The sequence below is a fragment of the Bombina bombina genome, chromosome 5 (genome assembly GCF_027579735.1).
Source record: "Bombina bombina isolate aBomBom1 chromosome 5, aBomBom1.pri, whole genome shotgun sequence".
Taxonomy (NCBI): domain Eukaryota; kingdom Metazoa; phylum Chordata; class Amphibia; order Anura; family Bombinatoridae; genus Bombina; species Bombina bombina.
This window is the reverse complement of record NC_069503.1, coordinates 947,679,117-947,751,205: the sequence shown is the minus strand read 5'-3', so window position 1 is coordinate 947,751,205 and position 72,089 is coordinate 947,679,117.

Sequence of the window (72,089 nt, the reverse complement as noted above, 5' to 3'; positions counted from 1 at the left end):
CTACATATACAATAGTAAATGTTAGTATTAAGTTATTGTTGTTTTGTACTGCTTGAGAGACTTGAAGCATTGCTTAAATGCATATGGCCACAAAAATGAGATTAGCACACTCAACAATGCAGGGTAGCCATATTACAAAAGTATTACAAAAATCAATAATACTTTCATTGTCAGAACCTAATCTGATGATATGCCTGTGTTTATAGAGCCATAAAACAAAATACATAATTCATATTTCATAATGGTTTGCATAAAAAATCGTAATCAGCATACTGAAGAAATAACCTACATGTAATTTTTATTAGCAAAAGTTAATTTACATAATACAAATGCTCAGTAAATTATTGAGCACGATAATATCAACATGCCTGGTCGTGTTTGTCATACTTTATGCCTTATAGCAACATCAGGATTATAACAACCTGATTTATACATTAAATTTAATGTATAATATGACAACATGGAGATATGTATGCTTTGTAATGTATCATTTAGGCATGATTCTGTGTATTTCACCCTTTCTTTCTAGAATGTATGATTTAATAGGCATCTAGGAAGCTTAACTGAGATGCATGTTGCCAGATACTAATGTCTCTACGAATTAATGAATATTTTTATAGATATTTTTCTGCCTATGAATGTTTTAGAAAATCTTGTCATAACATTCAGCAAATGTGCACATGACAGCCAGCATGTGTTACTGCATTTTTATCTTAAATATTTGATGAGTGCTTTTCTCAATTCTAGATGCATAGCCCAAAGGGTTTCATTTTCTTGCATCATATGTAATTCAGTAGACATTTATTAGCACATAACCTTCCTTTTGAGCATCTGTATATTTTTTTTTTATATGCATGAACCTTCTCTTTTACAATGATTTTTTGCTTTTTAATGCTATTATTTAAATCCATGTTTGACAATGATTGAGGAAGAACTTATTGCTATATCACTAAGCATCAAAATTAATAATAATTTTCTGATGCTGCAGCACTACAGAAAAAGATAATTTACACAGCAAGTCTGAAAAGTAGTTAATCCTCTATGCCTTTCAAAACAGTTCTTACATACAGTATATATCGATCACTCCTATATATTTATATAGATAAAGCAAGAAGCCTCTATTTATTTATTGTTGGGTTTTTTATGTGCATATTTAATCACAACTACAACCCAAACTGCGATTTCTTTTTCTGTTTATTGTTTATGATAAAGATTTGCAAAGAATTATTTAGCAGTATATTTCAACCTTGGAACTGAAGGTTGTCCACCAATAGGTCACTCTCACTTGACCTTTTTTTTTTTTGCATAGAAATATGTTGCTCACCATGGTAACCTTGGTCTTGTAGCTCTCCATACAGTAAATCATTTCAGTGCTCTTCATGTAATTCTTTTATTGGTTGCGCAATTGAAATGTCATGCTTTGCGAACAGAGAGTAATTTCTTATGGGTGATTAAACCACCAAAGTAATCTATGAGCTGGCATGGCAGAATATATATATATATATATATATATATATATATACACACACATACAGACATATATATATATATATATATATATATATATATATACTGTATATATATACTCACACACAGACACATATATATATATACACACACATACAGACATATATATATATACTGTATATATATACTCATACACAGACACATATATATATATACACACACACATACAGACATATATATATATACTGTATATATATACTCACACACAGACACATATATATATATACACACACATACAGACATATATATATATACTGTATATATATACTCACACACAGACACATATATATATATATATACACACACATACAGACATATATATACTGTATATATATACTCACACACAGACACATATATATATATACACACACATACAGACATATATATATATACTGTATATATATACTCACACACAGACACATATATATATATATATACACACACATACAGACATATATATATATATACTGTATATATATACTCACACACAGACACATATATATATATACACACACATACAGACATATATATATATACTGTATATATATACTCACACACAGACACACATATATATATATATATACACACACATACAGACATATATATATATATATATATACTGTATATATATACTCACACACAGACACATATATATATATACACACACATACAGACATATATATATATACTGTATATATATACTCACACACAGACACATATATATATATACACACACATACAGACATATATATATATACTGTATATATATACTCACACACAGACACACATATATATATATATATACACACACATACAGACATATATATATATATATATACTGTATATATATACTCACACACAGACACATATATATATATACACACACATACAGACATATATATATATACTGTATATATATACTCACACACAGACACATATATATATATACACACACATACAGACATATATATATATATATATATATATACTGTATATATATACTCACACACAGACACATATATATATATACACACACATACAGACATATATATATATATATACTGTATATATATACTCACACACAGACACATATATATATATACACACACATACAGACATATATATATATACTGCATATATATACTCACACACAGACACATATATATATATACACACACATACAGACATATATATATATATATATACTGCATATATATACTCACACACAGACACATATATATATACACACACACACATGCATACACTGTACATATTATATAAACTGTACAAATAAACATTTTATGCACAAATAATTTAAAATGAATATTGTACAGAATGCCTTTTTTTCTAAGTTAATTATTTGAGTGCAAACAGCTAGAAATGGCTAAAATTGCTTACTGCACAGAAAACATTGCATGCCTTGCAATTTTAACTACAAGCAAAAGGCTTTATTAGGCATATGGTTGAACATAAGTGTAACACTTAATTGTATTCAGTGGAGGATTTTTATCACATTGTACTCTGCATAGTAAAATTGACACAGAGCAACTTGGCATAAACTTCTAACTTTCAAACAGCAAGCAGTCATCCCGATACTGAAGGAAATATATATTATTGAATATAGATAGGGGGCGCCATATAGAAAATTTCTTAAAAGAAAGGATACGTTGCTGAGTACTGAGAAAAAAATCTTTGAAAAAATCTATGAAAAAAGTGTGTATCTGTGTGACAGAAATGTTTGTTATAAATAAACAAAAAATGTTTCGATGCTAAAGTGGTATTTGTGTTATATCTCAGACTAGTAAGTGATTCTGAGGTAGAATCTGGTGGAATTAATAATAATAATGGTAGTGCTTGTATAACTTGGTGATGTGATACAATTTAAAACATGAAAATAAATAATCAAGTGAAAAAAAAAGTGATTAATAGTTAAAAACTAATGCAAACCCAAAAATGTCCATCAGTGATACCAAAAATAAAAGTCTTGTAAAAGTTCAATCAAACAAGCGAAATCCGTGCGACGAGGCTGCTTCTCTTGGTGCTGTCGGTGAGTCAGAAATCTAAATGGTGAAGAGAAAAAGAGAGTGCCTCATAGTGCAGATATCTCTAGACAAGTGGAAAAATTTAGTATTAACCAAAAGACAGGTACTCACAAGTGGAGTGGCACTTTTCGTTAAAAAAGTGCATACAAGCAGGCTGACATTCTCAGCAGTCAGCACGCTGACCAAAGCGATAAGGTGCTGGTCTCTCGGTGTCTCACGATCCAAGGACAAAAATCCCAAAATCTCCTCTGTTAGATGCCGTACTTAGCAAGGTGTTTGTTTATTCCAGTTGGAATCGGAACCTCTTGAGCAGCAAACAGTGTGAACTGTTATAGGGCTGTAATATACGTCTCTTTGCACAAGAAAACAAAACTCAGTCCAGGCTGAGTAACTGGAAAAAAAAGGGGTTTTTATTTGTGGAGCTTATAACGCGTTTCTCGGCCGTTAGCTCCTGGCCGTTTCATCAGATCAATTACATACATTGTTAACAGGTACATTTAAAAAGGTGTACATATCACCTGATTGGATAAAACAGAACCAATAGGCATATTGGTAACATTGTTGCAAAGAGACGATTTTGTTAGACATTCTTCTAAGTGGCTGAATGGAATATATAATTTCTAAAAAATGTAACAAAACTAACTAACTGATTAGATAAAAACATATGTCTATATAAAATATCGAATGAAAAATATTGCTAAAAACATATTAAAATTGTTTAGATAAGTCTATGTCAAAAAATATATTTTCTCGTAATATAAAACAGGTTACTCGATTTGTGAGTGGATTTTCTTCTTTATATCTTAGTCAAAAGCGAAAAAAATCGAAAAAAATCTGCAAATAACCCAGATTATTTTTGTTTGTTGAAAAAGATGTCTGCGTTGTTTAGATATATACATCTACTTAACGTATTTGTCAATATCTGCAAGTATTTGAAAAATCAATAAGATAGGTTTATTCTGATTATGTAGGTGCTGATTTTTTGTATTTACTCCTTAAACCTAGAAGTAGATAGGGACTTAGTGTTTTGTCTTTTAGGAAGGTTTTATATAAATACTAGGTATAGGCAAGGTTTGATGACGCCTGGAACAAATCATTTTCTGTGTGTTTGTATCCTAGTAAGAAAATGTGATCTATAGAGAACGGATGTTTGTAATGATGTGATAGAGGGTGAAAATAATTATGGCTACCGATGTATTTGTATATATGGTATTTACATCTTTTGTGTTAAGGATATATAATGGACGCCGAAAATGCAAATGAGACAGATGTACTATTAATTAAAGGCAGTTAGATCTAAATTGGAGTTGAGGCCTGCTGGATACAAAGTTTTAAGTTTGTGTATCCAGAAAGTCTCACGTTGTCTGAGTGAGATCATTCTGTTATAGTCTGTGGAGGGGGGGATGAAGTCTATCGGATAAAATTTAAATATAGATGGGTTGCCCCCATGTTTGTGGAGGCAATGTTCAGGTATACTATGTTTGATAGTGGTCTTTTTACAGTTCTTACAGTTACGCCAATGTTCCCCCCAGCGTGTTCTAGCCTTCCTGGAGGTGCGACCCACGTATTGTACCCCACAAATGCATTCTAGGACATATATGACATAACTGGAGTTGCAATTGAAAAATCTAGTTATTTCAAAACTTTCTCCTGTTGAGAATGATTTAAAAGTTTTTTTGCCTGAAGTAATATATTTACATGTTTGACATCTCTTCATGCCACATTTGTATATTCCCACCTGTTTTAGGAAAGAATTTGCTTTTTTGAGTTTCGGATTAGAGACTGTATGTTTTACTTTTTTTTTACTGACTCAGTTCAGTAGCCTACCTGGGTCATACACATTGATGGATTAGAAAGCAAAGAGGAAATAAAGGCTGTTATATTAAAAATAAACAACAGATTGAAGTCTATTAAAAATGAGGAACTATGCAGGGTAACTTGACAAGATATTTTCTTAACATTGTAAAGGCATTTAGATTATATTTTTCAAGGAGAAAGCTAATATTATTTAAAATGCACATAAATGCCCTCCAGTATCGAACAGAAGTATATGTGAATAAATATAACAAAAATAGGTCTAGTAGAAGCTATCACTGTTTCAATGAACAGGTACACGTGCACTTTATGTACCTATCCTTCTTTTGCACATCATATTAAACCAAACTCCTCATCAGATAGCTGGTGGTGACATACAATCAGCAATGACTCAATATGCATCATTACATAGATTACAGGCCTCTATCAACTATGTGAGCAGGCCCAGAGTTACAATGATGGTGCACTAATCATATGAAAGCTATCATTGAAACAGTTTTTACTTCACTAATGTTTGCTGATTCAAATGTATTTCAAAAAATGCTTCTACACCAGCACCCACCCTACGAATCCTAAAGGAATGGTAAAAAAATAAATTATTTTTTCAAAGCACACCATGCTTTTTGGATCTGAATCAAAGTCTCAATAACATTATCAGAGAGCCCTCTGTTGGCTTTCTCCATGCAGAAAGAGTTTGCAGGTCCTGAAAAAATAAAGGACTCTTCAAAACCAAATCCTGTCTAAGAGGAAGGCACCAAAGTGAGCAAGAAGACATATGAATTAGATCTGCGTACCAAGTTCTGTAAGGTCAAGAAAGCGTGACCAGAATCACTGCCACTATACTCATAGATATCATCACAAATGGAGCAAAATATATACATAGATCTGCTCTAATGACTACAGACTTCTAAGGCACCCACAACATCTGCCTGTGAATCCCATTCTCTGGCACAATAGTGGGTAAGTTGATGTTGAGGCCAGAAGCCATTAGGTCTATATCTGAGAGACCCCAGTGGGTCACAATCTGGCTGGACACCTCTTGTTGAGAAACCATTCTCCAGGATTGTTCATTGCCGGAATGTGGATGGCTGGCAATAGGACCTGATTGTGTTTTGCTAATCTAAGAATGTGTGACACCTCTATCATTGCTAAGAAACTGCAAGTTCCCCTTTGATGGTTGATGTAAGCCACCACCATGACATTCTCTAATTGCTGGGTTGATGGGTAACATCACCTCCTGAAGAAAAAACAGTTTCTGCACTCTCCACCCAGAAAACATTATTGTCATAATCACAGTCCACTGTGGCCTTCTGAATGGGACTCCATGTACTAAGAACTTGTGAGACTGCCACAAAGATAGGGACTGTAAGTTTCCTGATCTAAAGAGATCTGCTGAGATAGGTCCTTGTGATTCCTGTCCCACAGACAGAGAAGTAACAACTGAAGAGGTCTCAGGTGAAATCTGGCATAGACAGCCACATTCAAGGCAAACACTTTAATGCATTGAACTACAGTAGGAAGGGGAGTTAGCTGTAGCCAAGCACATCTTTTGCAGTTTGAGTCTGCACTCTTCTGTAAGAGATAATCTCATACAAAACTTACACGAGTCTAAGATGAAGCTCATAAATGACACTCAAGTCTTAAAAACCTGAGCTCTTGGGACTATTTATGCATTTCCCATGGGTGTGTAGTAAATGCAATCAAAACTCCTCTGTGTGCTTCAGGGCTTTCTGTAAGGAACTTGCCTGCACCAGGATGTTGTCCAGATATGGCGTCACAGCAATGCCTTGCCAGACTGAAAGGCAGAGCTACAAAATAGTAATGTTTTCAATAAAGACAAAACAGAGGAATATTGAGTGATAGGATGGATAAGGATGAATATCTATCAAGTCTATGGTAGACATGAACTGGCCCTCCTACACTAAAAAATAAGTGCCAATGCTTTCCATATTGAAAGTTGGAACCTTAAGTAACCTGTTTAGAGTTTTTAGATCCAGAAAAGGATGAAACATTCTCTCCTTCTTTAAAACTAGGAACATATAAGTGTAAAACCTCTTTCCCTGTTTTCTTAGAGGAACTGGAGCAATAACTCCAATGCCCTTCAGTTCCACCACAAATGATAGTAAGGCTCTTGCCTTGATAGTATCAAATGACACACAAGTTAGAAGGAATCTCTTGAGGGAAGGTCTGAATAGAAACAAATTTTGTATTCCTTGGAAATGATTTTTAGCACAGAGGGATCTGATATGAAGTTTACCTAAACTCCCTGATAAGGTCTTAATCTGCACCACACAGAAAGTTGAAGATATAACTTTACGCTGATTTGGAAACAGAGGGATAGTTTTTGGACTGCTTATGCTTGTACCAGGAAGTACCAGGATATAATGCAGATTTGGGAGAACATGCATTAGAGGTGCATCCAGAGGTCTTAGCCATACCCTTAAATTTTGTATCCTGAAGCAGAAAGTCTCCTCTTCTACCAGTAACCATAGATATAATAGCATCCAGCCCTGGACCAAATAGTATTTTATCCTGAGAAGAAAAAGATAGAAGTCTGTTCTTAGACACCATGTCCAAAGAGAAAAAACTGGAGTACTAATGGCACTACTGGGGTAGCAGATTTAGGAACGCCTATCAATTAGTTTATTGGTCTAGTATATAGTCATTAGGCTATGCACAATAGAACCTAGTTATACTGGGCATGGGTGCTATGTACTGTATTTAAGAAAACACAAAAAATATCAATCTGTGGATTGTTAATAATGTACACCTTATAGCACTCACTTTCCAAGAAAGAAATGGCTGTGTTAGAACAACGGTTTTATAAAACGTATCCACAGTGGAGTGAGGTGCTTAGTTTATTAAAATGTAACCTTTATTAGGAAATTTAAAATAAAAAATCCACAAACACACATTAAAAACACAGGGAGGGAGGGGATTTGGATTATTAAGTACTAGACAACCTTCTATTCTGAATTCTCAAAGGTGGTGTATCTCATACCTAGGATGTAAATATTTATCCATAGTATGGATAAATGCCACCTAATAATTCTCTTGTGTTTGTTGTAATATAGGGTTACTGTATCTTTCTATATACGATTGGAATATCTAAGGATATTGGCATAGGTGGATCTTGGTGGGAGAGTGTACCTTTGAGGGACAAGGTGGGGTACAACTATTTTAGATATTTTTTAAATAAATTCCAGCTAATGTTTCTATAGAAATTGCTGTTGAGTAGGATTTAATTGTAAACCTTGGTTCTCATGTAGTTGCCAACTTCACTTACAAATTCAATTCTAAGGCCCCTAGTTATCAAGCCGTCAACCGCAAATACGCTGGAATTCCGCAGCGTATTTGTGGCGAGGCTTATTCGCCTTAGTTATCAAGCCCTACACTCCGGCAAAGGTAGAATTTAGTGACGTAAGCTTCGATTGATTCTTACGTCACTCCAGATGTTCCAAACACAAGTTCGGCACAATCTGACTACTTTTGCTAGTTATCAAAAAACTAGCAGGTACGCTCGGCACTTTTCCGGCCCAGCGTATCTGGTTTTCAATCCGCCGCCCTGGAGGTGGTGGATCCCATAGGAATCAATGGGAGTCTGACCATAGCGAAATATCATGTTCGCTGCTGCCCAACATCCCATTGATTCCTATGGGAAGTGTGTACACCTAACACCCTAACATGTACCCCGAGTCTCAACACCCCTAATCTGCCCCCCTACACCCCTGCCACCTATATTAAACATGCTAACCCCTAAACTGCAGCTCCTGGAACCCACCGCCACTCTAATAAACTTATTAACCCCTAAACTGCCGCTCCCGGACCCCGCCGCCACTGTAATAAATGTATTAACCCCTAAACCACCGCTCCCGGACCCCTCCACCACCTACATAATACCTATTAACCCCTATCCTGCCCCCCCTATACCGCCGCCACCTATAATAAATGTATTAACCCCTATCCTGCAGATCCCAGACCCCACCACAACTAAATAAATTGTTTAACCCCTAAACCGCAGCTCCCGGACCCCGCCGCCACCTATATTAAACTTATTAACCCCTAATCTGCCCCCCCTACACTGTCGCCACCTATAATAAATTTATCAACCCCTATCCTGCTCCCCTTACACCGCCTCAACCTACAATAAAATTATTAACCCCTAAACCTAAGTCTAACACTAACCCTAACACCCCCTATTTTAAATATTAATTAAATACATCTAAATAAATATAACTCTTATTAAATTAATTATTCCTATTTAAAACTAAATACTTACCTATAAAATAAACCCTAATATAGCTACAATATAACTAATAATTATATTGTAGCTATATTAGGATTTATTTTTATTTTACAGGCAAATTTAAATTTATTTTAACTAGGTACAATAGCTATTAAATAGTTATTAACTATTTAATAGCTACCTAGATAGAATAAAGACAAATTTACCTGTAAAATAAAAACTAACCTAAGATTCAATTACACCTAACACTACACTATCATTAAATAAATTATTCCTATTTAAAACTAAATACTTACCTGTAAAATAAACCCTAAGATAGTTACAATGTAATTAATAATTACATTGTAGCTATCTTAAGATTTATGTTTATTTTAAGGTAACTTTGTATTTATTTTAACTAGGTACAATAGTTATAAAAATAGTTATTAACTATTTAATAACTACCTAGCTAAAAGAAATACAAAATTGCCTGTAAAATAAATCCTAACCTAATTTACAATTAAACCTAACACTACACTATCATTAAATAAATTAAATTAATTAACTACAAGTAGCTACAATTAAATACAATTAAATAAACTAACTAAAGTACAAAAAATAAAAAAACTAAGTTACAAAAAATAAAAAATATTACAAGATTTATAAGCTAATTACACCTAATCTAAGCCCACTTATAAAATAACAAAGTCACCCAAAATAAAAAAATGCCCTACCCTATTCTAAATTAAAAAAAGTTAACAGCTCTATTAGGTTATGTAGGATGTAGTGAACCAAGCGCTAAAGGTTCCTAAAGCTCACTTCCAATGCAGTCCCCTAGCGGACTGAGAGAATCAGTATATCAACAAGGAATGGAAGGAATACTACTGATCTTGGGTATATAAATACAAAAATACATAAAAATACATAAAAATAAAATTTTAATAAAAAAACATAAAAAAACAATTATAATGACTGCAGTCTAAGAATCTAAAATGTTAAAAGTAACATGGATCCATGATACATATGGTGTGGCTAAAAATATAATTAATTGTCTATTCGGTTAGTGCTACACAATGCTATACATATAATTAAGTAATCAGAGAATGAGTAGTCGTACAGAACACACGGGTGTTCAGATACAAGGTATAACAACAAGTTGTAACAACAAGTGAAACAATTAAGTGTACAAAAAATATGTGTACAAAAAATATTTCAAAAAATGTCTCTAAGTCCTAAAAATAAGAATAAAAATCAAATCCTCAAATTAAATCCTCAAATTAAATCTTCAAATTTCCAATGTGATTTATCCAAACAGTGGTGGGAAATCCAAAATCTGCGAAGTAGTATCCAACAAAAAAAAAAAAAAAAAATTGTGTGAAAAAGTCAAAATGGATGCAATTGTGAAAAAAACGGCAAATAGAAAAGGAAAATGTGGAGGATAATAGCAATAAAATGTGGAAATAAAGTGAAGTAAACTGTAGATCCTGTGTTATCCAAACTGAAAAAGTCAAATGTGATGTTGAAAAATGTGTATCCAAATGAGTAAAAATGTGCTGGTAAAAACTAGTACCAATGGAAATTGCTGGTGATGATGAAAGATTACAGGTAAAACATAGTAGAAACTTCTAACCTGTAAGTAAAACAAACAAACAATGGTGCAATAAAGTTTTTACACTTTAGAGATAAAAGGGAATAAGCTTACCAGTATGTCTGTGTCAACGCGTTTCGGCCTATACAAGGCCTTTCTCAAGACTACCCCTACTCTAACCCACCCAACCCCCCCTTAAAAAAACTAACACTAACCCCCTGAACATCATCCTACCTTTATCCGTCTTCAGCCAGCCGACCACCGATGGAACAGAAGAGGACATCCACAGCGGCTGAAGTCTTCATCCAAGGGGCACTGAAGAGGTCTTCCATCCGATAGAAGTCTTCAAGTCTTCATCCAGGCGGCGTCTTCAATCTTCATCCATTCGGAAGGCGCAGTGGAGCCATCTTCAAAGCAGCCAACGCGGAGCCATCTTCATTTACCGATGCCTACTCGCCGAAAGAATATTCCTTTAAGTGATGTCATCCAAGATGGCGTCCCTCGAATTCCAATTGGCTGATAGGATTCTATCAGCCAATCGAAATTAAGGTTAGGGGTTAATACTATTTTTTATAGGGTTTTTGAGTCGGGAGTGAGGAGGATTTGGGGTTAATACATTTATTATAGTAGCGGTGAGGTCCGGTCGGCAGATTAAGGGTTAATAAGTTTAAGTAGGTAGCGGCGACTTTGGGGGGGGGAAGATTTGGGGGTAATAAACATAATATAGGGGTCGGCGATGTTAGGGGCAGCAGATTAGGGGTACATAGGGATAATGTAGGTGGCGGCGGTCGGCAGATTAGGGGTTAAATTTTTTTATTAGAGTGGCAGCGATGTGGGGGGACCTCGGTTAAGGGGTACATAGGTAGTTTATGGGTGTTATGTACTTTAGAGCACAGTAGTTAGGAGCTTTATGAACTGGCGTTAGCCCATAAAGCGCTTAACTCCTGACTTTTTCATGCAGCTGGAGTCTTGTCATTAGAGTTCTAACGCTCACTTCAGCCAAGACTCTAAATACCGGCGTTAGAAAGATCCCATTGAAAAGATAGGATACGCAATTAACGTAAGGGGATCTGCGGTATGGAAAAGTCATGGCTGGAAAGTGAGCGTTAGACCCTTACCTGCAAGACTCTAAATACCAGCTGTAGGCCAAAACCAGCGTTAGGACCCCCTAACGCTGGTTTTGATGGCTAACGCAGAACTCTAAATCTAGGCGTATGAGACAAAGAAATTCCTGTATTCTTATTATAAGATTCTCTAAGGAGTCTAGATTAACATATTATAATTTTGAGCAATTTGTATTATTTCATTACTAGCAAAGACCTTTATAATAATTTCAATAATACCTGACAAGGAAAGAAATTGTAAGAGGCAATCTATGTATATGGATGTGGCAATATAACTACATTTATGTAACTGATGATAACGTGTTTTAAAAAATAAATACTTTGCATTGTGTAATAGAACACCTCAATTCAACCATCCACCTGAAAGGGGAAAAGCACGTTAAAAAATTTGGAAACATATGCAATCTATACTACTTTACATGATATCCCTTTAGCACCATATTTTCATATATAAGATCCTTGCTGTTATAAAATCACATTTACACAATCTGTAATTTAATTACAGAAAGTGTGTAACATACTACTAACTACAAGCTTATTAAATTCAAAGATATAAGGATTAAATATAATCCAGGTATTAATACAGACTTAGAATTGAATTTGTAAGTGAAGTTGGCAACTACATGAGAACCAAGGTTTACAATTAAATCCTACTCAACAGCAATTTCTATAGAAACATTAGCTGGAATTTATTTAAAAATATCTAAAATAGTTGTACCCCACCTTGTCCCTCAAAGGTACACTCTCCCACCAAGATCCACCTATGCCAATATCCTTAAATATTCCAATCATATATAGAAAGATACAGTGACCCTATATTACAACAAACACAAGAGAATTATTAGGTGGCGTTTATCCATACTATGGATTAATATTTACATCCTAAGTATGAGATACACCACCTTTGAGAATTCAGAATAGATGGTTGCCTAGTACTCAATAATCCAAATCCCCTCCCTCCCTGTGTTTTTATTGTGTGTTTGTTTGCTTGTGGATTCTTTATTTTAAATTTCCTAATAAAGTTTACATTTTAATACACTCAGCACCTCACTCCACTGTGGATACGTTATAAAACCGTTGTTCTAACACAGCTATTTCTTTTTTGGAAAGTGAGTGCTATAAGGTGTACATTATTATCAATCCACGGATTGATCTTTTTTGTGTACCATGTCCAAAGACCAGGACTTAAGTCCAAAGGCACTTCTAGTTAACAATGCCATAGTGATCCTCTTAGTACTGAGGCAAACTATTTCAAAGACCGTGTCACAAATTAAGCTAATATCAACTGACAAATTGGTCTTCCTGCAGACAGCTTGGCAAAAGGTTAATTTATACTTGCCTGATAAATTCATTTATTTTATGGTGGCGAGAGTCCACGGTCCATTACATATGGGATTACATTCCTACCAATAGGAGGAGACAAAGTTTTCAAAACCCCAAGTGCCCTATAAAACCCCTCCCACCTCACACATACCTTAGTCTAACGTATAGCCAAGTAGTGAGGATAAAAAGGAATAAGAGCCAAAAAGGGGCAGTGGAAAAATATGTGTTTAAAACAAAATCAACCCCAATAAAAGGGTGCGGGCTCGTGGACTCTTGCCACCATTAAAGAAATTAATTTATCAGGTAAGTATAAATTACGTTTTCTTTCATATAGGTGTCGAGAGCCCATGGTCTATTAAATATGTGAACTTATACTCAAGCTGTGGAAGTCCTCAAGTAACCATAAAGGTAGTGATTGAAAAAAAACTGCTTTTTTTGCTGAGAAATTAAATCCACAACCCAAAAGAAGAAAATCTCTTATAATAAACAAAAATAAAAAAACAGGCATAATCCGTAAACTGATAAACCTGCCAAAAGGACCTTTCGACCAAGGACTACTTCAGAGGAAGCAAAAACATCAAACTGGTAAAATTTAGTAAAGGTATGCAAAGAAGACCAAGTGGCTGCCTTGCTAGTTTGATCAACTAAAGCTTCATTCTTGAAAACTCAAAAAGTGGCAACTGACCTATTAGAATAAGCAATAATCTGCTGTGGCAGAGACTGACCCACCTCAAAAACATAAATTATGCTTACCAGATAATTTCATTTCCTTCTGTATAAGGAGAGTCCACGGCTTCATTCCTTACTGTTGGGAAATACTGAACCTGGCCACCAGGAGGAGGCAAAGACACCCCAGCCAAAGGCTTAAATACCTCTCCCACTTCCCCTATCCCCCAGTCATTCTGCAGAGGGAACAAGGAGCAGTAGGAGAAATATCAGGGTATCAAAGGTGCCAAAAGAAAAATATAATTTAGGGGGCCACCCATCGGAGAACACGGCAGGGCCATGGACTCTCCTTAAGCAGAAGGAAATGAAATTATCTGGTAAGCATAATTTATAATTTATAAATTTATAATCCATGGCTTCATTCCTTACTTTTGGGAAATTTATACCCAAGCTCTAGAGGACACTGAATGATAACGGAAGGGACAAAAAGAGAGGCGGACCCTAATCTGAGGGCACCACAGCCTGCAAAACTTTTCTCCCGAAGGCTGCTTCAGCTGAAGAAAAAACATCAAACTTGTAAAATTTTGAAAAAGTATGTAAGGAGGACCAGGTAGCCGCCTTAAAAATCTGATCCATAGAGGCCTCATTCTTAAAGGCCTAAGAGGAAGCCACTGCTTTAGTAGAATGAGACGTAATTCTCTGAGGAGGTTTATGTCCTGCTGTCTCATAAGCTAAGCGGATAATACTCCTTAACAAAAAAGATAAGGAAGTCGAAGAGACCTTCTGACCCTTATGCTTCCCAGAATAGGCAACAAACAAGGAAGAAGTTTGTCTAAAATCCTTAGTAGCCTGAAGATAAAACTTCAAGGCATGAACCACGTCCAAATTATGAAGCAAATGTTTCTTCGAAGAAGAAGGATTAGGACACAAGAAAAGAACCACAATCTCTTGATTGATGTTGCGGTCTGACACAACCATAGGGAGAAACCCTAACTTAGTACGTAGAACAGCCTTATCAGAGTGGAACACCAGATAAGGAGGCTCACATTGAAAAATGGCAATCTCAGAAACTCTGCGCACAGAAGCAATAGCTAATAGAAAAAGAACCTTCCAGGACAACAACTTAATGTTAATTCCATGCATAGGCTCAAAAAGAGCCAGTTGCAAAACCTTAAGAACTAGATTTAGACTCCAAGGAGGAGCGTTAGATCTCAACACAGGTCTCATTCTAATCAGAGCCTTAACAAAAGACTGTACATCTGGAAGCTCAGAGAGCCTCTTGTGCAGTAAAACAGACAGTGCCGAAATCTATCCCCTCAGGGAACTGGCCGAAAGACCCTTCTCCAGTCTATCCTGGAGAAACAATAGAATCCTGGAAACCTTAACTTTATGCCAGGGAAATCCACGCTCTGCACACCAGAATAAATAGGTTCTCCACACTTTATGATAGATGCGAGGAGTAACTGGCTTACGAGCTTGAATGAGAGTATCAATAACTCTCAGAAAACCCTCTCTTGGCAAGGACTAAGCGTTCAATCTCTACACAGTCAGCCTCAGAGTATCTAGATTTTGATGAACCAAAGGACCTTGTTCCAGCAGATCCCTGCAACAAGGTAACCTCCATGAAGGAAAAGATGACATCCTCACTAGATCCGCGAACCACATCCTTCGTGGCCACAATGGAGCAATCAGTATTACTGATACCTGCTCCTGCTTGATGTGGGCCACTACATAGGGAAGGAGTGGTAACAGAGGGAAAAGGTAGATTAGACTGAACCTCCAAAGCACTGCTAATGAATTTATGCCTGAGGATCCGTGGACCTCGACCCATATCTGGGTAGCTTGGTATTGAGATGAGATGCCATGAGATTTATCTCTGACGTCCCCCACCTGTTGCATATCTCTGCAAACACTTTGGGATGGAGAGACAATTCCCCTGGATGAGAGGATTGTCTGCTGAGAAAATCCACTTCCCAGTTGTCCACACCCAGAATATGGATCGCTGACAGCGAATAGCTGTGGGACTCCACCCACTTCAGAATCTGAGATATTTTTCTCATTGTTAGGGAGCTTATCGTTCCCCCCTGATGGTTGATGTAAGCCACCAAGGTTATATTGTCTGATTAGAATCTGATAAACTGGGACAAACCCAGAAGAGGCCAAGCCTTCAGAGCATTGTAGATCGCTCAAATTTCCAGAATGTTGGTCGGGAGGGAGTGTTCCTCCTGAGACCACAGGCCCTGTGTCTTCTTGGCACCCCAAACAGCTCCCCAACCTGATAGTCTTGCGTCCATAGTCACAATACAGGATGGACTTAGAAAGGATGTCCCTCGGGACAGATGATCTGGACAGAGCCACCAAGAGAGCGATTCTCCAGACCAGTTGTCCAGGGAAATCTGTTGAGACAGATCCAAATGATCACTGTTTCACTGCCTCAGCATGCACAGCTGTAATGGTCTGAGACAGAACCTGCCAAAGGGAATTATGTCCATGCTGGACACCATGAGACCAATTACCTCCATATACTGAGCCACAGATGGCCTTAAGGGGGTCCAGAGGGCAAGACATGCTGAAGTTAGCTTGCAATGTCTCTGGTCTGTTAGAAATATCCTCATGGATATTGAGTCTATTATAGTACCCAGGAATTTTACCCTGGTGCTTGGAATAAGAGAACTCTTTTCTAAGTTTATCTTCCATCCATGAGATCGAAGAAGAGAGAGAAGAAATACTGAATGGTCTTCCGCCAGATGAAAAGATGGTGCTTGAACCAGAATGTCATCCAAGTAGGGAGCAACTGCTATACCTCGGGTTCTGTTGACGGCCAGGAGAGCCCCTAGAATCCTTGTAAAGGTTCTTGGAGCATCAGCTAGACCAAACGAGAGTGCAATGAACTGGAAGTGCTGATCCAGGAACGCAATGCCCATACAAATGCCCCTTTAGTGGCAATGGGTATTTTAGTTTTTTTAGTGTTAGTTTTTTTTATTTTGGGGGATTTGGTGGGTGGGAGGTTTTTACTGTTAGGGGATATTTAGTATTTTTTGGAGGTAAAATAGCTGTTTAACTTAGGGCAATGCCCTACAAAAGACCCTTTTAAGTGCTATTGGTAGTTTAGTATTAGATTAGGGGGTGTTTTAATTTTGGGGGGGATTTTTTATTTTTATAGGGGTATTAGTTTAGGTTTAATTTCTTTTATTTTGGATACCTTTATTTTTTTCTGTAATTTTAGTTTTTTTTTTTTTTGTAACTTTAGTTTGGGGGGTTGTAGTTTTTAAAAAACATAGACTGCCCTCTGGGCAGGCTTATTGCCTAGTATAAAATAAATAAGGGAGTTCTTCTGACTGCTTTAATTTGTTGATGAAAAATATAGGCAGTAATCATGATGCATTGTGATGCCTTGCGGAATAAATGGTTGACAGGATAATCATAATCTAATTGAGATACCAGTGAAGATGCGCACCCCTAATTGAGACTATCCTGGATCAAGGAACTGAATAAAATAATATTTATTATTAAAAGGACAAACAATTACTCAGGGATTATGGTTAATATCAAAACTGTACACAGAAACAATTGCAAAACGCAGAAGAACCGGAGTCTGTGACTGTCAAGTTCAAGCAGATTTCCAAAGAACCAGTGTCTGTGACTGTCAAGTTCAAGCAAATTGAATAGAGTCCCACCCTCGTAGTGACATAGCATCTAGTTAAAATATGGAAGTGGATGCTATGCCACTGAGAGGGTTCTTTTGCATTTTGCTATTGCTTCTGTGTGCAGTTTCAATAATTCCCATAATCCCTGAGTAATTGCTTGTGCTTTTAATACTAAATATTATTTTAACCAGTTTCCACTTCTGTGGTTCCTTGATCTGGGAGGGTCTCAACGTGCCTGTAAACTTAGAGCTCAGTTATAGCTCAGAATTATGTGAGTATAGTTCCTAGTTTAAGCATTGCTTCAACAGTAAACAGGATTTCACGATTGTGTATTTTTTTCCCTTCTTTTTGCAGACTGCTTACTGTTACATTAACAGACAAGGGATTTCGAGATAGCACCTTTACCAACACCAATAGGACTTTAGGCATATTTATTTTGCACAACAACCACACATTTTTCTGTTTATTATTCTTTTTTGTGTATTACAGGTTTATCTGTATTTTTTTGTTTATTGATAAAAAATACTTTCTGACTTGGAAAGTTTGCCTTCACTGATTTAAAAGAAATCCCCAACACATGAGAGCCAAAGATTAATATTTTAGAAGCTTAAAGGCAGCATATAAATTTATGGCTATTAAACACACAAAATATTTGCCAAACATGTCCAGTGGCTCAGGGCCAGATTTAGGTAAGGTTTTAGGATATCCTTTATCTTTTGTTCAACCCTCCAGATGGGCTCTTGAGTTGTAGCCATCTTATTTGCCACCAATAAATCCCCAAACCCCACATTTTTAGCTACATTTTTCCTGCGGTCACAAATGATGGTACACATCTTTAATTCTGCTTTTTCCAGGGGCCACAAAATCTAAAGCAGAGGGCGACATGTGGCACATGAAATGCAGTTTAGCCATCCCTGCTTTAAATGAGTAATCGTTGCCATTCAAGCTTCTGAAACAAACCTTTGAATATGGAGATTATTGTGCTTTTTCATCCTCATTTCCTTTATTAAAAGGATTGGTAGGTTCTATGTGCATAAAAAAAACACAATATGGTATATTTTGAACATTTTAAGTCCAATAGCACTCCACTGAAGAACTATCCACTTCATATCCAACTCAAAAATTTAACAACTAAGGACTTTGATTTTAATGTAACTAAAGATTAAATGCGGAAAGAAAAGCTTTTAAGAAGCTTATCTGCATGCTAAGGTTAATGATACCATTTAATTAGTTGCATATTTAATTATGCTTCTTATTAAAATGAGCGGTTTATTCAATTGGCTCCTCTTTGAGCTTGGCAAATTTTCAAGGAAAACCACTGAGGCAGGAATTATGTGTAAAGAATTAAGCTCAGTTGTCAAACATGACAAAGCAGATGTGAAAAATAAAGAATTAAAGCTAGTTAGTATTCTCCTTTAATTAACATTTTGCTTAATAGTGTGATGATACCTAAACGAGTGCATTCAGAGCAAGTCACTAACATATAACCCTAAAAACATTTATGATCCATAATTTACAGGCCTATGCATCAAAACTCTATTTAACCAGCTTATATTTTTTTTAGCAATTCTGAGATGCGGAAATACATTAAGAGGAATTCTTGACCCAGTTGTAGTACAAAAGTGCAAAAAAAAATGTTATTAAAGATTTCAAAATGACACAAAAAAATATTAGCATCTGTAACATAATGAAAATGCAGCAAATATTGCAAATAGTTATTTCAACCATGTAAATAAACTTACTTATCTAATTGTTTTAAATTATTTAATATTTTTATTAAACTTCCACCGAAAATTAAGATAATTTGTATTATCCATGTATATAATTATCCAGTGTTTAAAAAAAATATATAATACATTTACTAACAAAAGGGATTTTAATATCCATAATATCAGACTTAAGGGGGGAAATCTTCAATTCTATAAACGAAAATCGTTTGCAATTTTTTTTTTTTTTAAAACATACTATGTGAATTAAGATTCTTGGCTTCTGTAGATTTGAGGTTACAACTGCAAGAAAAAGTCTGTGAACCCTATGAATTACCTTGATGTATCCATTGATTACTCATAAAGTGGCAAGCTAATTTTTTTTATTGCTTTTGAGCAAAAAAATTAGCGATTTCAAATTAAAAAAGTAAGCGAATAAAAGACTCAGGTGTGCTAACTTTGGATATTGAGGCCTATTTATCAAGCTCCGTATGGAGCTTGTGGACCCGTGTCTGAAGACTCGCCAGAAACAGCAGTTATGAAGCAGCGGAGCTGCTGGTGCAATGCTGAATACGGAGAGCGTATTGCTCCCCACATTCAACTATCGGATCAGGTCTGCAAGACTTTTGATACATAGGCCCCATTGTGACCTCCCCAATTCCCTCTCCCAATAGACTTCTATGGGGCGCATTAAATGAAGCAATTTACTTTTATCACTTGCACGCTAGCCTTACACTTCGCTAGTCCAACTTCGCTAAAGCCGAAGGTGCGTTAGGAAATATTTTAAATTCCTATGTTTTTCACTTAGAAGAAAATGGCCTTTATATGTATTATGTGGAATATGTTTTTGATTTTTTTTTTATTAGATAGTGTTATTATGAGTGTTACTGTACTTTGTAATGTATTTTTATGTGATTTTTTGACACTTTTTTTGCTTTGCAAAACAGTTAAACAGAGCTCTGAGGACTAGATAATACTAATGCATAAATCGCGATTGCGCTCAAGTGATCGTATTTACTTTCAACTTGTAATTCAAAGGTAAACCCAACAAGTGCAAACACCCACGATAAACCCCTTATCGCTCTCACGTAACTGTTAGTGCTCCACTCGTAATCTGGCCCAAAAAGAGTTAATACAATAGAGTGAGGACATCTATACTATGCCCAGCCCAATCAAGCTGATAGATTTCCTGGATACACGCATCTTCAAACAAGATACACAACTATATACCTTGCTTAACTAGAAGACCACAGACCGCAATTCGCTGTTGCATGCCTAGCTCTACAGTTCTCATCTGAGACCTTTAATTGAAGCTATACCAATTGTTTAAATGACCAGTGAAATGTGCAATAATACTGCAACTTCCATAAACAAAAACAATTTTGCGCTTTGTCAGTTAAAACATAAACATAAACCCCTGACTGATCTGTGTATATAAAAATCAACATGTATATGTGTAGCACCTTAACCCTTAATAGGCAATAATCAATCCTTCAAGGTATAAACAGATATTTGTAACACCATATGACCGTTATAATATCATAATTGGTACTGTATAGAGAAAGATAAAAAAAAAGGTAATTACTCAGGGTATGAGAATATGTATACATATATTGTTTCCTCATTTTCCTTTTTTCATTTATACAAGATACATTCATATGTAAAGAATAATAGAATTAGACAACAAACTTGTATCTTAACCTTGAAACATCCAGTGCGTCCCGGGCACAATGATTAATTCCCTGAAATGGGTTCAAACTCTACTTGCCTCAGTGCATAATTGATTTACCTATATATGCAGATTTGTGAATTTAGTTTGTATTAGTGGGTATAAATAAATGAGCATTAGATACTCGGGGCTTCGGTTATTAAGTGATACTATGCAACAGGGAGGAATGGAAAAGAGTAGGGGGAGAAAAAAAAAAAAGGGGAGAAAGAAAAAGAGGGAAGAGGAAACAAACCGGTCAGGTCACTTCTTATCAGAGGTCATATGCTATATGATTCACAAGTGCCTATGGGTGATGTATCACACACCATTTATTCAAAATCTCCTGGTAGAGTTCTAACTTATTTAGATGTCTAAATGCAAATTCCTCCATCTAAAAAAACAAAGGGTATAACCCAATAGGGGGCGCTAGTATGAATAGTATACAATATATATGTGTGCCTACGTGGTAATATATAAATATTTCAGACCATTAATCGGCAGATTACTGGTATGGCATAGATACAATACTGGTGTGTGTGAGCACACTACTATATACCACAGTCCTGGATCAAAGGTGGAAAACAAAAGACAGTAAGTCCAAGGAAGTCCAATATGGTACAGGTATCTGTCTTCTATGAAGGCAGCACTCAATCTTCACCCTCCAAAGGTTAATAAATCTAAAATCAAACACAAGGAAAGAGGCGCCGTATGTGTGAATCTGAAACAGCCAACATCACATATGAAACATGTGCAGGGTACTCACAATCTGGAAAGGCACTCTGGTGTGCCTATAGGAGCGGGCTGGTATTCACAGCACACCAGCTGGCTGATCTGGCAATCCCTGGTATCCAAGGTAGAAGATTCTGTGTCTAGACTGATGGTGTATGATGTGTCCAGCAATATGGAAGCAGGAGCTAGGTGCAAAACAAAGGCACACCACTGTGTGAATCTGCAAGTGTATACTGGTAAATTTGCAATCTGTGCAGGGTACTCACATACTGTGGCGGCACTCAGTTGTGCCAATAGAGGCAGGCTGGCTTTCTCAGCAACCCAGCTGGCTGTACAGGGAATGATGCAGGAAGATCCACAGCATTCAAGATGAACAGGTAGCTCAGGAATAATCAATTGCAGTGAGGTTTATATGATTAAAAAAGATTTAATAAAATTACCAACAGTTAAAAATACTTATATCCCTCATATACAATAAGTAAAAATCATGCAACGCGTTTCTCGGTATAAACGCCTGAAGAAACGGTTTATACCGAGAAACGCGTTGCATGATTTTTACTTATTGTATATGAGGGATATAAGTATTTTTAACTGTTGGTAATTTTATTAAATCTTTTTTAATCATATAAACCTCACTGCAATTGATTATTCCTGAGCTACCTGTTCATCTTGAATGCTGTGGATCTTCCTGCATCATTCCCTGTACAGCCAGCTGGGTTGCTGAGAAAGCCAGCCTGCCTCTATTGGCACAACTGAGTGCCGCCACAGTATGTGAGTACCCTGCACAGATTGCAAATTTACCAGTATACACTTGCAGATTCACACAGTGGTGTGCCTTTGTTTTGCACCTAGCTCCTGCTTCCATATTGCTGGACACATCATACACCATCAGTCTAGACACAGAATCTTCTACCTTGGATACCAGGGATTGCCAGATCAGCCAGCTGGTGTGCTGTGAATACCAGCCCGCTCCTATAGGCACACCAGAGTGCCTTTCCAGATTGTGAGTACCCTGCACATGTTTCATATGTGATGTTGGCTGTTTCAGATTCACACATACGGCGCCTCTTTCCTTGTGTTTGATTTTAAATTCCTCCATCTGTCTGATGTGGTCAATTATGACAATTATTTTTTTGGATGAGGGGGAGGAAGATTGCTTCCAATCTCTGGCTATGGCCAGCTTAGTGGCCATAAGGACATACAGGGCGAGATGACTTTCAGCTTCAGACATGGCTGGAAAATCATAGTGCAGGAGACCCACTGATGGTAATGGACATAATGGAATGTCGAGTGACTTGAGAGCACCAAAAACAAATCCCCAGGTACCCCTGATCACAGGGCAGTCCCACCATATATGAACCTGCGTGCCTAAGTAACCACAATTCCTCCAACACATGGGGGAGGCCGTTTGATAATATTTGTTCAATGTAATTGGCACAAGGTGCCACCTAGTAGTTATCTTATAGTAAAGCTCCCACAATGTTGCGCTGTGTAAAATTTTCTTTGCTCTATTGAGCTCACTGAGCCAAATTGTGATCTCGGTGTTAGTTTTAAGTTCCCTCTCCCAAGCTTTATATTGACTGTGTTTAGCTGGATGTAGGGGCGCGACCATTAAATTATAGTGAAAAGAAAGAGAGCCTTTGAGTAATTTGCCTAAATTCCATCTTTGCTCCCATCTGGTGAGAATTCTCGTGGGTTGACCCAAAAGTACCCAAGCCTTAAGGATACTCGCTAGGCTGATAAATTCAAAGCTTAAAGAAGGAGGTATGGAGAGCTTAGCCTTGACCTCATCAAATGACAAGAGAGACTCTTTGTTATATAGGGATGCAATAGGTTCATTAGCAGCCTCAGACCAAATACCTACATGTGTCTCGGGCATAGAGATCAGAATGTTTCGGGGAGGGGTGTGGGGCAATAGATTCCATGTTTTTTCTAGAATCCCAGTGCAACAAAGTATTCAGAAGAAGGGGGTGAACATTCTGCAAAGTCAAGCGGATATGTACTGGTATCCAGGGGAGATCAGGAAGTAGAATACCCCTAGGAAGAAGGGACTGTTCCACCACATACCATCTAGGCTGGTCAACCTTCAGGTTCCAACTCACGAGATGGGCCAAACTTGCGGCATCATGGTAAATCAAAATGCTAGAATAGGCTAACCCCCCTCTATCTATAGGTTGTTGAATCATCATAGTGGCGATTCTGGGTCTCCCTCCCTTCCAGACATACCTCAAAATTATGCTCTGTAATTTGTTCAGTATAGGTCTCGGGACTGTCAAAGTTATGCACCTAAAAAGGTATGTGATCTTAGGTAGAAGCGACATCTTGACCGCGGCAATTCGCCCTGTCCACAAGAATTATCTGAATTCCCAGCTTTCAAGGAGCTTCCTAAATTCCGGAATACGATCAGAGAAATTTTTCTGGATCATGACATCAGGGTCTGGACTCAAATGAATACCTAAGTGTTTGACCAAAATAGCAGACCATTGGAAATCATATTTCCTTTGTAGAAGCTTCAGCTCTGGATCTGGGATATTAATGTGTAGCACTTCAGTTTTTGTATAATTTAGCTTATAAAAGCTACATTTAGAAATTAAGGCCAGGCAATTGAAAACAGCTGGCCATGATGTGGTTGGGGATGTGAGCAGTAAGGTTACGTTGTCCGCAAATAGCGCAATGTTGTGGGTTGACCCCCCCAAAATTGATACCCGATATGTCAGGGTCTTCTCTGATCAATTGAGCCAAAGGCTCAATTGCCAATGCAAATAGCATCGGAGACAGAGGGCACCCCTGTCTGGTTCTATTCAATATGTCAAAAGAAGCAGACTGAAAACCAACTCCACTGATCCTTGCTGTAGGGGCTGAGTATAGAACCTTGATCGCCCTGATGAATTGGGGAGGTATATGGAATGCTTCGAGGGTGCACCATAGATAGTCCCACCTGACCCTGTCAAACACCTTCTCCGCATCTAGGGACAGGGCCAGGAGGGTAACCTTCCTATTCTTAGCCTCATACAGTATGTCAAATAACCTTCTGGATTGTCTGGGCCCTCTCTACTTGGGATAAAGCCCACTTGATCTGGGTGAACTAATTTGCATATGACCTTAGCCAATCTATTGGCAAAAATTTTAGAATATAATTTGAGTTTATCAGAGAGATCGGTCTGTAATTCTTGCATAAACTAGAGTCCTTTCCTGGTTTCAATAAAGTAATCTAAAAATTCTAAAAATTCACTTAGGCATAATCCATTGCTCATAAAAGAGTTGAAGGTTCTTAGTAGTAATAATTCTATAGTTTCACTAAAAGTTTTATAAAATTGCCCCGTGTACCCGTCCGGGCCCGGGGCCTTGTTTCTTTTGAGTTGAGCGATAGCAGTTTTGAGCTCTGCTAAAGAGATTGGGGAACATAACTTAGTTATTACCTCTTCATTTATTTCCGGAAGTTGCAGCGTACCTAAGAGAGCACTTATTTCTTCTGTAGAATAAACCTCAGTAGTAGTCTCATTTGTTAAGCAATATAATTTAGTGTAAAAGATTCGAAATGACTCTCCAATATCTCCAGGAGATGTTGCTATTTTGCCTTCCAAGGTAATGGAGGATATAGCGCGTTGCGCTTGTCTTAGTCTAAGCTTGGATGCTAATAAAGTGTTAGCTTTATTGCTAAGGTAATAATAGGATTGTTTGAGTCTAGAAAGGGTTTTCTGAACCTTAATAAGTTCAAGCTTATGGAGTTCTTCTTTCAATTGCTCAAGCTGTTTCGCACCCTGCACGGATGGATTTGACTTTAGTAGAGAAGTCTGACGCCTAAACTCGCACGTTAGCTCAGCTAGCGATCTGCCCTGGTTTTTCCTAAAGACAGTAGCTTTATTAATTAGTGTCCCTCTAAGATAAGCTTTTAGGGAGGCCCATATATACTGTACGCCAGTATGTTCTGTATCATTAATTTGAATAAACTCTTGCAAACTATCATTGATTTCTTGTAGCGTGTGGGGGTTTGATATCATCCAATCTTCATACCTCCATTTTTTGAATGAATGAGGGTGCTTGGGAAGTGGAGAAGGAAACAATCACAGGGTCATGATCAGACCAAGCAATTACCTCTATTTTGGAAGAGTATATTTCATTAAGAGTCTGTGCTTCAACAAATATATTATCAATTCTCAAGAACATCTTATGGGCACTAGAGTAGAAAGTAAAATCATTGTCCGAGGCATGCATTGCCCTCCATTCATCATACAGGCCGTATTGGGCCATCAAATTTCTAAATGCACCTGATAGTGAATTGGTCGAGCAATCTGAAGCAGATCTTGAAGTCCCCTTTTTATCTTTAAGTGGGTCCCATACAAGATTGAAACCTCCTCCAATTATTAGTGTTCTCTGTTTAAGCTTGGCAATAAGTTTGAGGATGTGTTTTAAGAAAGGTATCTGCCTAGAGTTTGGGGCATAGAGATTTACTAGAGTGTATTTTCATTCATTTATTTTACAGCTAGAGATAATAAACCTAGCTTCTGGTGTATATTTTCTACTTGGAGAGTGTCTTTAAAAAGGATGGAAACTCCCCTAGACTTAGTGGAATAGGAAGCCTCTAATTTGGTGGAGAAGTTTTTGAAGGAAAAGGGGATACCTGGAGATCTGATCCAATGGGTCTCCTGCAAAAAAATTACATTTGTTTTAAGCTTTCTAATATTGGTAAGTAGGAGGCTTCTCTTGGTCGGAGAATTAAGGCCTTGCACATTATGTGTGACCACATTTAGTTCCATGTTTAGGAAGAGAAGAGAGGACAAAAAAAAGAAAAAGAAAAAAAAAATTTAATAAGGGGGAGGGGGAAGGGAAGAGGGTAAAGGGAAAAAGGAGAGGAATAGGTGGAGTTATATGGAGGTATATGAAAGAGCCTGGATGCTGTTTATATAAATAACTCGGTTGCAAAATTCACAATATCAAAAAAGGAAATAGGTAAGTTTAGTGTAATTAAGCACTATATAACTAAATAGGGCCTGAGTTTTTATTCCTGAAAGTTCTAGGCGCACTGAAGGTCAAAAGATGATAATTATTAGTTTGAGGGGTATTGGGGGATATTCAGCGGGTAAGCACCGCTATGAGTAAGGGATTTTAGTATAATAATGTTTAGTTGTATATGCTATAATGATAAAGCAATGGTCACCACCTAAGATAAGGGGGGGCGGGGAAACCAGTATATATCACTAATAAGTAAATAAACTTCAGGTTATAACTTAAACACCCGTAAACATGAGTCCGGCTTATCTCCAGATCTAACTTATGTAACTGAAATGAAACCTTATAAACGTTAATCCATACCTTATCACATGTAGATCTGAAATACAATTAAGAGCATATTATAAATATATGAACAGCAAGGAAATAAAAAAAAGCTTACTGTGTAACAAAACAAGATCACTCAGTCATTTAAAATGGTAATAAAACATTTTCAAGCAACACTCCCTCCATATTTCCTCGTAGCATTTCTCAGGTAATATTATTTGTGGTTAGATTCTCTCTTTATGCGATTGATAATAGCATTAGCTTGATTGTAAGTTTTTTAGAGGACCTATTTTAACTACTCTAATAGTTGGATGTCATCTGCCCTATAAAAAGTTTTGAAAGATATACAAATGCAAAGGATTGAATGTCCGGGTTGCAGAAGGTTTCTATACCAAACTTCTAAAAATTACACCAGAGCGTCATGAAAAATTTACTAAGGTCCTAATGAAGGACAAATCTGCTTAAAAAACCCAAATTCAAAACAAACTAAAGGGTGAATTACTTATTGGAATCCAGCTATTCACATTAACTAATTTCTACTCAAAATCTGTAGCTAAACGGGAAAGAAGTGTGATGGGTCATTAACGAGAACATAGCTCTAAGTGTTTAGGGAGAGTGACTAACCCAAGAACTTGTATATATATATATCAATCTGTTTGAGAGTAAATAATTTATATGGAATCATTAAATTTTGGAAAACCAATAGGAAATGCAAAATGAACCCTGTAAGGGAGGAATAATATTAGTAAAAAACTTTACACTTAGGTTACATAGAGAGAATTTAAAACCTAGCGATGTGTAGTCAGTCTTCCGGCACTATAGTATAAAGTATATAGTTTCTATCGGCTAGATTTAGAGTTTTGTCGGTAACGACCCGCGTATCTAATGCTGGCTTTTTTCTGGCCGCACCTTTAAAATAACTCTGGTATTGAGAGTCCACAGAATGGCTGCGTTAGGCTCCAAAAAAGGAGCGTACAGGCATATTTAACGCAACTTCAACTCTCGATACCAGAGTTGCTTATGGACGCGGCCAGCCTCAAAAACGTGCTCGTGCACGATTCCCCCATAGGAAACAATGGGGACGTTTGAGCTGAAAAAAAACCTAACACCTGCAAAAAAGCCGTGTTCAGCTCCTAACGCAGCCCCATTGTTTCCTATGGGGAAATACTTCCTACGTCTGCACCTAACACTCTAACATGTACCCCGAGTCTAAACACCCCTAACCTTACACTTATTAACCCCTATTCTGCTGCCCCCGCTATCGCTGACCCCTGTATATTATTTTTAACCCCTAATCTGCCGCTCCGTAAACCGCCGCTACTTACATTATCCCTATGTACCCCTAATCTGCTGCCCCTAACACCGCCGACCCCTATATTATATTTATTAACCCCTAATCTGCCCCCCACAACGTCGCCTCCACCTGCCTACACTTATTAACCCCTAATCTTCCGAGCGGACCGCACCGCTATTATTATAAAGTTATTAACCCCTAATCCGCCTCACTAACCCTATAATAAATAGTATTAACCCCTAATCTGCCCTCCCTAACATCGCCGACACCTAACTTCAATTATTAACCCCTAATCTGCCGACTGGAGCTCACCGCTATTCTAATAAATGTATTAACCCCTAAAGCTAAGTCTAACCCTAACACTAACACCCCCCTAAGTTAAATATAATTTTAATCTAACGAAATTAATTAACTCTTATTAAATAAATTATTCCTATTTAAAGCTAAATACTTACCTGTAAAATAAATCCTAATATAGCTACAATATAAATTCTAATGATATTATAGCTATTTTAGGATTAATATTTATTTTACAGGTAACTTTGTATTTATTTTAACCAGGTACAATAGCTATTAAATAGTTAAGAACTATTTAATAGCTAAAATAGTTAAAATAATTACAAATTTACCTGTAAAATAAATCCTAAATTACAATTAAACCTAACACTACACAATCAATAAATAAATTAAATACAATTCCTACAAATAAATACAATGAAATAAACTAACTAAAGTACAAAAAATAAAAAAGAACTAAGTTACAAAAAATAAAAAAATATTTACAAGCATTAGAAATATATTACAACAATTTTAAACTAATTACATCTACTCTAAGCCCCCTAATAAAATAACAAAGCCCCCCAAAATAAAAAAAATGCCCTACCCTATTCTAAATTACTAAAGTTCAAAGCTCTTTTACCTTACCAGCCCTGAACAGGGCCCTTTGCGGGGCATGCCCCAAGAAGTTCAGCTCTTTTGCCTGTAAAAAAAAAACATACAATACCCCCCCCAACATTACAACCCACCACCCACATACCCCTAATCTACATAGCTACAATGTAGGTGGCGGCTCTTTGCGGTCGGCAGATTAGGGGTTAATTATTGTAGGTAGCTGGCTGCGATGTTGTGGGGGGCAGGTTAAGGGTTAATAAATATAGTATAGGGGTCGGCGGTGTTAGGGGCAGCAGATTAGGGGTACATAAGTATAACGTAGGTGGCGGTCGGCAGATTAGGGGTTAAAAAAATTTAATCGAGTGTCGGCGATGTGGGGGGGCCTCGGTTTAGGGATACATAGGTAGTTTATGGGTGTTAGTGTACTTTAGAGCACAGTAGTTAAGAGCTTTATAAACTGGCGTTAGCCCAGAAAGCTCTTAACTACTGACTTTTTTCTGCGGCTGGAGTTTTGTCGTTAGATTTCTAACGCTCACTTCAGACACGACTCTAAATACGGGAGTGAGAAAGATCCCATTGAAAAGATAGGATACGCAATTGACGTAAGGGGATCTGCGGTATAGAAAAGTCGCGGCTGAAAAGTGAGCGTTAGACCCTTTTTTGAATGACTCCAAATACCGGCGGTAGCCTAAAACCAGCGTTAGGAGCCTCTAACGCTGGTTTTCACGGCTACCGCCAAACTCCAAATCTAGGCCTATGTGAACTAAGATTAACTCTATATGGAAGCAATAACATTAGTGGAAAACTTTACATTCAGAATAAACAGTACTTCGGTTGAATAGAGAACATTCAAAACCTAGTGTTGTGTAGCCAGTCTTCCGGCACAATAGTATAAAGTGCATAGTCTCTATGTGAACTAAAATTAACCCTGTATGGAAGGAATAACATTAGTGAAAAGTACTACATTCAGGATAAACAGTAAACAAACAGAATCAGGTGTTGAGAAGATTTTCTTCTATTATTGCATTATATAAGTTGGATAATTTATCCTCAGTGCATATTTGTTTCTACCTCTGCAAAGTGTGCACTCTCCTGTGATAACATTTACGTGTCTTGTTGGGTAGTGTTCCGCCTCTTAGAAGTGGGTGAAGATCTTCTTGGCTTGGGGCTCCATTCTAAAGTATCTACCCGTAAAGAAGTGGATTCCATATTTGTGGAACTAGTAGCAGGAGAGTCTTTGTGAGTGGCTTTTGGCTCTTGGCGCGTAGGAGGTGTAGCTTGGGAATGCTATTGAAGGCTTAGTTTGTTAAGAATTTCCATTCCTTGTTTCAGGCTGGACACCGTATAGGAGAGTCCATCAAATTGAAAAAATATCCGCACTGGAAATCCCCATCTATATTTAATAGATTGTTTGCGTAGGCACTGGGTGATTGGCTGGAACGATCTCCTCTTTTACAGCGTATGAGATGATAAGTCAGGGAAGAACTGTATTTCTTTATAAGGGTCTGGTAAGTCTTTATTCATAAAGGCGGCCTTAAGGATTTTTTCTTTGAAAGTGTAATGGTGTAGTTTCACAATAACATCCCTAGGTTGTGCCTGATTAGAATTTATTGGTCTGATTGCTCTATGAGCTCTGTCAATTTTTGCTTCTTGAACCTGCGGGGAGTCAACCAACACTGCAAACAGCTCTTCAAGATAATTTAATGAGATCGGTGGTTGAAACACTTTCGGGAATGCCTTTAAGGTGCACATTGTTGCGCCTGGACCTATCTTCGAGGTCCGCTAGTTTTACTTCAAGGTCTGAAATCATTTCTGCCAGTGACTGGGAATATGCGAGGAGGTTAGAATGATCTGTTGCCAGGTCTTCATGTTTATGTTCTAGTGTGTCAGTTCTGTCACCCAGTGAAGATATTTCCCTTTTAAGGTCAGCGACTGAAGTTCTGATTTCCTGTTTTAATGAAGTGTGATGGGAGTCCATTTTGGCTGAGAGAGAGTTAATGAGTTCTTTGAGAGAGGTGCTCTCTGAATCATAGTTAGAGTTTTTTCCCGAGGGGTGTATCTCTTCTTCTCCTTGGCCAGACAGAGGGTCTCTGGAGTCTTCGTCTGATAGATCTCTTTCCGCCAGAAATTTACTGTGAAAGTGATCTGCCGCAGTTCTTTTTGGTCCCTCATTATGCTTGTTGATGTTTTTTTTCCTGTTAGAGTGAGACATGTTCTTTGCCTTAATGTCTCTATGCTGATAGAAAATTAGCAATGGTAACTAGGGTAAGACAACCAATAGGGGGCGCTAAGGCTTATAATGTGTATAGTACTATATATATGTGTGTATACTCCACAGTACAATTTAATCTAGCAAAGCCAATGTTGGATAAGACAAGGTATATATATAAAAGTATACAAGCAACCGTATAGAAAAATATATACAGTCCCCTGAAAAAAATCACCATATACAGGGTATTAAAAACATAACAGTTCAATACACAATTAAATACCAGATCCCAAATCAAAGGTGGAGATCAGACTAAAAAAATAGTCCAGTATATTCCAAGGTGAGTCAATTCTATGGAACTCCAGGCCGCACTCAATCTTCACCCTCCAAAGGTCAGCATATCTAGAATGAAACAAAAGGAAAGAGGCGCCGTATGTGTGAATCTGTAACAACCAGTATCAGCGGAGCAAGTGCAGGGTACTCACAATATGAAAAGGCACTCAGATGTGCCTGTAGGCGCAGGCTGGTATTTACAGCAGACCAGCTAGCTGTACAAGGCACTCCAGGATCCAAAGATAGAGATCTGTATGTCTTGGCAGACTATAAGTGGTAGGTCTAGCAATATAAGACACAGGAGCTAGGTGCAAACAAAAGCACACGACTGTGTGAATCTGTAAGGTTACAATGGTTAATTTACAACCTGTGCAGGGTACTCACATTCTAAAGCGGCACTCACAGCAAACCAGATGGCTGTATAGGATATGAAGCAGGATACTCCACAACGGACAGGATCCCCAGGTAGCTCAGAATATGGAATAATCAGCAGCAATGAGGATATATGATTTAAAAAAAGGATTTAATAGTAATAAAAACAATCATAAAATACATATATTACTCATGTATCATGAGTAAAAAACATGCAACGCGTTTCTCGGTATACACCGTTTCATCAGGCATGTAATATGTTCTAAATACACATCTTATATATGCCTGAGCTACCTGTACACTCCCCAACATCAACAGTGCACAGCACATTCGCATAATGCCTATGATAGCACTGACGAATTGGAGCATTATGTGAATGTGCTGTGCACTGTTGATGTTGGGGATGTCATCGGACTCTCTTAGATTATCGCTGTGAGTCTTAAGATGTCAGTATATGTCGGAATAGGGGTGTTCGTTTTTCAACGTTGTTGATTGGCCGGATGTTTGAGGCAAATGAGCCTATCATCTGTCCATACGTCAGACGCTATACAATCAGTGTTTACCCCATATTTCACACGATCGTTCCGGCAAGTTGCTTTCAAATGTTTAAATGTTAAGATTAGCCGAATATCTGTGAAAGGATCCACATTTAAAATCTGGCATGAAATAGAGAAACTAGGTTAAGAATATATGTAGGAGTATATGAAAATATTAGCTGTACAACTGTGTCTCATAGTAAACACAGCAGACTGACAGGTAGGACTGCCTTATATAAAATAGTAAAGTGTGGTGAGCATTAGATGGAATATGGTCACATTTATTTAGATGTGTACAGTTTGCTTACTGTGTATCCATAATATGAATCTATTTGTTTTATCAATCTCTCCCATTGGGGTATATTCTAAGTTCATCTATCTTACTAATCTTTCCCATTGGGGTATATTATTACTAATTTATCTAATTGTTATTTTGGTTGCCTAGAGGGGTATACTATGAGTAGTAGTCTCATTTGTTAAGCAATATAATTTAGTGTAAAAGATTCAAAATTACTCTCCAATATCTCCAGGAGATGTTGCTATTTTGCCTTCCAAGGTAATGGAGGATATAGCGCGTTGCGCTTGTCTTAGTCTAAGCTTGGATGCTAATAAAGTGTTAGCTTTATTGCTAAGGTAATAATAGGATTGTTTGAGTCTAGAAAGGGTTTTCTGAACCTTAATAAGTTCAAGCTTATGGAGTTCTTCTTTCAATTGCTCAAGCTGTTTCGCACCCTGCACGGATGGATTTGACTTTAGTAGAGAAGTCTGACGCCTAAACTCGCACGTTAGCTCAGCTAGCAATCTGCCCTGGTTTTTCCTAAAGACAGTAGCTTTATTAATTAGTGTCCCTCTAAGATAAGCTTTTAGGGAGGCCCATATATACTGTACGCCAGTATGTTCTGTATCATTAATTTGAATAAACTCTTGCAAACTATCATTGATTTCTTGTAGCGTTTGGGGGTTTGATATCATCCAATCTTCATACCTCCATTTTTTGAATGAATGAGGGTGCTTGGGAAGTGGAGAAGGAAACAATCACAGGGTCATGATCAGACCAAGCAATTACCTCTATTTTGGAAGAGTATATTTCATTAAGAGTCTGTGCTTCAACAAATATATTATCAATTCTCAAGAACATCTTATGGGCACTAGAGTAGAAAGTAAAATCATTGTCCGAGGCATGCATTGCCCTCCATTCATCATACAGGCCGTATTGGGCCATCAAATTTCTAAATGCACCTGATAGTGAATTGGTCGAGCAATCTGAAGCAGATCTTGAAGTCCCCTTTTTATCTTTAAGTGGGTCCCATACAAGATTGAAACCTCCTCCAATTATTAGTGTTCTCTGTTTAAGCTTGGCAATAAGTTTGAGGATGTGTTTTAAGAAAGGTATCTGCCTAGAGTTTGGGGCATAGAGATTTACTAGAGTGTATTTTCATTCATTTATTTTACAGCTAGAGATAATAAACCTAGCTTCTGGTGTATATTTTCTACTTGGAGAGTGTCTTTAAAAAGGATGGAAACTCCCCTAGACTTAGTGGAATAGGAAGCCTCTAATTTGGTGGAGAAGTTTTTGAAGGAAAAGGGGATACCTGGAGATCTGATCCAATGGGTCTCCTGCAAAAAAATTACATTTGTTTTAAGCTTTCTAATATTGGTAAGTAGGAGGCTTCTCTTGGTCGGAGAATTAAGGCCTTGCACATTATGTGTGACCACATTTAGTTCCATGTTTAGGAAGAGAAGAGAGGACAAAAAAAAGAAAAAGAAAAAAAAAATTTAATAAGGGGGAGGGGGAAGGGAAGAGGGTAAAGGGAAAAAGGAGAGGAATAGGTGGAGTTATATGGAGGTATATGAAAGAGCCTGGATGCTGTTTATATAAATAACTCGGTTGCAAAATTCACAATATCAAAAAAGGAAATAGGTAAGTTTAGTGTAATTAAGCACTATATAACTAAATAGGGCCTGAGTTTTTATTCCTGAAAGTTCTAGGCGCACTGAAGGTCAAAAGATGATAATTATTAGTTTGAGGGGTATTGGGGGATATTCAGCGGGTAAGCACCGCTATGAGTAAGGGATTTTAGTATAATAATGTTTAGTTGTATATGCTATAATGATAAAGCAATGGTCACCACCTAAGATAAGGGGGGGCGGGGAAACCAGTATATATCACTAATAAGTAAATAAACTTCAGGTTATAACTTAAACACCCGTAAACATGAGTCCGGCTTATCTCCAGATCTAACTTATGTAACTGAAATGAAACCTTATAAACGTTAATCCATACCTTATCACATGTAGATCTGAAATACAATTAAGAGCATATTATAAATATATGAACAGCAAGGAAATAAAAAAAAGCTTACTGTGTAACAAAACAAGATCACTCAGTCATTTAAAATGGTAATAAAACATTTTCAAGCAACACTCCCTCCATATTTCCTCGTAGCATTTCTCAGGTAATATTATTTGTGGTTAGATTCTCTCTTTATGCGATTGATAATAGCATTAGCTTGATTGTAAGTTTTTTAGAGGACCTATTTTAACTACTCTAATAGTTGGATGTCATCTGCCCTATAAAAAGTTTTGAAAGATATACAAATGCAAAGGATTGAATGTCCGGGTTGCAGAAGGTTTCTATACCAAACTTCTAAAAATTACACCAGAGCGTCATGAAAAATTTACTAAGGTCCTAATGAAGGACAAATCTGCTTAAAAAACCCAAATTCAAAACAAGCTAAAGGGTGAATTACTTATTGGAATCCAGCTATTCACATTAACTAATTTCTACTCAAAATCTGTAGCTAAACGGGAAAGAAGTGTGATGGGTCATTAACGAGAACATAGCTCTAAGTGTTTAGGGAGAGTGACTAACCCAAGAACTTGTATATATATATATCAATCTGTTTGAGAGTAAATAATTTATATGGAATCATTAAATTTTGGAAAACCAATAGGAAATGCAAAATGAACCCTGTAAGGGAGGAATAATATTAGTAAAAAACTTTACACTTAGGTTACATAGAGAGAATTTAAAACCTAGCGATGTGTAGTCAGTCTTCCGGCACTATAGTATAAAGTATATAGTTTCTATCGGCTAGATTTAGAGTTTTGTCGGTAACGACCCGCGTATCTAATGCTGGCTTTTTTCTGGCCGCACCTTTAAAATAACTCTGGTATTGAGAGTCCACAGAATGGCTGCGTTAGGCTCCAAAAAAGGAGCGTACAGGCATATTTAACGCAACTTCAACTCTCGATACCAGAGTTGCTTATGGACGCGGCCAGCCTCAAAAACGTGCTCGTGCACGATTCCCCCATAGGAAACAATGGGGACGTTTGAGCTGAAAAAAAACCTAACACCTGCAAAAAAGCCGTGTTCAGCTCCTAACGCAGCCCCATTGTTTCCTATGGGGAAATACTTCCTACGTCTGCACCTAACACTCTAACATGTACCCCGAGTCTAAACACCCCTAACCTTACACTTATTAACCCCTATTCTGCCGCCCCCGCTATCGCTGACCCCTGTATATTATTTTTAACCCCTAATCTGCCGCTCCGTAAACCGCCGCTACTTACATTATCCCTATGTACCCCTAATCTGCTGCCCCTAACACCGCCGACCCCTATATTATATTTATTAACCCCTAATCTGCCCCCCACAACGTCGCCTCCACCTGCCTACACTTATTAACCCCTAATCTTCCGAGCGGACCGCACCGCTATTATTATAAAGTTATTAACCCCTAATCCGCCTCACTAACCCTATAATAAATAGTATTAACCCCTAATCTGCCCTCCCTAACATCGCCGACACCTAACTTCAATTATTAACCCCTAATCTGCCGACTGGAGCTCACCGCTATTCTAATAAATGTATTAACCCCTAAAGCTAAGTCTAACCCTAACACTAACACCCCCCTAAGTTAAATATAATTTTAATCTAACGAAATTAATTAACTCTTATTAAATAAATTATTCCTATTTAAAGCTAAATACTTACCTGTAAAATAAATCCTAATATAGCTACAATATAAATTCTAATGATATTATAGCTATTTTAGGATTAATATTTATTTTACAGGTAACTTTGTATTTATTTTAACCAGGTACAATAGCTATTAAATAGTTAAGAACTATTTAATAGCTAAAATAGTTAAAATAATTACAAATTTACCTGTAAAATAAATCCTAAGTTACAATTAAACCTAACACTACACAATCAATAAATAAATTAAATACAATTCCTACAAATAAATACAATGAAATAAACTAACTAAAGTACAAAAAATAAAAAAGAACTAAGTTACAAAAAATAAAAAAATATTTACAAGCATTAGAAATATATTACAACAATTTTAAACTAATTACATCTACTCTAAGCCCCCTAATAAAATAACAAAGCCCCCCAAAATAAAAAAAATGCCCTACCCTATTCTAAATTACTAAAGTTCAAAGCTCTTTTACCTTACCAGCCCTGAACAGGGCCCTTTGCGGGGCATGCCCCAAGAAGTTCAGCTCTTTTGCCTGTAAAAAAAAACATACAATACCCCCCCCAACATTACAACCCACCACCCACATACCCCTAATCTACATAGCTACAATGTAGGTGGCGGCTCTTTGCGGTCGGCAGATTAGGGGTTAATTATTGTAGGTAGCTGGCTGCGATGTTGTGGGGGGCAGGTTAAGGGTTAATAAATATAGTATAGGGGTCGGCGGTGTTAGGGGCAGCAGATTAGGGGTACATAAGTATAACGTAGGTGGCGGTCGGCAGATTAGGGGTTAAAAAAATTTAATCGAGTGTCGGCGATGTGGGGGGGCCTCGGTTTAGGGATACATAGGTAGTTTATGGGTGTTAGTGTACTTTAGAGCACAGTAGTTAAGAGCTTTATAAACTGGCGTTAGCCCAGAAAGCTCTTAACTACTGACTTTTTTCTGCGGCTGGAGTTTTGTCGTTAGATTTCTAACGCTCACTTCAGACACGACTCTAAATACGGGAGTTAGAAAGATCCCATTGAAAAGATAGGATACGCAATTGACGTAAGGGGATCTGCGGTATAGAAAAGTCGCGGCTGAAAAGTGAGCGTTAGACCCTTTTTTGAATGACTCCAAATACCGGCGGTAGCCTAAAACCAGCGTTAGGAGCCTCTAACGCTGGTTTTCACGGCTACCGCCAAACTCCAAATCTAGGCCTATGTGAACTAAGATTAACTCTATATGGAAGCAATAACATTAGTGGAAAACTTTACATTCAGAATAAACAGTACTTCGGTTGAATAGAGAACATTCAAAACCTAGTGTTGTGTAGCCAGTCTTCCGGCACAATAGTATAAAGTGCATAGTCTCTATGTGAACTAAAATTAACCCTGTATGGAAGGAATAACATTAGTGAAAAGTACTACATTCAGGATAAACAGTAAACAAACAGAATCAGGTGTTGAGAAGATTTTCTTCTATTATTGCATTATATAAGTTGGATAATTTATCCTCAGTGCATATTTGTTTCTACCTCTGCAAAGTGTGCACTCTCCTGTGATAACATTTACGTGTCTTGTTGGGTAGTGTTCCGCCTCTTAGAAGTGGGTGAAGATCTTCTTGGCTTGGGGCTCCATTCTAAAGTATCTACCCGTAAAGAAGTGGATTCCATATTTGTGGAACTAGTAGCAGGAGAGTCTTTGTGAGTGGCTTTTGGCTCTTGGCGCGTAGGAGGTGTAGCTTGGGAATGCTGTTGAAGGCTTAGTTTGTTAAGAATTTCCATTCCTTGTTTCAGGCTGGACACCGTATAGGAGAGTCCATCAAATTGAAAAAATATCCGCACTGGAAATCCCCATCTATATTTAATAGATTGTTTGCGTAGGCACTGGGTGATTGGCTGGAACGATCTCCTCTTTTACAGCGTATGAGATGATAAGTCAGGGAAGAACTGTATTTCTTTATAAGGGTCTGGTAAGTCTTTATTCATAAAGGCGGCCTTAAGGATTTTTTCTTTGAAAGTGTAATGGTGTAGTTTCACAATAACATCCCTAGGTTGTGCCTGATTAGAATTTATTGGTCTGATTGCTCTATGAGCTCTGTCAATTTTTGCTTCTTGAACCTGCGGGGAGTCAACCAACACTGCAAACAGCTCTTCAAGATAATTTAATGAGATCGGTGGTTGAAACACTTTCGGGAATGCCTTTAAGGTGCACATTGTTGCGCCTGGACCTATCTTCGAGGTCCGCTAGTTTTACTTCAAGGTCTGAAATCATTTCTGCCAGTGACTGGGAATATGCGAGGAGGTTAGAATGATCTGTTGCCAGGTCTTCATGTTTATGTTCTAGTGTGTCAGTTCTGTCACCCAGTGAAGATATTTCCCTTTTAAGGTCAGCGACTGAAGTTCTGATTTCCTGTTTTAATGAAGTGTGATGGGAGTCCATTTTGGCTGAGAGAGAGTTAATGAGTTCTTTGAGAGAGGTGCTCTCTGAATCATAGTTAGAGTTTTTTCCCGAGGGGTGTATCTCTTCTTCTCCTTGGCCAGACAGAGGGTCTCTGGAGTCTTCGTCTGATAGATCTCTTTCCGCCAGAAATTTACTGTGAAAGTGATCTGCCGCAGTTCTTTTTGGTCCCTCATTATGCTTGTTGATGTTTTTTTTCCTGTTAGAGTGAGACATGTTCTTTGCCTTAATGTCTCTATGCTGATAGAAAATTAGCAATGGTAACTAGGGTAAGACAACCAATAGGGGGCGCTAAGGCTTATAATGTGTATAGTACTATATATATGTGTGTATACTCCACAGTACAATTTAATCTAGCAAAGCCAATGTTGGATAAGACAAGGTATATATATAAAAGTATACAAGCAACCGTATAGAAAAATATATACAGTCCCCTGAAAAAAATCACCATATACAGGGTATTAAAAACATAACAGTTCAATACACAATTAAATACCAGATCCCAAATCAAAGGTGGAGATCAGACTCAAAAAATAGTCCAGTATATTCCAAGGTGAGTCAATTCTATGGAACTCCAGGCCGCACTCAATCTTCACCCTCCAAAGGTCAGCATATCTAGAATGAAACAAAAGGAAAGAGGCACCGTATGTGTGAATCTGTAACAACCAGTATCAGCGGAGCAAGTGCAGGGTACTCACAATATGAAAAGGCACTCAGATGTGCCTGTAGGCGCAGGCTGGTATTTACAGCAGACCAGCTAGCTGTACAAGGCACTCCAGGATCCAAAGATAGAGATCTGTATGTCTTGGCAGACTATAAGTGGTAGGTCTAGCAATATAAGACACAGGAGCTAGGTGCAAACAAAAGCACACGACTGTGTGAATCTGTAAGGTTACAATGGTTAATTTACAACCTGTGCAGGGTACTCACATTCTAAAGCGGCACTCACAGCAAACCAGATGGCTGTATAGGATATGAAGCAGGATACTCCACAACGGACAGGATCCCCAGGTAGCTCAGAATATGGAATAATCAGCAGCAATGAGGATATATGATTTAAAAAAAGGATTTAATAGTAATAAAAACAATCATAAAATACATATATTACTCATGTATCATGAGTAAAAAACATGCAACGCGTTTCTCGGTATACACCGTTTCATCAGGCATGTAATATGTTCTAAATACACATCTTATATATGCCTGAGCTACCTGTACACTCCCCAACATCAACAGTGCACAGCACATTCGCATAATGCCTATGATAGCACTGACGAATTGGAGCATTATGTGAATGTGCTGTGCACTGTTGATGTTGGGGATGTCATCGGACTCTCTTAGATTATCGCTGTGAGTCTTAAGATGTCAGTATATGTCGGAATAGGGGTGTTCGTTTTTCAACGTTGTTGATTGGCCGGATGTTTGAGGCAAATGAGCCTATCATCTGTCCATACGTCAGACGCTATACAATCAGTGTTTACCCCATATTTCACACGATCGTTCCGGCAAGTTGCTTTCAAATGTTTAAATGTTAAGATTAGCCGAATATCTGTGAAAGGATCCACATTTAAAATCTGGCATGAAATAGAGAAACTAGGTTAAGAATATATGTAGGAGTATATGAAAATATTAGCTGTACAACTGTGTCTCATAGTAAACACAGCAGACTGACAGGTAGGACTGCCTTATATAAAATAGTAAAGTGTGGTGAGCATTAGATGGAATATGGTCACATTTATTTAGATGTGTACAGTTTGCTTACTGTGTATCCATAATATGAATCTATTTGTTTTATCAATCTCTCCCATTGGGGTATATTCTAAGTTCATCTATCTTACTAATCTTTCCCATTGGGGTATATTATTACTAATTTATCTAATTGTTATTTTGGTTGCCTAGAGGGGTATACTATGAGTAGTAGTCTCATTTGTTAAGCAATATAATTTAGTGTAAAAGATTCGAAATGACTCTCCAATATCTCCAGGAGATGTTGCTATTTTGCCTTCCAAGGTAATGGAGGATATAGCGCGTTGCGCTTGTCTTAGTCTAAGCTTGGATGCTAATAAAGTGTTAGCTTTATTGCTAAGGTAATAATAGGATTGTTTGAGTCTAGAAAGGGTTTTCTGAACCTTAATAAGTTCAAGCTTATGGAGTTCTTCTTTCAATTGCTCAAGCTGTTTCGCACCCTGCACGGATGGATTTGACTTTAGTAGAGAAGTCTGACGCCTAAACTCGCACGTTAGCTCAGCTAGCGATCTGCCCTGGTTTTTCCTAAAGACAGTAGCTTTATTAATTAGTGTCCCTCTAAGATAAGCTTTTAGGGAGGCCCATATATACTGTACGCCAGTATGTTCTGTATCATTAATTTGAATAAACTCTTGCAAACTATCATTGATTTCTTGTAGCGTGTGGGGGTTTGATATCATCCAATCTTCATACCTCCATTTTTTGAATGAATGAGGGTGCTTGGGAAGTGGAGAAGGAAACAATCACAGGGTCATGATCAGACCAAGCAATTACCTCTATTTTGGAAGAGTATATTTCATTAAGAGTCTGTGCTTCAACAAATATATTATCAATTCTCAAGAACATCTTATGGGCACTAGAGTAGAAAGTAAAATCATTGTCCGAGGCATGCATTGCCCTCCATTCATCATACAGGCCGTATTGGGCCATCAAATTTCTAAATGCACCTGATAGTGAATTGGTCGAGCAATCTGAAGCAGATCTTGAAGTCCCCTTTTTATCTTTAAGTGGGTCCCATACAAGATTGAAACCTCCTCCAATTATTAGTGTTCTCTGTTTAAGCTTGGCAATAAGTTTGAGGATGTGTTTTAAGAAAGGTATCTGCCTAGAGTTTGGGGCATAGAGATTTACTAGAGTGTATTTTCATTCATTTATTTTACAGCTAGAGATAATAAACCTAGCTTCTGGTGTATATTTTCTACTTGGAGAGTGTCTTTAAAAAGGATGGAAACTCCCCTAGACTTAGTGGAATAGGAAGCCTCTAATTTGGTGGAGAAGTTTTTGAAGGAAAAGGGGATACCTGGAGATCTGATCCAATGGGTCTCCTGCAAAAAAATTACATTTGTTTTAAGCTTTCTAATATTGGTAAGTAGGAGGCTTCTCTTGGTCGGAGAATTAAGGCCTTGCACATTATGTGTGACCACATTTAGTTCCATGTTTAGGAAGAGAAGAGAGGACAAAAAAAAGAAAAAGAAAAAAAAAATTTAATAAGGGGGAGGGGGAAGGGAAGAGGGTAAAGGGAAAAAGGAGAGGAATAGGTGGAGTTATATGGAGGTATATGAAAGAGCCTGGATGCTGTTTATATAAATAACTCGGTTGCAAAATTCACAATATCAAAAAAGGAAATAGGTAAGTTTAGTGTAATTAAGCACTATATAACTAAATAGGGCCTGAGTTTTTATTCCTGAAAGTTCTAGGCGCACTGAAGGTCAAAAGATGATAATTATTAGTTTGAGGGGTATTGGGGGATATTCAGCGGGTAAGCACCGCTATGAGTAAGGGATTTTAGTATAATAATGTTTAGTTGTATATGCTATAATGATAAAGCAATGGTCACCACCTAAGATAAGGGGGGGCGGGGAAACCAGTATATATCACTAATAAGTAAATAAACTTCAGGTTATAACTTAAACACCCGTAAACATGAGTCCGGCTTATCTCCAGATCTAACTTATGTAACTGAAATGAAACCTTATAAACGTTAATCCATACCTTATCACATGTAGATCTGAAATACAATTAAGAGCATATTATAAATATATGAACAGCAAGGAAATAAAAAAAAGCTTACTGTGTAACAAAACAAGATCACTCAGTCATTTAAAATGGTAATAAAACATTTTCAAGCAACACTCCCTCCATATTTCCTCGTAGCATTTCTCAGGTAATATTATTTGTGGTTAGATTCTCTCTTTATGCGATTGATAATAGCATTAGCTTGATTGTAAGTTTTTTAGAGGACCTATTTTAACTACTCTAATAGTTGGATGTCATCTGCCCTATAAAAAGTTTTGAAAGATATACAAATGCAAAGGATTGAATGTCCGGGTTGCAGAAGGTTTCTATACCAAACTTCTAAAAATTACACCAGAGCGTCATGAAAAATTTACTAAGGTCCTAATGAAGGACAAATCTGCTTAAAAAACCCAAATTCAAAACAAGCTAAAGGGTGAATTACTTATTGGAATCCAGCTATTCACATTAACTAATTTCTACTCAAAATCTGTAGCTAAACGGGAAAGAAGTGTGATGGGTCATTAACGAGAACATAGCTCTAAGTGTTTAGGGAGAGTGACTAACCCAAGAACTTGTATATATATATATCAATCTGTTTGAGAGTAAATAATTTATATGGAATCATTAAATTTTGGAAAACCAATAGGAAATGCAAAATGAACCCTGTAAGGGAGGAATAATATTAGTAAAAAACTTTACACTTAGGTTACATAGAGAGAATTTAAAACCTAGCGATGTGTAGTCAGTCTTCCGGCACTATAGTATAAAGTATATAGTTTCTATCGGCTAGATTTAGAGTTTTGTCGGTAACGACCCGCGTATCTAATGCTGGCTTTTTTCTGGCCGCACCTTTAAAATAACTCTGGTATTGAGAGTCCACAGAATGGCTGCGTTAGGCTCCAAAAAAGGAGCGTACAGGCATATTTAACGCAACTTCAACTCTCGATACCAGAGTTGCTTATGGACGCGGCCAGCCTCAAAAACGTGCTCGTGCACGATTCCCCCATAGGAAACAATGGGGACGTTTGAGCTGAAAAAAAACCTAACACCTGCAAAAAAGCCGTGTTCAGCTCCTAACGCAGCCCCATTGTTTCCTATGGGGAAATACTTCCTACGTCTGCACCTAACACTCTAACATGTACCCCGAGTCTAAACACCCCTAACCTTACACTTATTAACCCCTATTCTGCCGCCCCCGCTATCGCTGACCCCTGTATATTATTTTTAACCCCTAATCTGCCGCTCCGTAAACCGCCGCTACTTACATTATCCCTATGTACCCCTAATCTGCTGCCCCTAACACCGCTGACCCCTATATTATATTTATTAACCCCTAATCTGCCCCCCACAACGTCGCCTCCACCTGCCTACACTTATTAACCCCTAATCTTCCGAGCGGACCGCACCGCTATTATTATAAAGTTATTAACCCCTAATCCGCCTCACTAACCCTATAATAAATAGTATTAACCCCTAATCTGCCCTCCCTAACATCGCCGACACCTAACTTCAATTATTAACCCCTAATCTGCCGACTGGAGCTCACCGCTATTCTAATAAATGTATTAACCCCTAAAGCTAAGTCTAACCCTAACACTAACACCCCCCTAAGTTAAATATAATTTTAATCTAACGAAATTAATTAACTCTTATTAAATAAATTATTCCTATTTAAAGCTAAATACTTACCTGTAAAATAAATCCTAATATAGCTACAATATAAATTCTAATGATATTATAGCTATTTTAGGATTAATATTTATTTTACAGGTAACTTTGTATTTATTTTAACCAGGTACAATAGCTATTAAATAGTTAAGAACTATTTAATAGCTAAAATAGTTAAAATAATTACAAATTTACCTGTAAAATAAATCCTAAGTTACAATTAAACCTAACACTACACAATCAATAAATAAATTAAATACAATTCCTACAAATAAATACAATGAAATAAACTAACTAAAGTACAAAAAATAAAAAAGAACTAAGTTACAAAAAATAAAAAAATATTTACAAGCATTAGAAATATATTACAACAATTTTAAACTAATTACATCTACTCTAAGCCCCCTAATAAAATAACAAAGCCCCCCAAAATAAAAAAAATGCCCTACCCTATTCTAAATTACTAAAGTTCAAAGCTCTTTTACCTTACCAGCCCTGAACAGGGCCCTTTGCGGGGCATGCCCCAAGAAGTTCAGCTCTTTTGCCTGTAAAAAAAAACATACAATACCCCCCCCAACATTACAACCCACCACCCACATACCCCTAATCTACATAGCTACAATGTAGGTGGCGGCTCTTTGCGGTCGGCAGATTAGGGGTTAATTATTGTAGGTAGCTGGCTGCGATGTTGTGGGGGGCAGGTTAAGGGTTAATAAATATAGTATAGGGGTCGGCGGTGTTAGGGGCAGCAGATTAGGGGTACATAAGTATAACGTAGGTGGCGGTCGGCAGATTAGGGGTTAAAAAAATTTAATCGAGTGTCGGCGATGTGGGGGGGCCTCGGTTTAGGGATACATAGGTAGTTTATGGGTGTTAGTGTACTTTAGAGCACAGTAGTTAAGAGCTTTATAAACTGGCGTTAGCCCAGAAAGCTCTTAACTACTGACTTTTTTCTGCGGCTGGAGTTTTGTCGTTAGATTTCTAACGCTCACTTCAGACACGACTCTAAATACGGGAGTTAGAAAGATCCCATTGAAAAGATAGGATACGCAATTGACGTAAGGGGATCTGCGGTATAGAAAAGTCGCGGCTGAAAAGTGAGCGTTAGACCCTTTTTTGAATGACTCCAAATACCGGCGGTAGCCTAAAACCAGCGTTAGGAGCCTCTAACGCTGGTTTTCACGGCTACCGCCAAACTCCAAATCTAGGCCTATGTGAACTAAGATTAACTCTATATGGAAGCAATAACATTAGTGGAAAACTTTACATTCAGAATAAACAGTACTTCGGTTGAATAGAGAACATTCAAAACCTAGTGTTGTGTAGCCAGTCTTCCGGCACAATAGTATAAAGTGCATAGTCTCTATGTGAACTAAAATTAACCCTGTATGGAAGGAATAACATTAGTGAAAAGTACTACATTCAGGATAAACAGTAAACAAACAGAATCAGGTGTTGAGAAGATTTTCTTCTATTATTGCATTATATAAGTTGGATAATTTATCCTCAGTGCATATTTGTTTCTACCTCTGCAAAGTGTGCACTCTCCTGTGATAACATTTACGTGTCTTGTTGGGTAGTGTTCCGCCTCTTAGAAGTGGGTGAAGATCTTCTTGGCTTGGGGCTCCATTCTAAAGTATCTACCCGTAAAGAAGTGGATTCCATATTTGTGGAACTAGTAGCAGGAGAGTCTTTGTGAGTGGCTTTTGGCTCTTGGCGCGTAGGAGGTGTAGCTTGGGAATGCTGTTGAAGGCTTAGTTTGTTAAGAATTTCCATTCCTTGTTTCAGGCTGGACACCGTATAGGAGAGTCCATCAAATTGAAAAAATATCCGCACTGGAAATCCCCATCTATATTTAATAGATTGTTTGCGTAGGCACTGGGTGATTGGCTGGAACGATCTCCTCTTTTACAGCGTATGAGATGATAAGTCAGGGAAGAACTGTATTTCTTTATAAGGGTCTGGTAAGTCTTTATTCATAAAGGCGGCCTTAAGGATTTTTTCTTTGAAAGTGTAATGGTGTAGTTTCACAATAACATCCCTAGGTTGTGCCTGATTAGAATTTATTGGTCTGATTGCTCTATGAGCTCTGTCAATTTTTGCTTCTTGAACCTGCGGGGAGTCAACCAACACTGCAAACAGCTCTTCAAGATAATTTAATGAGATCGGTGGTTGAAACACTTTCGGGAATGCCTTTAAGGTGCACATTGTTGCGCCTGGACCTATCTTCGAGGTCCGCTAGTTTTACTTCAAGGTCTGAAATCATTTCTGCCAGTGACTGGGAATATGCGAGGAGGTTAGAATGATCTGTTGCCAGGTCTTCATGTTTATGTTCTAGTGTGTCAGTTCTGTCACCCAGTGAAGATATTTCCCTTTTAAGGTCAGCGACTGAAGTTCTGATTTCCTGTTTTAATGAAGTGTGATGGGAGTCCATTTTGGCTGAGAGAGAGTTAATGAGTTCTTTGAGAGAGGTGCTCTCTGAATCATAGTTAGAGTTTTTTCCCGAGGGGTGTATCTCTTCTTCTCCTTGGCCAGACAGAGGGTCTCTGGAGTCTTCGTCTGATAGATCTCTTTCCGCCAGAAATTTACTGTGAAAGTGATCTGCCGCAGTTCTTTTTGGTCCCTCATTATGCTTGTTGATGTTTTTTTTCCTGTTAGAGTGAGACATGTTCTTTGCCTTAATGTCTCTATGCTGATAGAAAATTAGCAATGGTAACTAGGGTAAGACAACCAATAGGGGGCGCTAAGGCTTATAATGTGTATAGTACTATATATATGTGTGTATACTCCACAGTACAATTTAATCTAGCAAAGCCAATGTTGGATAAGACAAGGTATATATATAAAAGTATACAAGCAACCGTATAGAAAAATATATACAGTCCCCTGAAAAAAATCACCATATACAGGGTATTAAAAACATAACAGTTCAATACACAATTAAATACCAGATCCCAAATCAAAGGTGGAGATCAGACTCAAAAAATAGTCCAGTATATTCCAAGGTGAGTCAATTCTATGGAACTCCAGGCCGCACTCAATCTTCACCCTCCAAAGGTCAGCATATCTAGAATGAAACAAAAGGAAAGAGGCGCCGTATGTGTGAATCTGTAACAACCAGTATCAGCGGAGCAAGTGCAGGGTACTCACAATATGAAAAGGCACTCAGATGTGCCTGTAGGCGCAGGCTGGTATTTACAGCAGACCAGCTAGCTGTACAAGGCACTCCAGGATCCAAAGATAGAGATCTGTATGTCTTGGCAGACTATAAGTGGTAGGTCTAGCAATATAAGACACAGGAGCTAGGTGCAAACAAAAGCACACGACTGTGTGAATCTGTAAGGTTACAATGGTTAATTTACAACCTGTGCAGGGTACTCACATTCTAAAGCGGCACTCACAGCAAACCAGATGGCTGTATAGGATATGAAGCAGGATACTCCACAACGGACAGGATCCCCAGGTAGCTCAGAATATGGAATAATCAGCAGCAATGAGGATATATGATTTAAAAAAAGGATTTAATAGTAATAAAAACAATCATAAAATACATATATTACTCATGTATCATGAGTAAAAAACATGCAACGCGTTTCTCGGTATACACCGTTTCATCAGGCATGTAATATGTTCTAAATACACATCTTATATATGCCTGAGCTACCTGTACACTCCCCAACATCAACAGTGCACAGCACATTCGCATAATGCCTATGATAGCACTGACGAATTGGAGCATTATGTGAATGTGCTGTGCACTGTTGATGTTGGGGATGTCATCGGACTCTCTTAGATTATCGCTGTGAGTCTTAAGATGTCAGTATATGTCGGAATAGGGGTGTTCGTTTTTCAACGTTGTTGATTGGCCGGATGTTTGAGGCAAATGAGCCTATCATCTGTCCATACGTCAGACGCTATACAATCAGTGTTTACCCCATATTTCACACGATCGTTCCGGCAAGTTGCTTTCAAATGTTTAAATGTTAAGATTAGCCGAATATCTGTGAAAGGATCCACATTTAAAATCTGGCATGAAATAGAGAAACTAGGTTAAGAATATATGTAGGAGTATATGAAAATATTAGCTGTACAACTGTGTCTCATAGTAAACACAGCAGACTGACAGGTAGGACTGCCTTATATAAAATAGTAAAGTGTGGTGAGCATTAGATGGAATATGGTCACATTTATTTAGATGTGTACAGTTTGCTTACTGTGTATCCATAATATGAATCTATTTGTTTTATCAATCTCTCCCATTGGGGTATATTCTAAGTTCATCTATCTTACTAATCTTTCCCATTGGGGTATATTATTACTAATTTATCTAATTGTTATTTTGGTTGCCTAGAGGGGTATACTATGAGAAGTGTTCAGGTGCTTCAATTACTGAGCAATTAAACAAAGGGCTATTGCGATTGGTTCTCATTGTCTTTTGGGGGTGGTAGCTCAGGCATATATAAGATGTGTATTTAGAACATATTACATGCCTGATGAAACGTTGTATACCGAGAAACGCGTTGCATGTTTTTTTACTCATGATGCATGAGTGATATATGTATTTTATGATTGTTTTTATTACTATTAAATCCTTTTTTAAAATCATAAAACCTCATTGCTGCTGATTATTCCATATTCTGAGCTACCTGGGGATCCTGTCCGTTGTGGAGTATCCTGCTTCATATCCTATACAGTCAGCTGGTTTGCTGTGAAAACCAGCCTGCTTCTATTGGTACATTTGAGTGCCGCTGCACAGGTTGTAAATTAACCATTGTAACCTTACAGATTCACACAGTCGTGTGCTTTTGTTTGCACCTAGCTCCTGTGTCTTATATTGCTGGACCTACCACTTATAGTCTGCCAAGACATACAGATCTCTATCTTTGGATCCTGGAGTGCCTTGTACAGCTAGCTGGTCTGCTGTAAATACCAGCCTGCACCTACAGGCACATCTGAGTGCCTTTTCATATTGTGAGTACCCTGCACTTGCTCTATCGCTGATACTGTTTGTTACAGATTCACACATACGGCGCCTCTTTCCTTTTGTTTCACTCTAGAAAATTAGCAAAGCGGTTCCTCAAGGGTTAGAGGAGCTAGGAGATGTCTTTTGTACACTTCTCCTCAGGGAGGTTGCTCTCACAGGGCGATCGCGGGAAAAGGAATCTGGGGTATGACCTACTGCCACAGCGGACAGCAGGAAAATGAGGAGGAGAGCGTACTACTGGTAAGCATGGGTCGTGAGGATATCTCTATAATGTTCCAAAAGTATGTCGGTCCCTTTATTGTTTCTTGGCTCCTGCAGCAGAAGGATTGAATCTGTATACAAAAGGGGAATTTGCCCTCGCCGTGTTATTACATACAGGTATACCTCACTTTACAGCGCTTCGCTTTACAGCGCTTCGCTAATACAGCGCTTTGTGGAGCTGAAGTTCAGCCTCCAAGGATTTTGAAACAGTGCTGTAATCATCATGAGATTGCAAGAAAAGTGACTGGTGCAATTTTGTTATGCTTAGTTCACTCTGTTTACAGCATTACAGTGCAATCTGTGTCTCAGTGCTATAGTCTGCAAATTTTACTACAGTCATTGTCACTATTTTACAGGTACAGTATTTATTTAATACTAATTGAATACTGTGCTGTGCTAGTGTTAAACTAAATGTAGCACTATTTCACCTCTAATATATGTTAGTTAAACATGTTTTCAAGTTTTTAAACACAGTGGCAAGTGAAAAGAAAGCTCAAACTGCCTTGTTTCACATAAAGGCGTTTTTTACTTTACAGCAGGGCTCCGGTCCCTAACCCGCTGTATGAGCGGGGTATACCTGTATCTAGAAGTAAAGGAAATATCCTATTTCCTCATAGGGTAGCAGGTGAGAAAAGGAAAGAGCTCACTGTGTATCAATAAATTTTACGTGATGACAAATACTGGTTTTACACAATTGGAGTATTGACTCAGTAATTATCAATGTCCAGAATGATTGTTATTTCCTCTGGGGAGTCTACTCTGCAGGCTTCCTAATCTCTTATCTTTGTATGAGAACTCTATAAATAGGAACTGCAGAAATAATTCCTAGAGAGAGCTCCAAACTGCACCAGATTTCTTTATGGAGAGCAATAAGTAGTTAAGTGTCCAACTTTATTATGTTGGAGTGTGCAGTTGTAAGTTGAAAAACCCACAGGGGGTAGATCTACACCTTTATATCTGTCAGCTACAAAGTTCTGCAAATTTATATAATGAAGGAGTATTTTAGTTGGTACTACATAAAGGCAGTTTGTTGAATATACGTGTTTTTAAGTCCTTAGGCTTGTAAAAAAAATAAAGGTACTGTAAATCCTAGCCCCACTGTTGTTAAGTTATGTAGGAATCTTTAATCTTGATAGGTGTTATCAGCTGAGCTCAGTAGAGCCTGTTTGCTTATAGCTGTATGTAGGACAGCGGTTGTGAAGTAATTCCCCACTTAAACAAATGTTCTCATATCAGTAGAAGTGCAGACGTTAGGTAAGATTTCAAAGCACTTTCTTACCTTTCTTTTGCCGTTTCCTCAAAAAGCTTGATATGGGCTGGAGCAGATTTATGCTGCTGGGAAGCTGTATGTGCTGCAGTGGCGATGCGGACGTCCAGGCCGCAAGATGGCGAGGATTCGCGCCAATTTGCTTTCAAAACAACCCAGCTCCCTGGGGTCTTCTACCGCTGTTTCACACAACGGACAGTAACCGGCCGCAATCTGGTCTATCACAGATGACTCTCGTAGCTGAGGTGAGAGTGCTGGGTCCCCGTAGTGTAGTTTATAGGTGCTGGCAGCGTTGCTCTGCTTCCCGAGGCACACAGGTGGTGTTGGTGTTAGACTGCTGCACCGGAGCGGGGCCAATTCAAGTGTAATTTAATATAAAAGATAACATGCAAACATAAAATTTCCCTTACTGAAAGTAAGCCAGATTAAAACATCCAAACACTTTGTGCAGAATACAAGGAAAACAGGAACAGAGATTACTTTGTCTTTGCCAAGGCCGACGGCTTCTCAGTGTTTCCAGAAACCTCAGAGGCAGCAATCACTTGATTTGTCAGGTACAGCGCACAGTACGGATCAGATAACGAATACACAGCAACCGCTATGCATTTCTCCCTGTCTGTGGCCATGCTTTATCAAAAGGACAAGATTGGAAATTCAAAAACAACACCTTTCTTCCTTATAAAGACCTTCCCAGGACACACCCCTCATGGGGGGGGGGTAAACATCCCATTTCAGTGCATCTTCATGGCGAATAAATGACTACATCCAAGGGGTGTGTGAACACCATTCAATCTGATTATACTGTATATCATTATAGAGTATGGGAAATGTCCCTAGATGTGGCAAATTATGCAGTATCTTTACCAGATAAAATAGAGTGTTTAGTTTTGTTGGTAAAAAATAACAAAATAATACAATTATATGCAAATTGCCTACCACTAGGGACCTTAATCATAAAAAATGTAACTAATGAGAAACCATTTTATGCCCATCTTTTAAATATACTTAAATCATCAAATTTGTTACAGAAGGAGGATATTCTTGTTACTATTGACGTTGAAAGTTTATACACATGTATTCCTCATGAGGGGGCATTCAAGCAGCAATTTGAGCCATGCTAATGGAATATACATCATATACAGGTCCATCCATTGAATTCATATTAAAATCAATGTCCTTTTGTTTAAATAAAAATTACTTTAGATTTGAGTCAGACTTTTATTTGCAGATTTCAGAAACTGCATGGGCTCAAACATGGCCCTGACATATGCAAATTTGTATATGGCATGGTATGAACATTTTATCATGAAACCACAACTACATGCTCATATAATTTATTATACCCGCTACATCGATGATGTTTTCATGGTGTGGTGGGGTAATGAAGATGAACTATTTTCTTGGGAAACATATTTAAATTCACTTGTAACAATTAAGTTTTAAATTAAATTTTCACAGAATGAGATAAATGTTTTGGATGTCAACATGTTTAAAATTCAGTCTGAGAGAGGGTGTAGATTTGTGACTTCACTTTTCTCTAAGCCCACAGACCAGAAATTCTTTATTGGAAGCACACAGTTGTCATCCCACACAAGTGAAGGGTGGTAGTCTATCAACTCACTCTAGTAGTTAGGAACAACACAGATGTACCCATCATGTTGAAACAGATGGATGAAATGAAGAATAAACTGTTACAACATGGATATGATCGGAGATTGGTCCATGAGACCAGAACTAGATTCCTCACAAGGACTCAGGATGATCTGTTATTTGGTGAGACAAGTAAGACACAAAGAAATGAGAGATTGAACTTTGTCAATACTTTTGATATGTCACATAAAACAATGAACTTTGCTATGAGAAATCATTGGGATTTATTAAAACCAAATAAGAATCTCCCATTCCAGCATATGGAATCGCCAAGGGTGGCTTATCGCCGAGCAAGCAATCTCAGTTACTGGTGGACACTGACCCTGAGAAATGCTAACAAAGAAACATGTAGCAAGTCCACAAAGGTGGGCTGCTACCAGTGTGGTGACTGTACTACCTGTCATAGCATGTGGAGGAGCTCTTCTTTCCAACACCCACACCTAAATAAAAGGTTTAGGATACACTATAGATTGACTTGCACAAACAAATTGATCATGTGATAAATATTCTTATTTGCCCATGCTCCCTGGTTTATGTTGGTAAGACAGTAACAACGTTACAGGAGCGTTTAGCCAACCATAGATTTGTCATCAGGGAGGCCATTAAAAAACAAAATGTATGCTTATCTGATAAATGTATTTATTTCTGGATATGGTGAGTCCAATCAATTACTATTGGGAATATCACTCCTGGCCAGCAGGAGGAGGCAAAGAGCACCACAGCAAAGCTGTTAATTATCACTTCCCTTCCCACAATCCCCAGTCATGCAAATGAAGGAAAATGGAGAAAAAGAAGCAACACAAGTTGTAGAGGTGCCTGAGGTTTAGAAAATAATAACTGTATTAAAATAAAGGGCGGGGCCGTAGACTCACCATATCCGGAAATAAATAAATTTATCAGGTAAGCATAAATTTTGTTTTCTTTCCTAAGATATGGGGAGTCCACGGGATCATCAATTACTGTTGGGAATCAATATGCAAGCCAGAGGACACACATGATTAGAGAGGGACAAGACAGGGAACCTAAACAGAACCTTTCTCCCAAAAGAATCCTCAGTCGAGGCAAAAGTATCAAATTTATAAAATTTGGAAAAAGTATGCAAAGAGGACCAAGTTGCAGCCTTGCTAATCTGTTCCACAGAGGTCTCATTTTTGAAAGCCCAAGAAGAAGAAACAGCCCTAGTGTAATGAGCTGCAATTCTCTCAGGAGGCTGCTGTCCAGCAGTCTCATAAGCCAAACTAATTATACTTCTCAACCAGAGAGAAAGAGAAGTAGCAGTAGCTTTCTAAAGTTTACTTTTTCCAGAGAAACAAACAAACAAGGCAGAAGACTGGCAAAAATCCTTAGTCGCCTGTAGATAAAATTTAAGAGCATGCACAACATCTAAGTTGTGCAACAACTGTTCCTTATGAGAAGAAGGATTAGGACATAGTGAAGGAGCAACAATCTCCTGATTAATATTTCTATCCGAAACAACTTTAGGAAGGAAACCTAACTTAGTACGAAGAACCGCCTTATCGGCATGAAATATAAGATAAGTAAAATCACACTGCAAAGCTGAGAGTCCTGAGACTCTCAGAGCAGAAGGGATAGCAATAAGAAAAAAAACTTCCAAGATAACAACTTAATATCTATGGAATGCAATGGCTCAAATGGAGCCTGATGCAAAACCTTAAGATCAAGGTTAGTACTCCAGGGAGGAGCAACAGACTTACACACAGGCCTGATTCTGACCAAGGACTGACAAAAAGATTGCACATCTGTCACGCCCACCAGATAGATAATGCAGAAATCTGACCCTTCAGGGTACTTAGTGACAGACCCTTCTCCAGACCTTCCTGGAGAAAGGACAAAATCCTAGAAATCCTGACCCTACTCCAAGAGTAGCACTTGGATTCACACCAATAAAGATATTTACGCCATATCAAATCTTTCTAGTAACAGGCTTGCGAGCCTGAATCATAGTCTCAATGACGACTCAGAAAAACCACGCTTAGACAGAACTAAGCATTTGATCTCCAAGCAGTCAGCTTCAGAGAAATGAGATTTGGATGGAAGAAGGGACCCTGAATCAGAAGGTCCTTTCTCAGAGGCAGTCTCCAAGGTGGGAGAGACAACATCTACACTAGGTCTGCATACCAGATCCTGCGAGGCCACGCAGGGGCTATTTGAATGACAAGGCTTTCTCTTGTTTGATATGAGCAATGACTCGTGGAAGAAGAGCAAATGGAGGAAACAGGTATGCTAGCCTGAAAACCACCAGAGCATCCATCAGAGCAGCCTGTGAATCTCTAGACCTTGAACCGTACCTTGGAAGTTTGGTATTCTGCCAAGATGCCATCATATCCAACTCTGACACCCCCCATTTGAGGGTTAAGCTGGCGAACCCCTCCAGATAGAGAGCCAACTCCCCGGGATGAAATATCTGTATGCTCAGGAATCCACTTCCCAGTCATCCACTACTATAATGTGGATGGCAGAGAGACAACAATTGTGAGCTTTCACCAACTGAAAAATTCTTCCAGTGAGCCACTTAGACCTCTCCATGGAGGAGACCATCCCACTGTTGAGCCACTAAGGCAAAACGAGAAACTCAGAGAATCTTTGATTTTCTGACCTCTGCCAGAAATTGTATCTTAGATAGGGAAAATATTATGGTCCCCAAGAAAACTACCCCTGTAGCTGGAACAAGGGAACTCAGTTCTTGATTCACTTTCCACCCCTAAAAAGTGGGAAAGATAACAAGACCTCCGAATGATAGTTAGTGTGTTAAAAATATGGCGCAGAAAAGCCAATCTCAGGACCTGGAAGACACATGTCCTTCAGGTATATGGTAGTTAAGAACTGCAAAAAAAGGGGAACTGGAGTCGCAGTAATGAAGTCAATCTTGTAGCTTTATTCATCCATAAAAACAGGTAAACAATGTGTATTGCCCTTCAGGTAACAACAAGCTTACGCGTTTCGGCTTTATGCTGTAGTCATAGCTCGCAGGCAACCCTTATTTACTGATGAGCTTTAAAAGGGGTGTAAAAATATTTCATTGGCTGAACGGCAGTTATCAATTTAACTCATTCCTTACTTTTTAACTCATTGTGATGCATATATGACCTGCTATTATATAATATAGAACCAAAGTTGCATATGTTCTTAGCTGTACAAAAGGAGCATTATCAAGGTAAATAACCATTAATAGCCAGACAGTGAGTGAGAAAAATTATAAGTTATATAAATAACCAATAATAATTGAATGCTGCTTAAGTTGCTTTGTAATGGATGCATAAAATGGCTAAAGTCATTTCTCACCCCGCTAACCTGTGTATTAAATATTAAGACTCAATCAGAAAAATTGAAAAATACTACCTCTAATGTGTTACTCAAATGGTATTATACTAATTAAACACTAAATCCCTCAAATCCTGACTAAATTAGGATAATCTATAAAGGCTGGACTTGCCCAATCTATACTCAATATTGAACCCAACAAAAAGTTGATGGGAATTTGAATGGCACTGCACTGCCAATTAGATAAACCTGGCCATATTTATTCCTTTAAGTTTCAAACATTCATATATGCAGTTAAAATTAGAATTAAATTAAACCAATGGCTAGGAAAGTACTATACTATGTCCAGTGATTAATTAGGTCATAGGATGAATTCAGTCCTGTGGGATACCTTGTCTTCAATTTAAATATCCAGAACACCTCTTTTTTGGCAAGTGCTGACTCCCTATCCCCCCCTTCGCCCTACATCCACTGTTTCAATTATGGTCCATTTGAAGTTGACACTTTCCTTATTGTGGACCAACTTAAAATGCTGGATGAGTGGGGTGGTCAGAGTACCCGCCTTATTATCCAAAAGGTGCTCTCTGATACGCACCTGTGTCTCTCTTGTTGTCATACCTACATACTGTAATCTACATAAAACACAGCTTGCTAGGTATATTGAAAAATTACTCCTACAATTCATGCACTTTTTATGGTTGAAGGTTTCATTAGTAGCACAACATCTAAACCCCTCTCCTACCAATAGATGCTCACATGCCTTGCATGTGATGTTACTGCACCTGTAGACTCCCTTGAATCTAAGCCAGGAGCTAGGTTGTTCTCTCCGAGTACTTTTTAATTGGGTCGGGGCCAGAAGGTTGCCCATGGTGACTCCCTTTCTAAATGAATATTTGCAACCTTGTTCTACCACTCCAGCCAGCGCATTGTCAGCTGCCAGCATTTTAAAGTGTTTACTTATTATCTGGCATATTTTGTTATATTGGATGCTGTAGTCTGTTACAAAATACACGTTTCCACTCTTTGTGGATTTTGTTTCAGCTTTCTCCAACAATTTTTTCCTGTTGGAGGAAGTGACTTCCTTCCTTGCTTTTTGTATCTCATGTGTCTTATACCCTCTCACCTTCAGGCGTTCTGACAATTGATCAGCATGCTTTTCAAACTGCTCAAGATTACTGAAATTGCGCTTAAGTCTGGTGAATTGGCCCTTTGCGACCGATTTGAACACCTGTTTCGGATGACTGCTCCTGGCGTGGAGTAGTGTATTTCCTGTTATCTGCTTTCTGTAGACCTCGGTTTCAACCCCGACTTTGGGGATCCCCTTTAAAGTGAGATCCAGAAAGTTAATCTGATGTTTGTTTAGTTCAAAAGTGAACTCCAACCCAAAGTCGTTGTTGTTTAACCAGTTCACAAAGGTCTCAGCTCGTTCCACTGTTCCCCTCCACACCAGGAGCAGATTATCTATGAAGCGCTGGTAGAATTGTATATTTCCTCTGAAGGGGTTCCCATCTCCATAGATGCGGAACAGCTCCCACCACCCCATATAGAGGTTGGCGAAAGAGGGCGCAAACTTTGCGCCCATCGCTGTCCCGCACCGCTGGAAATAGAAAGCCCCCTCAAAGGAGAAATAATTATGTGTCAAAAGATAACGCACTATTCTCAGTATATAATCCACTGAATCATCAGTAAAGCCTGTATTTCTCCTCAAGAAGAATTCAATAGCAATCAAACCCTTGTTATGTGGTATGGAGGTATAGAGGGCTCTAACATCGATGGTGAGCCACATGTCAGTCTCCTCCCATTTTAAGTTTTCCATCAACCTTAAGACATGTGTTGTGTCTTGTAGAAAGCTAGTTAATCTCCCCACCATGGGTTGCAGAATGCCATCTAGCCACTGCGAGACCCTCTCAAGGAGTGATCCTATACCACTCACGATGGGTCCACCTGTGACCCCCTCCAGGGATTTATGCACCTTTGGTAGATGGTTAAAGATGGGCATTACTGGATTGTCTACCAGGAGGAAGTCACAGGTAGACTCATCCAGGATCCCTAGCTCCCTACCATCATCAAGGATCTGCGCCAATTCCCTTTTGTACCTATTGGTGGGATCCCCTCCTAGGACCTGATAATATCTATTGTCATGTAGCTGTCTTTCTGCTTCTGTGATGAATTGGTCTCTTGTCATAACTACCACCGATCCGCCTTTATCTGCATTTCTAATGACCAAACTTTCATTGGTTTGGAGTTTCCTCAGGGATTCCCTTTCCTTATAGTTTAAATTGTACTGATTATTGGGTGTAGCCTGATATAACAATGTCAAATCTCTTTCAACCCTTTTTTGGAAGGTTTCCAATATGTCTCCCCTATATTGTATAGGATAAAATCTTGACACTTCTCTTAATTTCGGTGTCTGGGCCCTTGGCATTTTATCATCTGTCTCCCCTTCATGTAACAATGCTTCCAAATGTTGAATATCGCATTCCTCAGTAAAGGGAAGCTCATCAGTGATTATGTGTCTATCCTGCTCAAAGAAGACATATCTGTATCCTCAATAGCCTCATTAAAGAAGAACTTTTGTACTGTCAATCCTCTGATCAATTTGTTAACGTCTATCAACGTGTTAAACAAATTACATTTTTGTGACGGAACAAACCCTAGTCCCAAACTCAACACTTTTATTTCCATATCAGACAAAATATGATCAGACAGATTGATTACATTTAAATCTTTTACTGATACTTGCTCCCTCATCTGCCCCGTCTGGTAGACTGACGGTTCTGACTTGGCTGGCCTGACTGGCCCCCTCTTCCTCTACCCCCGCCCTCTGGTTTCTTTGGGGGAAGGGAAAAAACCTGCTCGAGATCCTGTTTGTCACTCTGATCTACATTCACCCCTCTGCCAATATTGGATGGTCCTACAAGGGATGTGTCATCTGGGATATATTTGTACACATTGTTTAACTGTTTTTATGGATGAATAAAGCTACAAGATTGACTTCATTACTGCGACTCCAGTTCCACTTTTTTTGTTTCTCTTGGATATGAGCCAAATTTCTGGAGTCAGCAGTTGTTATTAACTCTGTGACCAAGTTCAAGCTATAAGAAACTTACGAGGTGGAGGAGTGAGGACCTTCGATTGAAAAAGAAGAATCGGGGACTCCTTACCCCCCACAAGTCGGCATCTAATGGTGATGTCAGACCTGTGAGCTGGTCGAGTCACTGTAGCAGCGACAGATGGAGTGGCTTGTTGAGGGTGGAGGCTCCTAGAGATGTACACGGACCGGCGCCCGCCCGAAGCGAATACATACTCACGGCTTTCAAAGGCACAGGTACCATCCAGGATTACGAGCCGTGAAGAGGGGGGTAAGTGTGTAAATATTTCCACCTTTATGCTATCAGATGTTAGAGGTTTCCACACCGGCTAAACACAAAGGGGTTTGTTTCTTTTCCCAATTGTGGGAGCAGACTGTTATGCTAGTTAAGAACTGCCCCTCCTGGACCAAAGGAAAAAATTATATTTATAGTAAACTGGTATTACCCGCATCTCTCAAAATGAAGGAAATCCCAAAATAATAAAAAATAATATTTTTTTCAGTTTAAAAAAATACAAAAAGCTATAAAATCATTAGAAAGATTCTGTGGTCTGGTTGAAAAGAGTGCCAAACATGTTTTGGGCTAATCCCTAGCCCTTGTCCACTGGCATACCATACTATATATATATACAGTGGATATAAAAAGTCTACACACCCCTGTTAAAATGTCTAGTTTCTGTGATGTTAAAAAATGAGACAAAGATAAATCATTTCAGAACTTTTCCCCCTTTAATGTGACCTATAAACTGTACAATTCAATTGAAAAACAAACTGAAATCTTTTAGGTAAAGGGAAATAAAAATAAAAAAATAAAATAATATGGTTGCATAAGTGTGAACACCATTAAAATAATACTTTATTGAAGCACCTTTTGATTTTATTACAGCACTCAGTCTTTTGGGTATGAGTTTTTCAGCATGGCACATCTTGACTTGGCAAGATTTGCCCACTCTTCTTTGCAAAAACACTCTAAATCTGTCAGAATGCAAGGGCATCTCATGTGCACAGCCCTCTTCAGATCACCCCACAGATTTTGAATTGGATTCAGGTCTGGGCTCTGGCTGGCCCATCCCAAAACTTAAATCTTCTTCTGGTGAAGCCATTCCTTTGTTGATTTGGATGTATGCTTTGGGTCATTGTCATGCTGAAAGATGAAGTTCCTCTTCATGTTCAGCTATCTAGCAGAAGCCTGAAGGTTTTGTGCCAATATTGTCTGGTATTTGGAACTGTTCATTATTCCATCTACCTTGACTAAGGCCCCATTTCCAGCTGAAGAAAAACAGCCCCAAAGCATTATGTTGACACCACCATGCTTCACTGTGGGTATGGTGTTCTTTTGGTGATATTAGTGTTGTTTTTGCACCAAACATATCTTTTGGAATTATGGCAAAAAAGGTCAACTTTGGTTTCATCAGACCAGAACACCTTTTGCAACATGCTTTTGGGAAACTTCAGATGTGTTTTTGCAAAATTTAGCCAGGCTTGGATGGTTTTTTTTTTTGTAAGAAAAGGCTTCCGTCTTGTCACTCTACCCCATAGCCCAGACATATGAAGAATATGGGTGATTGTTGTCACATGTACCACACAGCCAGTACTTGCCAGATATTCCAGCATCTCCTTTAATGTTGCTGTAGGCCTCTTGGCAGCCTCCCAGACCAGTTTTCTTCTCGTCTTTTCATCAATTTTGGAGGGACATCCAGTTCTTGGTAATGTCGCTGTTGCACCATATTTTCTTCACTTGATGATGACTGTCTTCACTGTGTTTCATGGTATATCTAATGCCTTGGAAATTCTTTTGTACCCTTCTCCTGACTGATACCTTTCAACAATGAGATCCCTCTGATGCTTTAGAAGCTCTCTGCAGACCATGGCTTTTGCTGTAGGATGCGACTAACAAAATGTCAGGAAAGACCTACTAGAACAGCTGAACTTTATTTGGGGTTAGTCAGAGGCACTTTAAATGATGACAGGTGTGTACTGACTCCTATTTAGCATGATTTTGAATGTGATTTCTTAATTCTGAACACAGCTACATCCCCAGTTATAAAAGGGTGTTCACACTTATGCAACCATATTATTTTAGTTTTTTATCTTTATTTCCCTTTACTTAAAATATTTCAGTTTGTTTTTCAGTTGAGTTGTACAGTTTATAGGTCACATTAAAGGTGGAAAAAGTTCTGAAATTATTTATCTTTGTCTCATGTTTTTACATCACAAAAACCTGACATTTTAACAGGGGTGTGTAGACTTTTTATATCCACTGTATATATATATATATATATATATATATATATATATATATATTGTAGTATATCGTAGTATATATATATATACAGTAGATATAAAAAGTCTACACACCCCTGTTAAAATGTCAGGTTTCTGTGATGTAAAAACATGAGACAAAGATAAATAATTTCAGAACTTTTTCCACCTTTAATGTGACCTATAAACTGTACAACTCAATTGAAAAACAAACTGAAATCTTTTAGGTAAAGGGAAATAAAAATAAAAAAATAAAATAATATGGTTGCATAAGTGTGAACACCATTAAACTAATACTTTATTGAAGCACCTTTTGATTTTATTACAGCACTCAGTCTTTTGGGTATGAGTTTTTCAGCATGGCACATCTTGACTTGGCAAGATTTGCCCACTCTTCTTTGCAAAAACACTCTAAATCTGTCAGAATGCAAGGGCATCTCCTGTGCAAAGCCCTCTTCAGATCACCCCACAGATTTTGAATTGGATTCAGGTCTGGGCTCTGGCTGGGCCATCCCAAAACTTAAATCTTCTTCTGGTGAAGCCATTCCTTTGTTGATTTGGATGTATGCTTTGGGTCGTTGTCATGCTGAAAGATGAAGTTCCTCTTCATGTTCAGCTATCTAGCAGAAGCCTGAAGGTTTTGTGCCAATATTGTCTGGTATTTGGAACTGTTCATTATTCCCTCTACCTTGACTAAGGCCCCATTTCCAGCTGAAGAAAAACAGCCCCAAAGCATTATGTTGACACCACCATGCTTCACTGTGGGTATGGTGTTCTTTTGGTGATATGCAGTGTTGTTTTTGCGCCAAACATATCTTTTGGAATTATGGCCAAAAAGTTCAACTTTGGTTTCATCAGACCAGAACACCTTTTGCAACATGCTTTTGGGAAACTTCAGATGTGTTTTTGCAAAATTTAGCCGGGCTTGGATGTTTTTTTTTTGTAAGAAAAGGCTTCCGTCTTGTCACTCTACCCCATAGCCCAGACAGATATTCCTGCATCTTCTTTAATGTTGCTGTAGGCCTCTTGGCAGCCTCCCAGACCAGTTTTCTTCTTGTCTTTTCATCAATTTTGGAGGGACATCCAGTTCTTGGTAATGTCGCTGTTGCACCATATTTTCTTCACTTGATGATGACTGTCTTCACTGTGTTCCATGGTATATCGAATGCCTTGGAAATTCTTTTGTACCCTTCTCCTGACTGATACCTTTTAACAATGAGATCCCTCTGATGCTTTAGAAGCTCTCTGCAGACCATGGCTTTTGCTGTAGGATGCGACTAACAAAATGTCAGGAAAGACCTACTAGAACAGCTGAACTTTATTTGGGGTTAGTCACAGGCACTTTAAATGATGACAGGTGTGTACTGACTCCTATTTAACATGATTTTGAATGTGATTGCTTAATTCTGAACACAGCTACATCCCCAGTTATAAAAGGGTGTTCACACTTATGCAACCATATTATTTTAGTTTTTTATCTTTATTTCCCTTTACTTAAAATATTTCAGTTTGTTTTTCAGTTGAGTTGTACAGTTTATAGGTCACATTAAAGGTGGAAAAAGTTCTGAAATTATTTATCTTTGTCTCATGTTTTTACATCACAAAAACCTGACATTTTAACAGGGGTGTGTAGACTTTTTATATCCACTGTATATATATATATATATATATATATATATATATATATATATATATATATATATATATATATATATATATATATATATATATATAAGTCTACACACCCCTGTTAAAATGTCGAGTTTCTGTGATGTAAAAACATGAGACAAAGATAAATAATTTCAGAACTTTTTCCACCTTTAATGTGACCTATAAACTGTACAACTCAATTGAAAAACAAACTGAAATCTTTTAAGTAAAGGGAAATAAAAATAATAAAAAAAAAATAATATGGCGGGGCGGAGCCGGCACTGGATAGTGATGGCCGCACATTAGGTGAGCTCCGGTGCTTCAGCCCGAGAAAGTACATTGCAAGCCCTTAAAACCTGGTACCATCACCTAATGAACATAGCTTTATTATGCCATAACCAAGTTAGAACAAAGATTGAACACTGAAAGGCCGTTTCTGTGAGTTAAGTGGCGTGGCAAACATCTTCTAATAATCACAGGCCTTATGACACTAACCGGAACGGTAAACTACATGGAAGTACTCTACGCCACATGAGCATACACCGCCTGAGCTGCAAGAAAGAAAAAGGACTCACACCAAGTAAGCGATGCTGCTGCGGGAGGTAGCCGGCATGTTACTACACACGAGGGAACCCTGATCTCCGATGCCGAGCGCCATCTTGGTGAGTCATACGCACTTGGGAATACAATGGGGCCTGTATAGCCCGCGCTGAGCATAGAGTAAAGCAAACAAAGAGACGTAAGGCCAGATCGCATAACTCACCTTATGGGGCGATTTACAGCGCAAATGGGATTTTACAGACAAGGGCATCGTGGATGCAGATAAATAAAGAGACAGTCTTTGGCTATGATCTGAATTGAGGCATAAAACACCCAGCGCATGTTTGGTACAGACAGAGCTTGCAAGAGACTTTCCCTCATAATCAGTATATCCAGAAAGGAAGGGGTGTATGCTCAGTTGCTCAGTTGTTTAGGCTTATTGATGGGCCCCTCTAACAAAAACAAAAACCTAGATCAAAGGTTAAGTTACCTTGTGTCCTTTCAGCAGGGATTGCAATGAGGCTGAAATTGTCTAAATAAGAATACTACAAGAATCTACATGGGAACACAGATTTGAATATTTCATAGCCAAATCTGACATGCAGCATTATTAACACCGAGTCATTGAAATTGTTTAAATAAGAATACTGCAAGAATCTTCATGTAAATACAGATTTAATTCTTTCATAGCTGCATCTGACATGCAGCTTTACTAACACTGAGGCCAGACTCCACTATACATTAACACAGGGGGAATCTCTGTCTATAACCTAGCCGAAAATATATGCAATCACAATCTCATCAAGATATTCGCTCCTATTACTGTGACTTGCAAAAAATTTATATGTCTTGCTACTACCAACTGTACTAAGGCATTTCTTACAGAAAAAATACACACTTGGAGCAAACCTCAAAAGCTACAGTGACACCTGCAATCAAAATGTCGCCAAAAAAAGATCCACAAAAAGTTAAACAACACAAAAATGGGAACAGAAGCAATCCTTCAATGGATAAATACCTTAAAGCAGCAGCTTTACCCTCACCACTAGATGACCCCACTACACCGCAAAAAGCTCAATCCCTACATTCATCTAGCTCCTCTGACTCGGCTTCAGATGGGGAAGATACCATGGTCTCTATTCCACAATCAGTGATCTCTTCTATACCATCAAAGCAAGATTTTTCTTCACTCATTACTCAAGTAAAACAGTGCATTAAAGATGAAATATCAGAACTGAAAAAAGATATTACAGAAATAGGGAACCGAGTTAATATTTTGGAAGAACATGTTCAGGAATATGATGTATGCATGTCAAAAGTGAATGATCATCTGGACCTTCAAGACCAAACTGTCCGTCAGTTAGAAGATAAAATAGAGGACTTAGAGAATAGGTCCAGAAGGCACAACATCAGGATACGTGGTATCCCGGAATCAGTCGACTCTTCAACTCTACAAGAATACCTACAATCCTTATTCTCTCAGCTCAGAGACCCTACAGATAACTCTGAAGTAGGAATAGACAGAGCCCATCGTGCCTTAAGATCCAGACCCCCTGAGGCGGCACCTCCCAGAGACGTGATCATAAAAATAACAAGTTATCAAATGAAGGAGCGCCTCATGACAGCAGCTAGAGATAAGAGACCCATACAAAAAGATGGAGCCACTTTGCAATTCTTCGCTGACTTATCGGCTAGAACCCTTGCCAGGAGAAAAGAACTCTCAATCCTCACAAAACATCTACAAGCCAGAAACATACCCTATAGATGGGGTCATCCTTTTCAACTCACAGTCATTTGGAAAAATAGGAGAGCAATTTGCTCGTCTATCACAGAGATCGATGACTTCTGCAGGAAGCTGGAAATTCCCTCACCAGATGGGGACACTGTTAATGGACAGGACGCCACTGTCACTTCCATTTCACAAACAACCTCACTACCGCAACGTAAGGAGTGGCAGATGGTTCGTAGCGGTCGAACAAAGAACTCTTTTTCCTCAGTCTTCAAAGCCTGACCTGGTGGACAGTATCCTTTTATAAATATAAAAAAAAAAAAAAAAAAAAAATAAGAAAAGACCTCAAGATGGCCTTAAAGGTCTAACTATAAACACTAGTTATTTGCATCTCAAATTCTTATGTCAACTAATAAATTGACAGGTTAAATAAAATGTCATATGCATAGCTGTACTTCGAGGGCTGAATGTTTTCCTCCTAGGAATTCATTGCTATTTCCCTCTATTGTTTATATAGAGTTAAGACTGTTTATGTTTTTCATGTTTTAATGTTCTATTGTTTTGTTATAATTTTCGTTGTTAGATTATGTATAGGTTTCATCCTGCAGAGACGAAACATCATTTCCGGGAACAATATGTTATATGAACACAGAGTAGGAGCTGATAAGGTAACAATATGACAGATAAAAATATTCATTTTATCACACAAAATGTAAAAGGTTTCAATGTCCCTAATAAAAGATCGCTAGCTATGAGAGACATAGCACAAAAAGGAGGGGAGATCATAGGTTTGCAGGAAACACACTTCAAAAGAGGCTCCATCCCCAAATATTTCTATAATAATTTCTCTCAACACTTCGATAGTTCCCACCCTACGAAAAAGATAAATGGAGTTAGCATCCTTATACGTAGTTCCATACCTTTCCAATTAATTGATCAGAAAAAAGACGCAGATGGCAGATTCCTAGCGGTATGTGGTGTCCTATATAATAAAGTAGTCACGCTAGTTAATATCTACGCTCCCAATCAAAAACAAGCAGCCTTTTATAAGTCAATAATACCTCTTATACAAGACATACAAAAGGGACAATTGATAGTCATGGGTGATTTTAACCTGCCTTTAAATCCTAAATTAGACAGCTCCAACCCAAATATACACATCGCACATAGCAAACTTAAAGCCATGTGGAACCTTGTTAAGACACTTGGACTACACGATCCTTGGAGAGTAGCCAACCCGGTACGGAGAGATTACACATTTTTTTCCAGCCCGAATAAATCCTATTCAAGGATTGACTATATTTTTCTTGATCACATTACCCTATCCCACGCAATCACAACGAATATTACACACACTGCATGGTCAGACCATTCTATGGTCAGATGCTCTATCAATTGGCCTTCAGCCCCGATCAGAGAATTCAGTTGGAGATTAGACGAATCATTGCTTCTAGATCCAGAGACACAAAAGACTCTGGAAACTGAATTACAAGAATTTTTTCATAGAAACGCCCAAGAAGATATGCCGCCAGCAATAGTGTGGGAAACACATAAAAGTTATATAAGAGGCTTACTGATCCAAATCAGAGCCAAAAAAATAAAAAAACAGAGGGAGGAATATCAACACCTTGCTAAGGAAATTTCACAACTAGATTACTTACACAAACTCCACCCACAAAATGACTCTATTTTCCAACAATTAAAATTTTACAGATCAAAATTAACATCTCACCTACACATCAAAGCCCAAGGCATAGCTTTCAAACTTAAACAGAAATTTTATAGTGAGGCTGGGAAACCTGGCAGACAATTGGCTAGACTACTTAAATCCAAACAAGCAAAAACTTATATCCACACAATTAATAACTCTAGAGGGGAGAAAGTAGAAGATACCAAACAGATAGCAGACACATTTAAACAATACTACCACACATTATATAACCTCTTCCCTAACAGGTCCCCAATAGAACACAAAAACAAATGTAATGAATATTTAAAGACAGTTAAGGTCCCAATCATCTCAGAAAAGGATAGTGAAAGGTTACAGGCCCCAATAAGCCATAAGGAAATCAGTGATGCAATAAAGTCATTAAAACCTGAAAAAGCACCTGGCCCAGACGGGTTCTCGGGTTCCTACTATAAACTATATTCACATATATTGACACCCCACCTACTAAATACATTTCAACAAATAGACAAAGGGGACGACTTACCGGAAACGATGTTACAAGCAGTCATCACAGTCCTCCCTAAACCAGGGAAAAAGCCCAACACCCCAGCTAATTTCCGACCCATTTCCTTACTGAACCTTGATCTAAAAATTTTTGCCAAGGTCCTGGCCTCTAGGCTAAACATTCTTCTCCCATCATTAATTTCTCCAGACCAAGTGGGTTTTGTGCCGCGGAGGGAGGCACGGGACAATACTGTGAAACTTTTAAATATCATAGAATTTATCAATAAGAACAAAATACCCTCAGTGCTACTATCAACGGATGCTGAGAAAGCGTTCGATAGATTAGATTGGACCTTTCTGGAATCAGTACTCACCAAATTTAATATACCAAAGGCATTTATAAACAAAATTATGGCCCTATACTCCTTCCCCACAGCCCAAATTAGAATAAATGGCACTCTCTCTGAACAATTTGAAATCCGAAATGGTACCCGACAGGGATGCCCACTGTCCCCTTTGCTATTTATTCTATCACTAGAAATTCTTGCATGTAAAATTAGATTAAACAAAAACATTGGAGGTATAACGGTTAAAAACAGAGAATACAAGTTATCCATGTTTGCAGACGACGTTCTGATGTCTCTGTCAAGTCCCTTGGGGTCTCTCTCCGCGGTGCAGAAGGAATTGAAAGAGTATGGAGAAGTATCAAACTTTTCAGTAAATACTAATAAGTCAGAACTTTTGCCACTACATATCCCCCAATACACTATCACCATTATACAAAATAAATGTGATTTCGCGATTCAAACAAAATCCATAAAATATCTGGGTATACATTTAACAAATAGTCTGGACTCAATTCGCACTATTAACTACACTAAGCTATTACAAACAATCTCTACTCAGGCATCATCTTGGATGTCTAAAAATATATCCTGGATAGGGAGAATGAATACGGTTAAGATGGTACTCCTGCCAAAAGTCTTGTATATATTACAAACCTTACCCCTACCACATACTCTCATATACATACGAAAAATACAGAAAGTAATGAACAGCTTTATATGGAAGGGGAAACCGCCAAGAATATCCAAATTCTCACTGTATGCTAAAAAAGTCTCGGGAGTTCTGGGAGTACCTAATATATTATTATATAAACAAGCTATTTCCCTACAAAGAATTTTAGAATGGAGTAGAAATAATGGTTGTGACTTTAAACATTGGATACAATTAGAACATGACATCTCAGGGGTACCTCAACTAGGAGGCATGTGCTGGTTGCCTACAGCTTTAGCTAAATCTCAGAACACTTTCACAGCCACTGTAGTGTCGACTATATCAGATTGGATATACACACGAGATAGATATAAGGGAATCTCTAGTGCCCATTCACCTTTGACACCAATTTTAGCTAACCCAGAGTTTCCAGAAGGCCAGAAGTATAATACGGAGGGTGACAATAGTCTAAAGGGTCACATCCCAGTTACATTATTACTTAGAAAGGAAAAATTGTTGCCTATTGATGACCTACAAGAAGTAGGTGGGCGGTTTTTTAATCAATGGATGAGGTACCATCAGGCACGCCACTATATCATGACACACAGGAACAGAACAATGTTGACAAGGCCCCTAATGATATTTGAACAGATGTGCATATCTAGCTTTACACCAAAAGGAATTATCTCCTCTATGTATAAACTGTTGCTCTCAGCCACAAAACCCAACCCCCATAATTTTGTGAAAAGTTGGGAAAGAGATCTACTGGGACCTCAAGATCCTAAGATATGGGAAAATATATTCAGGACCATAGCTCACTCAGCACACACTACAGCAGCTTTAGAAACAAATTACAAAGTAATGTTTCGTTGGTATTTAACACCAAATAGAATGAAACATCTCTTTCCCTTAGCCAATGAAAAATGCTGGAGATGCAGAGACGAAGTAGGCACTATGGGCCACATCTGGTGGTCGTGTCCTACAATAAACACATATTGGGGAAAGATAATAGATTAAATAAATTTGGCCTTAGCTTGCGATGTTGCCCCCTCACCCCAAATTTGCCTATTCAATATATTAAGTAATATCAAATGTAAAATAAGAAGGAACCTTGGCCATATTATGCTTAATTCAGCTAAACAGCTCATAGCTGCAGCGTGGCGATCAGATAAGATCCCTACAATAGATGAGTGGAGGGAAAAGGTGAAAGGAGCCCTATTGCTAGAAAGATATTATTATTTTAAAACAAACCAATTGGCAACATACAACGACATGTGGTTTTACTGGGAGTCTTATTTCGGAGCTAGCAAACAACTTTAAACACATATAGATAACAAGTTCGTTAGTTACCTGACTAGCCAATCCCGAATATTAAATAGATGAGAACAAGAAAAAGCGCTCTCTGCAGGAAGTAGTTGTTTCGTGTTTTTTGTTATATTTATGCTATTGTACACACATAGTAATACTAATGCCAACGCTGTGATCATGACTAAATCAAACTCCAGAATCTTATCAAAGTAGTAATTCTAATTGTGTGAATGGACTCAGATTACAACAACTGTAATACTAGAATGAAATAATGGCTTTGAGTTTGTTTCTTCTTTCATTGACATGTCAAGAAATATGTAATCACAGCGCTGATGTTGCACTTTATGATTTTGTATTGGTTTTATTCATAAAATTTTCAATAAAAGATTAATAAAGAAAAAAAAAAAAAAATAATATGGTTGCATAAGTGTGAACACCCTTTTATAACTGGGGATGAAGCTGTGTTCGGAATTAAGCAATCACATTCAAAATCATGTTAAATAGGAGTCAGTACACACCTGTCATCATTTAAAGTGCCTCTGACTAACCCCAAATAAAGTTCAGCTGTTCTAGTAGGTCTTTCCTGACATTTTGTTAGTCGCATCCTACAGCAAAAGCCATGGTCTGCAGAGAGCTTCTAAAGCATCAGAGGGATCTCATTGTTAAAAGGTATCAGTCAGGAGAAGGGTACAAAAGAATTTCCAAGGCATTAGATATACCATGGAACACAGTGAAGACAGTCATCATCAAGTGAAGAAAATATGGTGCAACAGCGACATTACCAAGAACTGGATGTCCCTTCAAAATTGATGAAAAGACGAGAAGAAAACTGGTCTGGGAGGCTGCCAAGAGGCCTACAGCAACATTAAAGGAGCTGCAGGAATATCTGGCAAGTACTGGCTGTGTGGTACATGTGACAACAATCGCCCATATTCTTCATATGTCTGGGCTATGGGGTAGAGTGACAAGACGGAAGCCTTTTCTTACAAAAAAAAACATCCAAGCCTGGCTAAATTTTGCAAAAACACATCTGAAGTTTCCCAAAAGCATGTTGCAAAAGGTGTTCTGGTCTGATGAAACCAAAGTTGAACTTTTTGGCCATAATTCCAAAAGATATGCTTGGCGCAAAAACAACACTGCATATCCCCAAAAGAAAACCATACCCACAGTGAAGCATGGTGGTGTCAGCATCATGCTTTGGGGCTGTTTTCCTTCAGCTGGAAATGGGGCCTTAGTCAAGGTAGAGGGAATAATGAACAGTTCCAAATACCAGACAATATTGGCACAAAACCTTCAGGCTTCTGCTAGATAACTGAACATGAAGAGGAACTGCATCTTTCAGCATGACAATGACCCAAAGCATACATCCAAATCAACAAAGGAATGGCTTCACCAGAAGAAGATTAAAGTTTTGGGATGGCCCAGCCAGAGCCCAGACCTGAATCCAATTTAAAATCTGTGGGGTGATCTGAAGAGGGCTTTGCACAGGAGATGCCCTTGCATTCTGACAGAGTGTTTTTGCAAAGAAGAGTGGGCAAATCTTGCCAAGTCAAGATGTGCCATGCTGAAAAACTCATACCCAAAAGACTGAGTGTTGTAATAAAATCAAAAGGTGCTTCAATAAAGTATTCGTTTAATGGTGTTCACACTTATGCAACCATTTTATTTTATTTTTTTATTTTTATTTCCCTTTACCTAAAAGATTTCAGTTTGTTTTTCAATTGAATTGTACAGTTTATAGGTCACATTAAAGGGGGAAAAAGTTCTGAAATGATTTATCTTTGTCTCATTTTTTTACATCACAGAAACTCGACATTTTAACAGGGGTGTGTAGACTTTTTATATCCATTGTATATATATATATATATATATATATATATATATATATATATATATATATATATGTGTGTGTGTGTGTGTGTGTGTGTGTGTGTGTGCAAAGACATATGTACAAATTCTAGCATTAATAATCATTTAAAAAAAAAAGAAAAAAACTTAAATTATGCTTACCTGATAATTTTCTTTT